The sequence below is a fragment of the Pan troglodytes genome, chromosome X, assembly GCF_028858775.2.
Source record: "Pan troglodytes isolate AG18354 chromosome X, NHGRI_mPanTro3-v2.0_pri, whole genome shotgun sequence".
In the NCBI taxonomy this organism is placed as follows: Eukaryota; Metazoa; Chordata; class Mammalia; order Primates; family Hominidae; genus Pan; species Pan troglodytes.
The window spans coordinates 63,642,632-63,714,720 of record NC_072421.2 but is presented as its reverse complement, the minus strand read 5'-3'; the positions used below and the strand labels follow the sequence as shown (position 1 = coordinate 63,714,720).

Here is a 72,089-nt window from a genome sequence, read left to right as displayed (position 1 = left end):
ACATTTTCAACACTAGGTGTTGCAAATCCTATTGAAAGCTTCAAGCCCCAATTAGCCACAGAAACCAGCTATTCCTTTTGCTCTTTCTCAACCCTCTTGCCAACTTTATTGAGGAGTCTACTAAAATTGACCCATCTGTTTGAATTTATTTTTAGATCCTCCTCCCAATCCAGCTTCCTTCTGGAAAATACACAGGACTCAACTACGTTTGACTGTCTAATGTATTTCCCTCCATTTCTTAACCTCTGTACTTTAAAAATTGTAGTTAAAATTGTTACCTCCTGGTACCACAACAAGTTTTCATGGCTGGGATGAAATTCAGACCATATATAGAAGGTTAGGAATACATCAAAGTTGGAGGGGATTTAAAAAACGTTTTAAATCAACATTCTTCCAATACCTTATTTGAGTCTAGAACCAAAATTTCTGTTAAATACCATATGTTATAGCAGTTTTCTAAATAATTGGCAAATCCATGTAGCTTGATTTTGCTTCTAGCAAATGAGCTATATCATTCCAAGGTTTCTTGGGACAGTTAGATCTGTTTTTGGAAAGCAAGATTTAGCCAGGTGTAGTGGCTCACACTTGCAATCCAGGCTACTTAAGAGGCTGAAGCAGGAGGATCACTTGAGTCCAGGAGCTCAAGACGAACCTGGGCAACATAAGAAGACGCCTACCTCAAAAAAAAACAAAAAGCAAAAAAGAAAGAAAGAAAAGAAAGGAAGGAAAGAAAGAAAGAGAAAGAAGGAAAGAAAGAATGAAGGAAGGAAGGAAAGAAAGTTTTTTGTTAATAGTCACGTGTCACTTAACAACAGGGATACATTCTGAGAAATGCATTGTTAAGGTATTTTGTCATTGTTTGAACATCATAGAATACACTTATTTAGTATAGGGAACACTTGCAAATGTGCAAGATTTTAAGTTTTGAAAATGAATACAAGGTATAGATCATCATGGCAGATGGGAGGAAGGACTAGATTGCAGTTCAGACTCTGACGGACAGAGCAGTGTGCAAAGGCTCGCATTGTGAATTTTAGCTCCAGATTGACTGAAAGAATAAAACAGCAATCCCAAGAGGAGCCACAGATCTGCTGAAGGAAGCAGACTGTTCCTGCAGGACCTGGGAGACACCCCAAATATTGTGAGTCCCCCAAAGGCAGAAGTGGGAAACGGGGAACCTCCTCTCCCAAACACACACCCCTGGAGAAATGGAATGTCTGTTTGCGGAAGAAGTTTCTGACCTTACCTGGAGCTGAGTCAATTTAGAGATCCAAGCAAAATACAGGGGTAGAGGAAGCAGCACAAAGGCTCTGGGAGCTTGCTGAGTCCCCAAGCAGGCCATTCCTGCCTGGGACCACGGGGATCCATCGGGAGGGTGGCCAGAGGAGCGGGACCAGATGGTGAGGAAAACACCACAAGGAGAAGGAAATCTCCAGCTGAACTTCATAACAATTTGGATAGGGCGAGAAACCTCCTGGCCAGAACTCAGGGAAGGGTGAATCCGGTGTGCAGACTCCACAGGTGGAGGAAAAACCAAGCCCTTTTCTTTTGTAGCTGGGAGGTGGGTAGCCTGGGGCAAGTTCTCAAGCCTGGCTCACCCACCGCCTGGAAACAGACTTGGGGTTGCTAGAGGGGGCACGGTGGGAGTGAGACCAGCCCTTTGGTTTGCATGGGAGCTGGCTGAGGACTGTGACTATGAGCTTTCCCCCACTTCTGTGTCAACTTGCATGAGTCAGCAGAAGCAGCCATAATCCTCCTATGTACACAACTCCATTGCCTGGGAACTTCATCCCCATCGCCCACAGGGCCACAGTAAGACCAGCCCAAGGAGAGTCTGAGCTCAGAAGTGCCTAACCCTGCCCCCCATCTAATCGTCCTTCCCTACGCACCCTGGTAGCTAAAGACAAAGGGCATATAATCTTCGGAATTCTGGGCTCCCCCCTCGAGGCTGGTTCCCTTGTATACTACCACAGCTGATGCTCTCTGGAAAGTGCCACCTCCCGGCCGAAGGACAACCAGCACAATAATAGAGCATTAAACCACCAAACCTAAGAACTCTCATGGAGTCCATTGCACCCCCCTGCCACCTCCACCAGAGCAGGCACTGGTATCCATGGCTGAGAGACCCATAGATGGTTCACATCACAGGACTCTATGCAGACAACCCCCAGTACCAGCCCAGAGCCAGGTAGACTTGCTGGGTTGAAAGACCCAGAAGACAGACAACAATCACTGCAGTTTGGCTCACAGAAAGCCACATCCATAGGAAAAGGGGGAGAGTACTACATCAAAAACACACTCCATGGAACAAAAGAATCTGAACAACAGCCTTAAGCCCTAGACCTTCCCTCTGACAAAGCCTACCCAAATGAGAAGGAACCAGAAAACCAACTCTGGTAATATGACAAAACAAGACTCTTCAACACCCCCCAAAAAATCACACTAGTTTACCAGCAATGGATCCAAACCAAGAAGAAATCCCTGATTTACCAGAAAAAAAAATTCGGGAGGTTAGTTATTAGGCTAATCAGAGAGGCAGCAGAGAAAGGCAAAGCCCAATGCAAGGAAATACAAAAAAATAGCACAAGAATTAAAGGGAGAAATGTTCAAGGAAATACAAAAAATAGCACAAGAATTAAAGGGAGAAATGTTCAAGGAAATAGACAGCTTAAAGAAAAACAAAAATTCAGAAAACATCGAACACACTAACAGAAATGCAAAATGGTCTGGAAAGTCTCAGCAATAGAATTGTACAACTAGAAGAAAGGAATTCAGAGTTCGAAGACAAGGTCTTCAAATTAACACAATCCAACAAAGACAAAGAAAAAAGAATAAGAAAATATGAACAAAGCCTCCAAAAAGTCTGGGATTTTGCTAAACAATCAAAACTAAGAATGCTCAGTGTTCCTGAGGAAGAAGAGAATTCTAAAAGCTTGGAAAACATATTTGGGAGAATAATTGAGGAAAGATTCCCTGGCCTTGCTAGAGACCTAGACATCCGAAAACAAGAAGCACAAAGAATACCTGGGAAATTCATTGCAAAAATATCATCACCTAGGCACATTGTTGTCAGGTTAGCTAACGTTAAGACAAAGAAGGAAAGAATCTTAAGAGCTGTGAGACAGAAGCACCAGGTAACTTGTGAAGGAAAACCCATCAGATTAACAGCAGATTTCTACAAGCTAGAAGGGATTGGGACCCTGTCTTCAGCCTCCTCAAACAAAACAATTATCAGCCAAGAATTTTGTACACAGTGAAACTAAGCATCATATATGAAGGAAAGATACAGCCTTCTTCAGACAAACAAATGCTGAGAGAATTTGCCACTACCAAGCCACCACTACAAGAGCTGCTAAAAGGAGCTCTAAATCTTCAAACCAATCTTGGAAACACATCAGAACAGAACCTCTTTAAAGCATAAATCACATAAGACCTATTAAGCAAAAATACAAGTTAAAAAGCAAAAACAATGAACAAAAAACCAAAGTACACAGGCAACAAATAGCATGATGAATGCAATGGTACCTTGCATCTCAATACTAACATTGAATGTAAATGGCCTAAATGATCCACTTAAAAAAATACAGAACTGCTGAATGGATAAGAACTCACCAGCCAACTATTTGCTGGCTTCTAGAGACACACCTAACACATAAGGACTCACGTAAACTTAAAGGGGTGGAAAAAGGCATTTCATGAAAATGGGCACCAAAAGTGAGCAGGGGTAGCTATTCTTATATCAGACAAAACAAGCTTTTAAGTAACAGCAGTTAAGAGAGACAAAGAGAGACATTGTATAATGGTAAAAGGCCTTGACCAAAAGAAAAAATACCACAATCCTAAATATCTATGCACCTAACACTGGAGCTCCCAAATTTATGAAACAATTACTAATAGACCTAAGAAATGAGATAGATAGCAACACAATAATGGTGGGGGACTTTAATACTGCACTGACAGCACTAAACAGGTCATCAAGACAGAAAGTCAACAAAGAAACAATGGATTTAAACTATACCTTGGAACAAATAGAATTAACAGATATATACAGAACATTTCATTCAACAACCACAGATTACACATTCTATTCAACAGTGCATGGAACTTTCTCCAAGATAGACCATATGATAGGCCATAAAACAAGGCTTAATAAATTTAAGAAAATTCAAATTATATCAAGCAGTCTCTCAGACCACAGTGGAATAAAACTGCAAATCAACTCCAAAAGGAACCTTCAAAACTATGGAAATTAAATAATCTGATCCTGAATGAGCATTGGGTCAAAGATGAAATGAAGATGAAAATTAAAAAATTCTTCAAGCTGAATGACAATAATGACACAACCTATCAAAATTTCTGGGATACATCTAAGTTGGTGCTAAGAGGAAAGTTTATAGCCCTAAATGCCTGTATCAAAAAGACCAAAAGAGCACAAACTGACATTCTAAGGTCACACCTCAAGGAACTAGAGAAACAAGAGCAAACCAAACCCAAACCCAGAAGAAGAAAGGAAATAAGCAAGTTCAGAGCTGAACTAAATGAAATTGAAACAAAAAAAAATACAAAAGATAAATGAAACAAAAAAGCTGGTTCTTTGAAAAGATAAATAAAATTGATAGACCATTAGCAAGATTAACCAAGAAAAGTAGAGAGAAAATCCAAATAACCTCATTAAGAAACGAAACAAGAGATATTACAGCTGACAATACAAAAGATTGTTCAAGGCTACTATGAACACCTTTATGCACATAAACTAGAAAACTCAGAACAGGTGGATAAATTCCTGTAAAAATACAACCATACTAGCTTAAATCAGGAAGAATTAGATACCCTGAACAGACCAATAACAAGCAAAGAGATTGAAATGGTAATTTAAAAATTACCAACAAACAGAAATCCAGGACCAGACAGACTCACAGCAGAATTCTACCAGACATTCAAATAATTGGTACCAAATCTTTTGACACTATTTCACAAGATAGAGAAAGAAGGAACTCTCCTTAATTCGTTCTATGAAGACAGCATCACCCTAATACCAAAACCAGGAAGGGACATAACCAAAAAAGAAAACTACAGACCGATATTCTTGATGAACATAGATGCTAAAATCCTTAACAAAATACTAGCTGACCGAATCCAGCAACATATCCAAAAGATAATCCACCATGATCAATGTATACTGCTCAAGTGATGGGTGCACCAAAATCTCACAAATCACCACTAAAGAACTTACTCATGTAACCAAATACCACCTGTACCCCAATAACTTATGGAAAAAAACTTTAAAAGATAAGAATTAAAATTAAATAACATAAAATGAATACAAAACTTCAAGCTGTTTTCAAAGAGATCAGTTTGTACTGCTTCCCCACTCTTTTACTTCCACCTGCTAAACTCCCCTTACATGTTTACTCATTTTATTCTCCTTTTATTTCACGAAGTTCTACATGTGCTTCCATAGCCTCTCCAATAAACTTCAAAGGAAAGGAAGGATTTTGTCATTGCTTTCAGTCAGTATATCTTATAAAAAACACATTCACTTAAATATAATGTTTACACAATGTTTAAAATTCTCAAGAAAGTCCAGGCTTCAATTTACCCAGGACTGAGCTTTTGATATGCAGGAATGAACCTAGCATACTTCAAAAATTGAAAGAACTATGTTGTCACTACAGTGTTGCTTCAACATGTTACATAAAGTTAACAAAGAACTTAGCATGCATTTCATAGGGTCCTCTTCTTTTGGGTAGACTGGACCCTGTGAAAAAAAAGGAATACAGCTTCTAGATCACATGTTCATGTAGGTATAGAGACTGTAAAACAGACATATGTATGAACTTGTGTTTTAATTATTTTTTGCACTTCAGAAAAAATCTCCTAGACTGAGTGCCCTGTGGTTTTATGGTAAAAACATCACAGAGTCATATGTATCACAAAGTAGCATGAGCAAAAGTGATCTGGATTTATAGGTAGTTCTATGATAACCAGAGAAGTAGACATTAAACTTAGCCTTTAAAGGCTGTGGAGAGTTTTAAAGACATAACAGAGAAAGAACTAAAGGTGAGAATAGCATAGCTGGAGCAGGAGCTACAAATAGGATCAAAAAGGTGGATGAATTAGGCCAACTAAGGTGGTATCTCTAAGTCCATAGTTCAGGAGGACTTGATATAGCAAATGAGTTACATCATTCCAGGGTTTCTTGGGACAGTTAGTTAGATCTGTATCAGTAGAAAGCAGTCAAGAAGATCTGAGGAGTAAAATGATATCAAATTGCCATGCTATATAAATAATCAGACTGTAGTTTGGATAGCTTTAAGAATCAAACCTTTATAAGTCTACCAAATGTTCTGTGTTTTCCTAGGGCCCACAGCCCATACTAAAAAGGTAATGAAATAATCAGCATAATTTGCTACTAGCCTCAAACCAAATGACTGAGGAGTCTTAATGTTTACCAAGTGAATATTAAACCTTGGCTTTTCCTCGTTTGGGAAATATTTTTTTCCAAATCCTATCACTACATTGCTTTAGACAGCCTATAGAAGAAAAAGCAATCACGGTGCTGAATGGTATGACCACCACAAAGTAATCTGGGTAAATCATCCTGGTGCCAGATCACTAAGTAAGTTTCAATAATGTAGGCCTTGCTTCTCTTCTCCCCTGAAGAGCCATGGTCCCTTCTCCTAAGCCAAGCAAGTACCAATGTCTTTCATGGACGTTCTTATCTGGGCATATGTCTGAGAAAAGGTAAAATAATCCATTGGACAAAAACTCAGTTATGCAGTGGGCTGTAACTTCCCCCAAATTAGAAACACTATGTACATTCTGAAAAGTATAAATAAAATATATTATTAACCAACTTTCTTAGTGAAGACTAGGAAGCTACTAACAGCTGCCCCTATAATTCAAAATTATGAAAGAATTCATCTCATAAAATGGAAAGCTTTCAAACAAATGCTTTAGCTCATTTTACTTTGCCTGTGCTCATGGCACTGCCCTTCAGAAATGAGTACTGGTAGATGTGATTTTAGAACAATGGAGGAAGATCTCCATGCCTTTTCCAAGACACAAGCTCTTTAGGCAAAAATTAGTCTTTGCTGACTGCTTGACTGTTGAGCTATTGTCCAAGACAGAGTACAATGAAGAAAGTAGTAAAACTCAAGAACTCAAAATGTAACAAACCACCATTTGCTTTTCTATTGCTCTGAGTTCTTTCATTTAACAAATATTTGTTGAGTGCCTACTCTGCACCAAGAACTGGAAATATAGTGGTGAACATAACAGGGTCCCATACCTCATGAATTTTAGTCTCTAAAAGGAGTCAACACAAATATATAATTGTTTTAAGTGCAAAGAGAAAAGGTGAAAAAGGAGATTTACTTATTCATTGTCAGTTCTTCTTAACCAGACTATAAGTTCAAAGAGCAAGTATTTTGTCTTGTTCCCTTTTCTACTTTTGTATCATCAGTGCCTAGAACATAGTAGTCAGTCCCTCGATACATTTTTATTGAATGAAAAAATGGATAAATGATCAATCAAACTATCTGTTGAGTAGAGGGAAACATTTCATAGTGGTTGGATAAAACTACCAATTTTTTTTTTTTTTTTGAGACCGAGTCTTGCTCTGTCACCCAGGCTAGAGTGCAGTGGCGCGATCTCGGCTTGCTGCAGCCTCTGCCTCCTGGGAGTCTCCTGCCTCAGCCTCCTGGGTAGCTGGGATTACAGGCACATGCCACCATGCATGGCTAATTTTTGTATTTTTAGTAGAGACAGGGTTTCACCATGTTTGCCAGGCTGGTCTCAAACTCCTGATCCCAGGTGTTCTGCCCACTTCGGCCTCCCAAAGTGCTGGGATTACAGGCGTGAGCCACCATGCCCAGCCAACTACAAAATCTTGAGACAAAGAAATGCCTCTCCATCAATGAAATTTCTAAGACAGATGCTCATTTTGGATTATTCCACTTAGAACCAAGAAATATGCCTAAGGCAAGTGCCTGAAATAAAGCAAGAGTCTATTGTACTTCTTCTAGAGAGCCTGAACCTATCCTTTTGGAGAGCCTGAACCTATTTTATTTTGGAAGCCATGTGCAGGCTAGACAAAAGTCTACCTTTGTTTGTATAACTGAAATTCTATTAACAATTTCATATTTTTTCCAGTCTTCCAATACTAATTTCTTTCTTTAAATATATATACATATTTGTTCCACACTGCTGTGCTGACCTGCAAAAGTGACAACTCAATCAGAATATTGCCAGACATTTCCCATTCTAATGTTTTTTTATCTTAGCCTAATAAATATATTTATTGCTTGTTTTATGAGATGTATAGATTCCAACAAAGTTGCCTATAACATTAAATTTATTAAAATAAAACTTTAGGTAACATTGGTTCCCATTAAAAAAATAAATAACAGAAGGAATTCATAGGGTAGGAAACTTATCAAAGAATCAAGTAATATGATGGTTTCCCTTTGAATACTGGATAGTATTACGTCCAAATAATAGGGCCTGCTGGGGTGGGAGGGTATTTTGTATCTGTTATCTAATTTCAGGCTCTCTCCTTACCCTTTATCCCATTTAGGCACTGTTTCAAATCATAAGAATTCTTCCTATGCCTGGCGAGTCCCTGACTCTACATTTGATCACACACTCATCAAGGATAGTATTTAAGTTTGATTTCCCAGAATAATATTTATTACGTATGCCCATACCAACAAGCGGAAAGGAAGAAGAAATGGTAATTTCTGCAAATGTTGCTAGTTATATCTCTCATCACAGTAACTCAAATGGCATCTAGGTGGTTCTTAACCTTGGCTGCACATTGAAATCAGATGGCGGGCTTGATATGGTTTGGCTCTGTGTCCCCACCCAAATCTCACCTTGAATTGTAATAATCCCCAAGCGTTGTGGGAGGTAATTGAATCATGGGGGCAGGTCTGTACTGTCCTCCTGATAGTGAATAAGTCTCATGAGGTCTGATGGTTTTATAAGAGGGAATTCCCCTGCATATGCCCTCTTGCCTGCTGCTGTGTAAGATGTGCCTTTGCTTCTCCTTTGCCTTCCACCATGATTGTGAGGTCTCCCCAGCCATGTGGAACTGTGAGTTAATTAAACCTCTTTCCTTTATAAAGTACCCAGTCTCAGGTAGGTCTTTGTTAGCAGCATGAGAACAGACTAATACAGAGCTCTAAGAATACTGATGTCCGGGACCTACTCCTAAAGACTTTGATTTAATTTGTCTGAGGTAATATCTGGATATTTGAACTTTTAAAAGTTTTCCAGGTGACTCTAAAGTGTAGCCAAGATGGCCCGGAGGACTGTGCAGGGACGGGGTAGGTGAGGAGGAGGCAGTGATTGGATAAGAAGGGAGGGGAAGAGGCCATGGCTGCCCGGTGAGGTGGTGAGGCAGGAAGGAGGCCAAACCCCCAGCTGGGCCTCGGGCCCCAGGGAGAGGTGAGAACGGACCAAAGGACATGGGGTTCTTGAGCAGCCGCCCCCAGAGAATGCTTCCCTGAGAGGCTACCTGACCACCCCTCTCCTTCTCCCCCCTCCCCATCCCTCCTTCACCCCCCACCCCCGCCCGCCTGCTGTGCTATGAACAGTCAGAGCGCCCTCTCCACAAGAGTTTACAAAAGAAAATGGAGGAAATGTCTTTGTCTGGCCTGAATAACAGCAAACTAGAGGCCATAGCTCGGGAGATATAAGCGGACCTAGTCTAGAATTCTTGTTCGGGATTCTGCTTTGAGGTACACCAGGCTGTCATGTGTGGCTACGTCTTTCTGGATGACACAGACCCTAATAGCATGAAGGATTTTGGTTTTCAACCAGTGGAAGAGCAAAGAGTGTGTTTGCCCCAACTGCAACTGTAGCATTCCTGCCTCCCGTTTTGCTCCCCATCTGGATAGGTGCCTGGGAATGAGTGGGAATAGCGGCTGAATCGCTATCCACTGGATTGCCAATAGCAACAATATGGGCAAGTCTGAGAGTGACCAAGAGGATAATGATGACATCAATGACAATGACTGGTCCTATGGCTCAGAGAATAAAGCCAAGAAGAGAAAATCAGGCAAGAACCCCGATTCCCCTCGAAGATCTGAGTCTTTAAAACACAAAAATGGGGAACTTTGTGATTTGATTTTTTTTAAGTATAACAACTCAACTGGGATCAGCTACGAAACCTGGGGCCAGAGGAGCTTCATATCCTGCTAAGCATGCAATGTAGGATGATTTCTGAAGATACCAAGAAGATGTGCACAAAGTCCCTGCACTGCCCACAGCACACAGTTGAGCAGAAGTGAACCTTGCAGATGTATTTCTTCAGGGCCTCAGCTGTCCATCCAGAGGTGGAGAGCTCCCAGGATAATGACAGCTTTGACATGACTGACAGCCAGGCCCTGATCAGCCAGCTTCAGTGGGTCTGCTCCTCTGATCTCTCACCCTGTGATTCAGGCTCCCCCAAGACGAGCGAAAATCAGGGATGGGGTCTAGGTACCAACAGCTCTGAGACACAGAAAACCAAGAAAAAGAAATCCCATCTGAGCCTGGTAGGGACTTCCTCCGACCTGGGCTCCAGCAGGAAGAAGCCAAAGCTACCGATACCCCGACGGCCAGCATCTATGATGACATCAACTGACTTCAGTGCAAGAGATAGCCTTTGGCTGAGCAGAGCCCTCTCTCCTGATCCCCACCCAGGTGCCATAGCCTGGCAAATGGATGGTTGCTGGGGGTTGGGGCTTGGGAAACTCGGTGGGCCAGGCAGGCAGAGGATCTGATTATGTGCCCCTGGGGGATGTCAAGGTCCTCTACAATGGAGCACAACTCCTCGGCATGCAGGACTCAGACCTTGACATATGATGCTTTGGACATAAGTGTGGTGGGGAGGCGGTTTTTCTATTTATTCTGTGAGTTACTGAATGTCCAGCTAGGCCAGGGGCCTGAACTGGGCACTGTGCCAGGGCACTGCCTATCTCCCACCATAGGAACTGGACTAAGCCCTGCTGAGGAGCAATGTAGTGGCCCGGGAGGCTGTGGGTTGGAAGCTGAGCCTGGAGGGGGCCTGCCCTCGTTGCCCTCAGCAATGTGAATGGGTCCAGTACTTGGAGCTGAGGGGCAAGGATGGGCATGCCCTGTCTGTGAGAAGAATCCTATCAAATGTCCCCAGTCCCAGGGGTGGGCAGGCACAGAGTACTCTCTGCTGAGGTGGGCATCCGGAATTGCCACCACCTTACCCTCCCTTCACAGGGACAGCCCTTTCCCCTTAGTCCCCATGGGCTTCCTTGGCAGCAGGAGCTGTCCTTTTGTTGTTGGGTGTCAAGAAAGGGCCTCCAGCCTCTACAGCTTCAAGGAATGGGAAACAGAGGATATGAAGAGGGAGCTGTGTCAGAATTATTCCCCATGACTCTCCTCCCTGACCCAGGGCTGGTGAGGAGTGCTGCCCCAAGGTGAGAGGGAACTGTGTTGCTTTATTTGCAATGTTTTCTTACCTCATTCCCTGCCCCAGGAAGGGGCCCGGCCTCACTCTCCTGGGGTGGCCCTGTGTTCCTCCTACCCACCCTGCCCCACTGCCCTACCAGGGCAGCCCAAGTCCCCAACTGCTGCTTGCCAACCCGCTTCACCTTGACAGGCTTGTCTTCCTATCTCAGTGCTCCTGCCTCGAAAGCCCCCCATTTCTCTTCCTTAGTGCTTTTAAGTTGTTTATTCTGTACTTGTGGTTTGAGACTCTGAGGAAAATCTTAATCTCGTGCCTCTTCCCCCTTTGCTAGGAGTTATGTGGGAAGAGAGGGTGGCCTCTGTGTTCTGGGTTGTCAGTGAAGGGGAAGGGGTATCATTGCCCTTCTGTGGGACTGTCAAATGCCAGTGTGCCCACCTGCCTTGTCTACATCCTGAAGAGATATTCCATCCCCCCTCTATGCGGGCACCACTACTCCCAGGAGCCAAGCTGGAGGACCACAACCTGGGCTGAGAGCAGAGCTGATTGACATGGGTAGAGGTGATCCTGAGCCAAGTTCTCTGGCACTTGCTGTACATGTCCCCTGCCCTCTTCCCAAGAGGAGTCATCCAACATTTGGGTAGTTAGTACCCAGGATTGGTTGGACTGATCAGGTTAGGGATCCTAGAGGGTTAAGGGAACAACAGAGATGGGGCTACGGCGCCCTGTTTGGAACCCCACTGTCCCCCTAGGGTGATTCTGATGGTGTCTGATGCCTGGTTACAAATCAGTTTTTTACCCACAAATTGTGATTATTTTTTAAAAAACAGATTTTAGCGGAAGTTAGAATAAATCCTGGGGCCTGGGTTCCTCTGTTCTTGGCCCCATAGCCTTCTACCTCCCAGGGAGGCCAGAGATAGAGGAGAATCTCAACAGCCCTCCAGCCTCCTTCCAGATGCAGTCTTGGGAGTAGGCTGAAGGTGAAGGGAGGAAGGCTATGGGTCACTCTCCCTTCTGAAAGGCAGCTGCAACTCAGGCCATAATACACCCTTTTCTCTCCTCTTTCCTCTTTTTCCCCCTTCTGGTTAGAGGAGGGAGAAGTGGGAAGTAGTTTGGGAACTGGTTTGTCCACATAAACTTCCCCATTGTTTCTTGGCCCACCCTCAGGGCAGAGTCCCCTGCCTAGGCTGGGTAAGAGATGGGCTTGCTCCAGCAGGGACCCTGAGGGAACAAACCCTTTTCCTTCGGAAAAGAGAATTCCCCCTTACCATGTAGTTGAACAGTGGCTAGGAGCTTCCCACTCCCCTCCCTCTTACAGCAGGCTGTGTAGACTTCAATTCCTATCCTTCCCATCCCAGCTAGGTGTCATCTGCCCTTTGTCTGTATCCTATCATGTGTCTGAGTGTGTGTGTGTGGGGGGGGGGTTGGGGGTATGATTCTGTGCTAATTTCCATGGCCAGTGGCTTTTCCTTCCATGCATCACTCCCACTCCCCCACCCCCACATACTCAGGGGCCACCGGCCTGGCCACATGCTGGGGTGATTGAGGGAGGGGAGTGGAGCTCACGCTGTCCTGTCATCTTGAGACTTTTATTTTTGCATATGTAATTCATTCTGTACAGGTAGCTAACTCTGTAAATGCTATGTATTCCCTCTGCCCCCATGGCTGCTTTTGTAAATAAACTGCATCTCCTGTTGGTAAGAAATAAAATAAAATAAAATAAAATAAAATAAAATAAAATAAAATAAAATAAAATAAAAAAATAAATAAAGTGTAGCCAAGACTGAGAGACACTGTTTTACACCTTTGATTAATTTGACACCATCAGAATTGATAATGGTGACTGCTTGGATCCATAAATTTGAGAACTTACCCTGAAGTAGTAGGAACCAAACCAACCCTTAAAGCTCCATCAACCAGCAGCAGCATGGACATGTGCCCAACATAGCATGAGAAGTACAAATTTCTTCCAAGTACCAGAAAGATATAAAGTGTTTATCAGGCCTTTGGAAAAATGAAGTGCTCTTGAAAATGCCATATATATATATATATATATATATAAAACATATATGTTTTACATATCAGTGATATATAACTCTCACTTCAAGAGATTATAGCAAAGGAAGACAGCCAGATGAAAATACTATTAACTGAATTTTTCCTTGGAATAGCTTCCAAAATGGAGATGAGCAGCAGCTGCATTTGAGTTAAGTGATTCATGTATATTGAAAAGGTAGCATCTACTGTTTGACACTTTGCACTTCCTCACATGGCTCAGCATCAGTACAGTTCCATTAAGCCAGTTTGCCCCAGGTATCTCGGCCTTTAGATCTGCCTGCCTGTTTAGATCTGCTGGCACAACCTCAGTAGTGCCAGCCAGGAACAGTCTTACAAAGAATCATATTAAATTTAATGTCAACACTCTTCATCTAGGTGACAGTGACCAAGTCAATGAACGATGTGCAAATGGTGGTGACCTCTGCAACTCTGGCACTCTGGTGACTCCTTGTAAGTCTGCCTTGTTTATTTCCACATGTCTTCTCTGTTCCACAGTTACACACATTGCTACACCACCCTAGTTGCTCCATGGGAGTGAAGGACTGATTTCACTATTAGGTTATTCAGGACATTTTTCCACCTAAGTCAGCACACCCTCAGTGAGTGCTTGAATTTCCCAACTCCGCAGTCATGGGGCTGACTATAACAGCTTACTAGAATAGTTAGTACTTAGGAAGAAAACCTAGTAAGTACTCTCAAAAAGTGTTCTGGGCCATGAGACCACGATCTGTAAAATAAGGCTAATGGAACTGGGATTATATACTACAGAGAAGAAAGACTTGGGGAGGGAGTACTTGGGAAAGGGGATATCTTTGCAGTCTGTAATATTGGAAGCTATGCCAAACAACACCTTATTTGGCACCTGCTAAGACTTTAATGGGCTTAGTTGCCATGGATAGATGACCTACACTGGGAGGCTTTTTTTTTTTTTTGAGTTGGAGTCTCGCTCTGTTGCCCAGGCTGGAGTGCAGTGGCACGATCTCAGCTCACTGCAACCTCTGCCTCCCAGAGTAGCTAGGACTACAGGCACATGCAAACATGCCCGGCTAATTTTTTTTTTTTTTTTTTTTTTTTTGTATTTTAGTAGAGATGAGGTTTCATCATGTTGCCCAGGCTGGTCTCGAACTCCTGAGCTCAGGCAATCAGCCTGCCTCGGCCTTCCAAATTTCTAGGATTACAGGTGAGCCACCGCGCCCAGCGGGATTTTTCTGATTCCAAAATTGAAGGTGATCTCTCTCCTTTCTACCCCTGGACTATTTAGTATATATTACAGGGCACTTACTATGTGTGGCCTAAAATTCTAGTTAATTGTCATGTGTCTGTGTTTTACTCTGGATTTTGGGTTTCCTGAAAGCAGTAATGTTTTGTACTCATTTTTGTATTTCCAGTGCCAGCTCAGGGTCAGGCACAGAGTAGGCATGCGGGAACTAAATGAATAACATGAACAAAAGAATACATTCCCTAGCAGTGAGCAGTTTTATAAATTGGACAGTGCTTTCAAGAAAACTTGTAGAGTCTTATTCCTTGGAATATATGACCTCTAAATTTTACATGGCAGATTTGACTCCTATTTGAATACTACAAAGGAAGAAAATTAACTACAAGATCTTAGAATGTTTATACATTCACCCATTCAATAAATATTTGTTGAGCTCCCAAGGTTTCAAGCCTATTTCTAGGCACTTGCAACATACCAGTAAATGAAATACACAAAATCTCTACCTCATAAAGCTTATATTCTAGCAGATAGTAAAAATTAGAAGTAAATTATATTTATGTTTCCTACTTTTATCTGCCCGTCTACTGCATAAGTCCAGGTTTAAGTCCCCAGATAATAAAGCCAGATCATGAGGAGGAGTTGATGAAGCATTTTGAGGACTGAGAAAAGATAATCAAAATAGAGTGTTTGGGACACATTTAAACGTACATTTGAGATAGGTAGGCCCAAGAGAAGACATTTGTAGTAGTCCAGCTGTGAGCTACACAGACCCTCAATGAGAAATTTGACTATGAAGATGAAGAGGAGAATAGCACAATTAGGCACCTGAAAGATGGGGCAAAAGAGAAGGGAAGAGTATCTAGTACCTCCAAGATTAGCTACAAGGTAACAGAAAGTATAAGCATAGGAGCAGAAGTAAATTTAGAACATTTATATTGATTGTGTCCACAGGGTATGTTTATTTGTGTCCATTTCAACATTCCTGCTCCAGCTGGGTTTTGTCAGCTTTTGCCACTTCTGCTTTGCTCCCAAACCAGTGAGATATAAGAATTTAGTTTGCTCAAGTGTTCTCAACTTCTGTGGTCAGTGAAAGTCCATGACCTAGCAGGACACACAGCTACTCTTGGCTCACCCCGGAAATATCCCAGGACAGAACATAGGGGGTTCCACTTCCACTTTCCAGTCCCTAAAGCAAAGAAACAGTCTGGGTGTGTGAAAGGCAATGGCTGTGCAAGAGACTAAGGGATGTACCAGAAAAAGTTCACTCTCCACTTGAATTAATCTGGACAGTGTTGTGCAATATGAAAGAGCACAAATTTGGAGTCACACAGAACCTGGTAAGATTCATGGTTCCACGATGTGTGACTTTGGGGAAGTTAGTTAACTTCAGAGACTCTGCTTTATCTGTAGAGTAATAATAACTGACAGATTTGGGATAATGCATGTAAAAATGCTTCAGTTTCCAGTAAATTTTAAGAATAGAGATCTAAGGCTTTCCCTGTCTGGGGAGCTCCTTTGTAGGTTACCAGATATTCTGTTCCTCATGGGGAGGTTTAATACAGTTTCTGCTCATCTTACTTGCTACTCTGACAAAGTCACCAAACCATTATTTGAATGTGGATTGTCAATCTTCTTACCTTCTCTTCTGATTTTAGAAACAATGTGTAAAAATTATTAAAAATTGTAGTATAAAGCAAAATAACTGATATTTATTTCTTACATTTTAAATAACTGATATTTATTAGTTACATTAGTTATCTTCAAGGTAACTTTATGAAATACATACAAATTTTAGCCCCATTACATATGAGAAAATGGAAACTAACTTATATAAGGCCTCATGCCTTAGTAATTAGAAAATCTAGGATTAAAACTCAGTTTTCCTTCTTTGTTGAAACTGAAAGTCCCCCATAAATCTACCCCACAGATAACAATTTGTTGTCTGCCCTTCACAGAATTTTTCTATGCATATATTAACCTATATTTTTCAACAAAAATGGACTCATACATTCTTGTTTAAATTTTACTTTCTTCATCTATAATATGTTGTAGGCATCTTTCTGTATGTGTACATATAAAACTACCCCCATTCTTTTTAATAGCTTTGTAGTATTCTTCAGTATATTGATGAACTAACATTTATTTAAGCAATCTTTTATTGATAGGCATTTAAGTTGCTTCTAAGTTTTCCATATTACCATCGATGATGCAATAAACATCTTGTATTTCATCGTACACTAGTGTAAATGTTTCTGTTGAATAACATCCTAAAACTTCAATTGCTCAGTAAAATTTTTTTATCTTAATAGGTATTATCAAATTACTTTCTAGAGTGGTGGCAACAGTCTAAACTCCAACCATCCCTGTATGAAAGTGTGTTTTTCCCTACACCTTCAACAAAAATGGGCAGCATCAATTGTTTTTATACTTTGGCTATTATAAGTGAGGTTTAGCATATTTCTATGTGTTCACTAGCCAAACATATTACTTCTTGTGCAAATTGTCTCCTGAGTGTTCATTCTTTCATTAGTTGACTTAAATTATTCTTACCTATTTGTAGATGCTATAATGTATAATGGATATTTTATGGAATTTTCAAATGCATTCGTTTTGTCTGATTATTAAAATTGTACATTTTAATTGTAGAAAATCAGAAAATGGAACAAAGTAAAAAGTACAAAAGAAAAATTATTTTAGGTCTACCAATTAAAATATATATTTGATGCATACTTGAAGAAAATTATAAAAATAAATTATTAAAGAAAATATATGATTATTAGAAAAATTTGAAAATACAAAAAATTATAAGAAAAAAATTAAAGATTATCTGCAAGCTTGTCATACTTTTAACCTAGTTTGGATTATGGCTTATGTACAATTTCATATTCTGCTTTATTACTTAACAGTTTATTACTTAAAAGTTTATTACTTAAACTTTTTCCCAAGCCATTAAAACTTTTTCCAAAACTGTAATGAATTTTTCAACAGCTTCATTGAGATATAATTTATAGAACATAAACTTTACCCACTTAAAGTGTACAATTCAGTGGTTTTTAGTATATTCACAGAGCTGTGTAACCTTTGCCATAATCAATTTTAGAATATTTTCACAACTCCAGAAAGAAATCTTATACCCATTAGCAGTCACTTCCCATTTTTTCACTGGCCCTAAGCAGCAATTTATCCTAACCCCATGCAGCAATAAACCTACTTTATGACTCTAGATTAATTTGCCTATTTTTTGGAGAACTTTTAATGCTGGCTTATTTGTTTCCACCTACTAATACGGGCATGGATGCCTTGAAATCCTCCAGATAGTATGTGCTTAGGGAAAGCAAACATAAGATTAGTACAGCAGAAATGTTATTACATTTTTTGTATTACATGCTTTTGGGTATAGCATAGGTCAAATCCTGTCCTGAAGAAAACAGCTGCCTCACATCTGGGGTCTGCAGTCTAGCAAACTAGTCAAGGCTAGAGATGCAAAAATGAAGTTATTCAACTGCACAAAAGTCATCCTGCTTCACCCTGAACTTCCATTTGGAACAACCTCCTTATTTGCTCTTAATTCTTCCTATAAAAGACCTACAATGATGGTGTGCATAGTCCCAGGTACTCAGGAGGCTGAGGGAGGAGGGTTGCTGAGCCTAGGAGTTTGAGGCTGGAGTGAGCGGTGGTCATGACACTGCACTCCAGCCTGGGAAAAAGAGGGAGGTTCTGTCTCAAAAAAAAAAAAAAGGGCAAAGGAAAAAGACCTACCCAATCCTCAAAGTATACTGGAAATGCCACGACCTACCCCCTCAAAGCCTTTCCTGACTCTGAGGGGAATTTGGATGTTTGTTTCCTTGTAGTTTTATATTAGTTTAAACTCCTAGGATAGTACCTTCTACATTCAATTTGGTTATACCTAACAGACGGAACCTGACACATATGAGTCCCTTGGCTGGGCCTAGAGTTACAGAGATAAAACTCATAGTACAAGAGTCAGTATTGGATAGTGGTAGCCAGAACATGGACTCTATCCTTAAACCGTATAGGTTCAATTCCCAGCTCCATTTCAAATTAAATTTGGAGCCCAGGCCTTGAGCCTTACACTCTTTGTAAAATGTGAATAAATTAGTACCTTTCTCATAAAGCTACTATGAAGGAATGAAGGAGAAAATTTTTGTAAGGGCCCTAACACAAGCCTGACATACACAGTAAGTACTCGAGTCTTTTGATGAAATTAATTGGATTTAAATTGAAAGTCCATTTAAGAGGAACCAGGAAAAAGGCTTGCAGGCTTAGCCTACCAGGGATCTTCCTAGGCTGTTGTTTGTTGAACTCTCCAAGTCAGTAGGTAGAGTGGGTGGAAGTAGGAAAATGACAAAATTTTTTCAGTTTATGTATCACATCCACCCACTCACAGCCACAACTGTCTCACTTCCTCTTTTTCTGTCACCTTAAAAACCAGAGCTCAAAAAACGCTGCTTCTTATTGTTCAATCAAAAATAAGGGCGGTGGCATATAGTTTATTTTTTGTTTGTTTTCCATTCTGCATGCATGCATGTAACCAATGGATCCCAGCTTGATTTTCAAGTACACTCTTGGTTGTTTTAGTTGACTGATTAATACTATTAGCTTTTCACTTCAGAGAGAGCAACTAGGGCTCAGTAAGGACAAAGCAGCTCCACTCTGTCCAGTCTAGAAATGGCCTCTCCCAAATGCATTTTTGAGGGTAATTTCTTAGAACCTGCATAATTAGAGGATGTAGCAGCACGAGTGGCAGTGTGATGTAAATAAAGGTAGTCTGGGTTCTAGTCCTACCTCTGCCACTGATCTTCACTGTGTATCATTAAACGCATTCTATTCCATCACTAAGCTTCATGTTTTTCCCCTGTGAAGTCAAGGCGAAGGAGGAGGACTCATTGTGGTCTCAAAGGGTCCTGTAGGCTCTGACTTTCTGTGATTTTAAGTATGGATCTAGAATTGATGGTGAAGGAGAGAGTTGGGTGCCACATAGAACTCTCAGCTCTCCATCCTTAGATACCTGCTTCTTTCTGCACTTTCCTATACTGAGGGATATGACAATCTCCCATGGCTTCACCATCACATGTCTTTGAATGATTGTCAAAGTTCTCCCTCTAGGCATGATCTCCCCTGAACTCCAGTCCTACCTTCTTCACCCTATGAGGACATCTCACTGCAGGAGTCCCATCACCTCTGTTTCCACATGGCTAATCCCAAACTGTCTTCTGCTAAAAATAACCCCTCCCCTTGAACACTTTCTGAGCTCTGTTTATGGCCTTATTGTTGCCCAGGACAGCCATATCTACAACATGAGTAGTATCTATGCTTTCCACTTAGCCATGATTCACTCTGCCACATAACCAAAACCTAGTCACTCTTCTTTCCACAGTCTCTGGCATCCACCCCTTATACTCTGATTTCACTGTCACTGTCCTGCATTTACTCATTTGTTGCAAATCCAGACTGGTACCCCTGCTTCTACTCTTGCTCATCTATATTCTACAATAGAGAAGCAAGGGCAATCCTTTTAAAACACAAATAAGATTATCTCATCCTCCTGTTCAGATCCCTCCAATTGTTCCTTATCTCAGAATAAAAGTTAAAATCATTTAAATGCCCTACAAGAACCTGCATAATATACTCTCCCTCACCCTTTTCCGTTCCCATCTTATCTTCTCCCAATTTTCTCCTTCACTCCCTCTGCTCCAAACACACCTCTTTGAACATTCTAGGCATGTTCTTGCCTCAAAGTCTTTGCACTTGCAGTCCTCCATGCCTGGAATTATCTTTCCTCAGATATCTGCTAAGCCTACTCTCATATTTCATTCAGGTTTGTTCAAATATTATTTCCTCTGAGAATACATGCTATCTCATTACTCTCTGTATTAGTGTTACATCACTGTCATAACAAATTAGAACAACTTTACTGGCTTAAAGCAACATAAATTAACCATCATACAGTCCTGGAGGTCAGAAGTCTGCCATGAATCATATTGAGCTACAATGAACTTGTCAGAGGACTGCATTCCTTTCTCTAGGGTCTAGGGCAGAATCCATTTATTTGTTCTCTCAAGCTTCTAGAGGCCACCCCTTTTCCTTGACACATGTTTTCCCTTCCTCCATCTTCAAAGTTAGCAGTGTTACACCTATTTGTGCCTTTCTCCCATAGTCACATTTCCCCCTACCTAACTGACTCCTCTGCCTCCCTTTTCCACTTTTAAGGACTCTTGCGATTGCAGTGGACCCACCTGGGTAATCCAAAATAATCTCCCTATGTTAAGGTCAATTGATTTGCAACCTTAACTCCATCTGCAAATTTAATTCTCCTTTGCCATGTAACCTAACTTATTCACAGGTTCTGGGGATTAGTATACGGACGTCTTTGGGGGTTTAGTACTCTGCCTATCACACTCTTACACTGTCTATCCCATAGCCCTGCTTTATTTTACTTCATGGTACTCATCACCATTTGACATATTATATACAATATACATATTTGTTAGCTAGATAGACATAATCAAGAAAATCAAATCTTTCTATGAAGCTTGTTAAAATATTTCCCTTTCCCCAAGACAATCATTTTCAACTTTGTTAGCTGTTTTTTTTTTTTTTTGGCCAGGGGTTGACTTCATATCTCTGAATAACATGCTCATATTGCTATTGTTATTCTTAAAAATCTAGCTCTAATTCACTCCCTCACCTCTATTCACCCAAGTCCTGCACATACACATATGAGTATTTCCTGTCTTCATATTCCACAATTTATTATTAATAAATAAATTATTTATAGAAAATGTTGGTGGTGAGAGCAAGATTCAGTGTTTATGTTACTGGTATATCATGGCTGAGCCATATAATATATAATTATATAATGATTGATTTTCCTTTTGATATTTGCTTGGTTGTTTTTTAAACTTTTTTCTTTCTATTAAAATTTAAGTTTCATGTCTGTTTCTTTATTACTATATCCCCCAGGACCTAGAACAGTGTCAGAAACATCAAAAGTGCATTATATGCATTTATTCAATACCTATTATATGCCTGGTCTTACGTCTAGGGTCTTGTAAATATCTTCATCATGGCTTCTTTCAAACTACCAACACAATGTCACTAAACACAGAGTTAGGAATAAATTCACACAATCAGCTCTTAGAATTTAAGTTGTCTCTAGTACACCATTGGTTGAAATCCAGTCACCTAAATTTCTGTCTATTCCCTTCCTCTTCCCTGCTACAGAACTCCTAGGGATCCCCAGAACATAGGTTGAAAATCCATGGGTGAATATGACACCTTTAGAGTATAGATGGGAACACTGAGGCCTAGAAAGGTGAATGAACCCGGGTCTCCTAATGCCCATTCCCATGCTCTTTCCACTGCATTATACAACCAATAGTCTAATTAGTCTCTCAGTTTTCTGCTTCCAATTTCCCCATCCTATTCCATTGATATTCTGCAAACAGATTTGGTCCTAAGAAGCTGCTTTCAACCGCAGCAGGCCCCCGTTTCACCATAGAAGTCTTTAAGATCAAGTCTAGGCATTTTGGCCTTATTTTCAATACCCTCCACAATCTGGCTTAGCTTTTTCTTCTCCTGCCTTTCTAAATATACACCAAGCTAAAGTCCAACTGACTCTCCCTGTTCATCAGAATCATTCTTGCCTTTGATTGCCTCTGGACTTTGGCTCTTTCTCTACCACTTACCTGGAATTTTTCCCCATCCTCTTTGCCTATCCAATGCTAACCAAATCTCACATCCCAGCCCACACTCCAGCTCCTCTAGAAAGCTTTCCTAAACCACTGAAGTCCATAGGGATTGCTACCACTTCTCAACTCCCATTGTACAAAACAGTTTCTGCCATTCCTTTGTCCCTTAATATGTAAGGCCTGTTATTGTTAGTTTTCTTCTAAACCCTCATGTTTATCTTTCTATGTATTTTTAGGTTGATGTTTATATGTGTATTTCTCTGTATATGTATGTTATATCTGTGTTTTTATTTAAGTGTTCATATGTTTATATGCATGTATTATCTACCTATGTCCTGCTTAAGTGTATGAATCTGTGTTTCATTGCTTGTTTTCTCATGTCTATGTGCAGGTCTATGTGTATTTGTGTGTTTGCATGCATATTTTGTGTGTCTGTGCTTACATGTCTCTGTGTGTATATTTTGTGTGTTGTACATCAGTGTGCTCACGTTTGTGCTTAAGGCCATATTATATACATATGTATAGCTATACACAAATGTGTGACCATATGTATCTGTGCATTTATGTTTATTTGTAGTACTTATAGGGGGGTGTGTGTGTGTGTGTCCTTGAGCAGGGCCTGTGTGGATTTCCTCTTTGTACTACTGCTTCCCTCCAACTCAGTAAGCCCAAGGTGCACATACACACAGGAGGGTCTCAGATAATGTTTACACATTGATAAATTTCTTCAACCTGACCTTTCAACCTTTGTCTAGAAAGATGGGCTATGGGGGTAGAAATAGACACAGAGCCACAGTGACCTCTGAATATTGGGCCTCAAAGGGTGTGAGTCGTTTTCTCTGCTGCTCACCCACATTCTGTGAACTCCTACCACATGCACATTATCATCTCATGAAGCACTGAGCTTGAAAATAAGAAAAAGGTGGACCCCTTAAATTAAAGTAACTATCCATCTCTCTCCTCTTCAACCACTTCATCTTTCCTGGCTCATGCCCTGGTGCATGGAGTATCAAAGGTACAATTTTTTGAAACACCAACTTGGATGGTAAATTACACTTCTGTCATTTATCAGTTGTGTGACCATGGGCAGGTTCCACGGTACCTCCAGGCCTCAGTTCTCTCAATAAGGAAAGGTTATTCATAATGTCTTCCTTGTGAGGTAAGGCCTAGGGATAATGTGCACAGCACAGAGCAGGAGTTCTACAAATGGTAGTTTTAGTATCACTTTACCTGGGAAGCCTTCCCACGCTACTATTTCCTTCACTAAATACTGCCCAAACCACAAGTTTTACAGCTCAGTTAATAATTCACCTTGTATTAGTGGTTCATATGTGTTTGTCTTTCCTTTACACTAAAATCTCACTTATACAGGGACCATACCTAACATTTCTTTTCTCTCCCTCACAACATCCAGAAAAGACCTGGAACTATTGTAGAAGTGGTCATTAAAGGTGTGAATGAAGCAGAATAGTGTGTTACTTAACAGTATTATTTCTGGAGGCATATAGCTAGGAGTTTGAATCTTGTCTAGGCACCCTCTATAAAAGTAAGTGATTTCACCATTCTGGGTTTTAGACACATTTGTAAAATGGGGATATATTGAATTCATTCATTCAACAAATATTTATTGAGTGTCTTATATGCTAGGCACCATTTTAGGCACTGGAAATACAACAGTGAACATGACATACAAAAATTCCTGCCTTCAGAAGCCTTACATTCCAGTCTTACATTCTGGAGATGGACAATAAACAAGACAATAAATATACAATATGTCAAGTAGTGGTGGGCTCTACAATGAAAAAGAAAAGTAGTGTAAGGGAATATAGAGTGGTAGGGAGAGATACAAGAGTATGTGCAATAATACCCACCTGAGGGGTTGTAAGAACCAAGGGAAATAACCCGTGCAAGGTGCTTAATTCAGTGACTGGAAGAGTAAAAGATTTTAAATAGCAACTATCATTATATAGTTGTTATTGTATGTATAGTATAGTTTGATTTTTATAAATCCGAAAAGATACAAGCATCAAGTATAATTATGTTCATGTTACAATTAGGGAAGCTGAGGTTCAGAGAGATTTGACTTGTTCAAGATCTCAGAATGAAGTAGACACAGAGCCAGGCTTATCTCCAGGTTTCTGACTTCTCATCCAATTCTTTTACTAATCAAGAGGGCTACTGAGCCTACTGCAAGACTGGAAGTCTTTCCCAGCCTTGAAGTAATGTTGTGCATACTCCCCAGGACATTTATTTATCTTCAGATCCAGGAGGTCCTAATAAAATGAAAGAGGTAGCTCAAAACACACAATCACCTGGCCAGGCAGAAATTTATATCTGTCCAGTGGGCTTTTTAGCGGGGAAGGGGAGGGGTGTGTGTGTGTGTGTGTGTGTGTGTGTGTGTGGTGGTGGTGGTGGTGTAGTGGTGATAGGGTGTTGGTTGAAAAATATCAAAGGAGGGTTCTGTGAAGTTCAGGGTTTCCTGAGTGAGGACCCGGTGGGAAAAAATGGCTAAAAGTTCCAGTGAGATGGAATGAGTGCAGTACTCAAAAAACAAGGAACAACCAGCCAAGGGGGATTGGGCCCTAGAGGCAGAGGTGATTGATAGAATTCCATGTAATAATGGGTCCTGAAATGCTGGAATGTCTCCTTAGCCCGTGCACAGCTCCAAATCATCTGCATGCAGCCACCCCTTGGCAAGTATGTTTCTTTATATTCCCACTCCCCATCTCTGCACAAACTCCTCCCTCCCCTGACCAAGTCCTTTCCTATCCCTCCAATCAAAGAGTAAACTAAGCTTAGCTGTTACTTACAGTGCAGTATGAATTTTTGGGATGTATTTGTGCTTTTGAAAGTGCTTATTGTTTCAAAGCTTAGTAGACAAAGCGCAGTGCCAAACCTAGTTAGACTGCTGATGAAATTACAGTCACTCTGGGGCCTGTGAAGAGGAGCAATTTCTGGAGCAGTTGAGCTTTGCTAGGAGGCATAATATTACTCTCTTGTAGGTCAAGGGCCTGTACCAATTGGAAGTCAATGAAAAATTCAACCTAATACAGCATACCACTAATGGGCTGCTGCACTGGAGGCTAGGCTTAAATTTCCCTTAAAAGAAGTAAAAAATAAATTCCTTATGAAAAAGCACGGAGAACATTAATGAAAATGAATTCTCCCTTACCATCAGAGAGGTGGAGCCATTGTAGAAAGTGATTCAAAGAGCTTCCCCAATATGAGATATGAGGCATATTCACCCATAACAGCCTTATCTATTGGCTTGTCAATTATTCAAGCTTTGATGTGTAGAAAGCCCTTTAATACACTAAACTCTTGTACTCTTAAGCCCAAAAGCACCCCGGGCCCAACACCCTGTCCATTTGCATAGGCTGCACAGGCAAGGGTTAACAGTACAACTAATGAAAATTGGGTAGGTCAGCAAAGTTGATCTCTTCTCCCTGGGCTCACCACAAAGGAAAACACCGCCATACTGGAGTGGGAAGACTCATCCCAAAGGTCGCCCCCACAACCTCTGAATCTTGTGGAGGAGACTCAAAATAAATACAGCCTAGGAGATCAAAGACCAGAAAGCCCCATTGGCTCCAAGGAAAGTCAAGTCAATACCCTAGCAGGGGGAAGAATTGCTTCACTCATCCTGGAACCTCCAACCCCAAGGAGGTGGGGGAAGGGGGGCACCCCACATGACCTGTACTGAAATAGGGAAGGAAGGGGAATGTGTGATGGGACTAGGAGTTTGAGTGAGAGATATAGGGAAGGAAGGGAAGTAAGCAGGCACAGACACTGGCGGCCACCAGAAGTTTGAGCCTCTTTGGTAGCAGGAGGCTGGAAGAAAGGGCAGAAGTAGCTCTGGCTGTGATGGGGATCTTACTGGGCCTGCTACTCCTGGGGCACCTAACAGTGGACACTTATGGTAAGGCAGAAAGGGGGGCCTGGCTGCCATTGCTGGCTTAGGCAAAAGGCTAGAGGGTTGGTGTTTAATGTCTACTAAGGAAAGCCTATTCCTACTGGGCAGGTGAGTCTTCTCAGCCAAACTCTGCAGGCTCTCTCAGCCTTGAGCAAAACGGATGGACGTAGTTGAAGGCTGCTGAAGAAGCCAGAGGGCAAGTTTGGGCAGAAATTGAAAAAGGATTTTTCTCTTGGAACACATCTGCATTATTTTCTAGGGCTTGTATCTCAGGGGCATCAAGAAGGTTCCCAATGACATCCGAATCTTTCCTCCATCTGCTGTCTCTCATCTAAAATTCTACAATTGGACTTAACCACTCTGCTTCCAAGCTTTGGTCTCTGTTAAAATATACAGCCCCCGAAGAAGGAGTGTTTTCTAAGAGTTGGATAGGACTATAGAAATAACCTATACCACCCTTCATTGTCATGAATAAGTGCTCAGAAATATCCAGTAGTGATTGAGATTTCACTGTTCACTACCTCCCCAGACCATCTAGTCTATCCAGGAGCAGCTCCAACTGTTAGAAAGTTCTTATTTGTGTTGAACTAAATCCAGTTCCCTCTGACTTCCATCCAAAAACCCCAGCTTTGCTTCTTGGGGCTACACAGAACATAGATGCTTCCTTGCCCTGTGATAGCCCTTCAAAGCCCTGAGGACAAGTACTATGTCTCCTTGACTCTTCTCTCCTCCAAGCTGAACAGCCCCGGCTTTTTCAACTGGTCTTCATAGGACTTGGTTTCTTACCCATTCCTGGGCTAACTCACTTCCCTATAGACATGGCTCAATTTGTCTGGGCTATTTATGGGCTGGATACAAATCCCAAAGGAGGATGGACTATTCCATAGTGGCATTATTTCCTTGGAGCTTGGGAAGCTCTATCCTCATCTACACTCCTGAGAAGTGAGATGGATTTTCAGGAAACTCAACCTGGGTAACAGCTAAGTGAGATCCAATATAGGGTAAAGGGGGATTTTGCTGCTTCCCTATTATCCCTAGAGAAAAAGGCTGGATAGGTGTTAGCTTGGTGTCACTTGTTAGGTCAGAAAGAATCCAGCTTTCCGTAGCTGACTCTGATTAGGTTACCCTATCCTGGGGCTCTGTGACCCATCACACTCTGGAACCTCAGAGTTAGAAAAAACTCTGAATTAAGTCAACCAAGAGAAAAAATAATTTGCCCCCAAGCCAAAGAGCATTAGTGGCAGAGTTAATGCTCCTGAAAAAAACATTTTTCTTTCTATAACTACCACATTTCCATTCTCTAGCAGGTTTTATAATGTATCTCTCTACCTTCTCCAAGTCTGTTGGTTTGAGCTAGGGCTTAAGCCTGGGGCTTGAGGGAGCATTTTAGAAATGTTAAATTTAAATCCTTTGTTTGTGTGTGTGTATGTGTGTGTGCATTCATGTGTGTGTGTGTGTGAGAGAGAGAGCACTCACGTGTCTTGTTCCTTCCCCAGCCTATGAGCTTTTCCAGACCTGGAAGCAGGCCTTCCATTTGTACACAGGATCTTATACTATAGACCTGAGGCTCAGGTTATGCTGAGCTGCAAATAATACCTTCCCTCTCCCTGGACCTCATTGTTCCTAGCCCATCTGTACAGTGAGGAGGTTGACTTGACTGGTCTTAAAGGGGTTTCTCAGCTGGACAGCTCTGTGGGACTGCAGCTTCACTGCTAAAAAGCCTGTAGGGGCCAGAGTAAGCTGCTAGCCTCTTCCTGTGGGGCTAAGAGATATGGCAAGATAATCAAAATTTAAAAAATTTCTAATATTCACATTTTATATACATTTTAAACATTTCAGAAACATTTTATAAACATCTATTATATAAGTTAATCCTCCATCCAGGAGGCATTCCAGGAAAGGGAGAGAAGCCAGTCACGTGGGGGAATGGGATAGAGACATGGAAAATGTCAACCTCTTTGTGATGATGGGAGGAAGGGGATTCAGAAAGAGACTTATCAGTAATAAGTATATATACTTATCAGTAATAAGTATAATATAATATGATGTTATATATTATATATAAGTAATTATCAGTAATAATTATATAATTATTATATATTATATATAAGTAATTATCAGTAAAGTGGAAGTAATAATAAAGGAAGTAATATAATATAATAAATATATAAATATATAATATAATATAATATATTAGAAATATATTATATTATATTATTATTATATAATATATTATATATTATATTATATATAATATATATTATATATAATATATATTATATATAATATATATTATATATAATATAATATATATTATATATAATATATATTATATATAATATATTATATTATATATATTATATATTATATAATATATATTATATATAATATATATTATATTATATATTATATATATTATATAATATATATTATATTATATTATTATATAATATATTATATATTATATTATAATATAATATAATATATATTATATTATATTATTGTATAATATATATTATATGATATATTATATATTATATATTATAATATATTATATTATATATAATATAATATAATATAATATATTATAATATATAATAAATATAATATATAATATAATATATCATATAATATATAATATAATATAATAATTATATTAAAAATATAATATATTATATAATTATAATTATAATATATTATTAATATATCATATTATATATTATATTATATATTATATTATATTATTAAATATTATCTATATTATAAATATATATTATATTATAATATTACTTCCTTTATTATTACTTCCACTTTACTGATAGTGACTCGAAGTTCAGATAGGTTTAGTAATTTACCCAAGGTCACACAGAGAGATATGTGGTAAGGCAGACCTTGCGCTTAGATCAGTGTTATTCCTACTACATCATACAGTCCTTCATTACCCTCCTGCTCTCATTAGGGGCTCCTACTTGATTCTAGGGGAACTACAAGGAAAGGTAGAAGGTACAAGTCAGTGGTATTGTGGTTTACTTCACTTTGGAGATAGAGAACATGAGGAATAGTACAATGTCATTTTTCTTGTGATGTCCTGTACCTATAATCCAGTCTCTTTATGCAACTAATGAAGCAGGAGGAGGAAGAGGAGATAAGAATAAGAAAAAGGAGAAGGAAGAAAAAAGGAACGGAAGCATAATGGAACAATGAGTGGAAGAAATAAAGGAGGAAGAAGGGAGAGGAAAAAAAAAGTAAAAGGGGAAAAACATGCCATTTTGGGAAGTCTAGTTACCAACTCTGTCCTATTCATTCTGGGATGGAGGAGTTAAGCCTGACCTACTTCCAGAAGTGATTTTCAAAACTGAGAAATTGAGACTATCTAGCAATTTTCTTGATAGGCCAGACTGAGCTTTGTGAGAATTTCCAGCAAATTCCCAGGGAGGAAAAACACAAGCCAGGCCTTGCAGCTCCCCTAAGGTCAGAAGGAAGACCTGCATATGCATAGACAAAGGCATTTTCAACTCACAGCAGAATGCTGCTTTGTTGCCCAAGAGGGGAATGTGAGAATGCTTTTCAGAGAAGAGCATTGGGAAAGTCCAGAGGAAGATTAATGGGAAATAGCCTATTAAACCAAGAGGCTCAGATAGTTTTCATGGGGTTTAAGCATGGTATGTTTGTGCTTGCATGTGGCCAAAAATATGTATGGGCATGTGTGTCCATGATAATGAAAAGCTGTATCTGCAATCACATGGAGGTGTGAACTATCTATGGCACAGTGAAACCCACTACCTGGTGAAAATTCACCACCAGCTGGAACCTATAATTACATAACTTCTATTTCTATTATAGCCTATTAACACTTGACCACCTAAGATTAGAAGGGACCTTAAAGAGCAATGCTAAGACCCAAACAAAGCCTAGAACTTCCCCCAGACAGTTTAATCCATCCATAGACAGCTCTGATTAATCACAAAGTTCGTTTTAAGGCAAACCATCTGTTCTGCGATGTGAAAAGCAGACAAGAATAACATAAAAAGAAATAGAATTAGGAAAATAGAGCAAACCAAAATCTGCCCCTCTTGTATTCCCATTCGTAGGTCTGAGTTCTGCTCTCTGCCAAATTCGAAGCATTCCAGAGAGTATGTAGTGGATCTAGCAACATGGACTTATGTTATTTATTCTTTTCTACTCAAGGGCTTTTTCTTGACTAAAATATGCTATTGATGTTCTAAGAGTCCCTGGTGAGGGCACAGGCTAGAGGCTTGATTTTATATCTCTATTAACAGAAGTCCTGATGCTGGACAGTACATTCTGGGAGTTAGAACGCATACACTCAACCCATCCAAAAGATGTCATCTTCCATCCGCTTGACTGAATACTGGAATTTCTAGGCTCAATAAAAGACTTTTATTCAGGAATACCTCATATCTTTGAAACCACCTCTCTTAGGAGAGACATGAATATATTGCCTAAATATACCCACCCCACACTCCTGGCCCCAGCTAAATAAAATAAAAAATCTTCTAAATAAGAGCTTATGAATGGAAAATTCTGATGGGAGGCAATGACTGTTTCAACATCCCCACCTCCTTCCCCACCACCCCCATCCCCAAGGGTTTCCTTCTCAAACACGCCAAGGAGCAATCTCCCATTGCTTCTATCACCACCCCTACTACAGCCAGCTTCAGGATTTCACTCAGAACCTTTTCCTCTCTAGACCAAAAATGGATGCAATCTTTTCCCCCTCAAGATGAAATTTTCCTATGTATCCTTGCTAAGAACTAAGAGAAACCAAAAGGAAAATAAACAAAAGAAATCAGAAAAAAAGTCAGGTTTACGAAGTGCAGGTTTTGAATTTAACAATAGCTAATGATTTTGTTAAACAGGAATGTGTATCCAGACTTCTTCCTCACACTTGGTTCCACCCTCAGTATTTCCTTTTGCCTGTCTTCCAGAGAACAGCTTAGGGTTGGGACCCCACTCACTGAGGATTTCTAAGGGAACAAGAGAAGATAACAGGGCAGAGGGCCCTTTCTTGCTGATCTCAAAAGCCTCCACCTTTCTCCAGGTGCAAATTTACACAAAATGAAATAGTCCAGACCCAAATGCTTAGCATTTTTGCTTCCACATCTCTTTTGGAAAATGTGAAAAGAAAATTTTTTCATGGATTTGCAGAATGACAGAGTTGATAGAATATCTAGAGCACCTACCACCCAAACTCTCCACATTATAGATGAAGTAAATGAATCTTCCACGGTAAGAAGGTGACTTACCTAGGATCACCTTCATAGCAAGACAGTAACATAAAAAGGACTTGAAACTCACAAGATCTAAACAATGTTAAAGGCTTTCATTCTGAAGACTGGTTCTGATTGACGAGAAGGCTGGCAAAGAGCAAAAGGGCACAGGTACACAAAAGTGTGATAGAAAGAAAGTTGAGTGGCGTTTCTCAGAAACCTTTTGAGGTTTGTCACTGTCACCTTAGTTGCCAAGTAGGTATGCCATCTACGTTTGCTTCTTTCCTCTGTTCCGCCTCTTCAGGCCGTCCCATCCTGGAAGTGCCAGAGAGTGTAACAGGACCTTGGAAAGGGGATGTGAATCTTCCCTGCACCTATGACCCCCTGCAAGGCTACACCCAAGTCTTGGTGAAGTGGCTGGTACAACGTGGCTCAGACCCTGTCACCATCTTTCTACGTGACTCTTCTGGAGACCATATCCAGCAGGCAAAGTACCAGGGCCGCCTGCATGTGAGCCACAAGGTTCCAGGAGATGTATCCCTCCAATTGAGCACCCTGGAGATGGATGACCGGAGCCACTACACGTGTGAAGTTACCTGGCAGACTCCTGATGGCAACCAAGTCGTGAGAGATAAGATTACTGAGCTCCGTGTCCAGAAACGTGAGTCACTATGGGGGTAGGAAAGCACTGATAATCAATGAATCAATAGTGGATGTAATTCTAGAAAAGCCTGAAAAATCCAGAGGCCTTTGTTTATGCAGAGGCTCTCCACAGGCATATGTGCTTATCAGAGGAAGTGGACAGGCAGAGGATTCTTAGGGTCAGCATTCCCATGGTTAAATTTAGGAAGTGCTGGGAAGGGTTCCTGACCTGCAAATCTCTATCCCTTCGAGTGTCCCAGAAATGCCAGTATCCATGGACTAGTTACCCTCCTTGGGCTCTGGGCTTTACAACTCAAAAATGAGTACATTTAATTTGTAGATAGATGCTGATAGAGAAGCTCTGGGGAAAGGGAGGCAGAGGTTAGCCAGGATAAGTTTGCTTGCTGGACAATTTTACAAAGGTCTGGCCCTGATAATCCACAACTGCAGGTAATCAAAAGCTCTACTTGAGCCCCAGAACAAACTACATTAATTTTAAAGGTCAGTTGATTTTTACTTCTAAGTATTCCAAAACCCCAGGTAATACCAAAAAGTACCTACCTTCAAAGGAAGCCATTTTATTTGTATTGCCCTTTCCTTCCTATTTCCTCCAAAGTCAGAAGCCCCCTTTAGTTCCAGTTGCAGATATATGCATGCCCTTACGCCCAACAAGAATGATTCAGCCTTTTGGTCCCATATCCTTATGACTGCCCAGAGTTTCCTGTCTTGTCTTTTCTTTGCAGTCTCTGTCTCCAAGCCCACAGTGACAACTGGCAGCGGTTATGGCTTCACGGTGCCCCAGGGAATGAGGATTAGCCTTCAATGCCAGGCTCGGGGTTCTCCTCCCATCAGTTATATTTGGTATAAGCAACAGACTAATAACCAGGAACCCATCAAAGTAGCAACCCTAAGTACCTTACTCTTCAAGCCTGCGGTGGTAGCCGACTCGGGCTCCTATTTCTGCACTGCCAAGGGCCAGGTTGGCTCTGAGCAGCACAGCGACATTGTAAAGTTTGTGGTCAAAGGTGAGCGGCCCTCTTTCCTGGTGAGCGTATTAACACACAAGCTTGAAACAAAGATACCTCAAAAGGTGCCCTTATGCAAAAGAAGAATTGGGAGAGGAGGATCCCAAGCAGGCAATGGTTGTACAATCACAAAGAAAAAAAATTTGGACTGGGGACAACAGGGATAGAGGCATTGCCTATCATGCCATAGGTTAAGTAGATAAAGACGGTAAAGGAAAGAGAGATTTACTAGCACATTGTATTTGCCAGATACAAAGTACAATAACTTGGCACACATTTTCTCATTGAATCCCCACAACTGTCCCATGAGATAGTTATCATTACTCTTACTTTACAGAAGAGGAAACAGAGTCAGAAAGGGGAATCTACTTGCCCATGGTCTCAGAGCAAGGAAGTATAAATCTGGATTTGTACTCAGATTTCATGCTCTTCCTACTATGTCTGATTGTTTCTCATGGTTGAATCTATATCAGATCCTGGGCACCCTTTGAAAGCTGTTGTTTTTTGTTTGTGTGTTCTGTTTGTTTGGTTATTGTTTTGCTTGTTTGATTAGGCTTGATCTAATATATCTACATGCTTTCTTTTAACTTCCCTCCCCCACTTCATTGTAAACCCAAATACAAGTTCTGGTTGAAGTATCCTTGAAGATGGGCTCTTGTTAATCAAGATCTGACTATTTCTTACAGCACTGTCCTGGGAGCACTACAAACTATGCATATAAAGACTGTAAGCTGAGGCTTAAATGAAGAGTCCAGCAGTGATATGTCCAGATGGGTTTTCTTAGCTTTCAAGAGATCTCCTTGGAAAGAAAGACACCCCAACAAGGTTACCATTGCCCAAAACATGTTGGAAACTAACTGATTTTAGGGAATTGCCCTCAGAACCATCTGAAAATTATTGTCTTCTGAGGATAGTTCTGTGTAAGGAGAGGGCGTAAACCTAGCCCAAATGGCTTATTACCATTTGGGCTAGGAGACTGATGTTGGTTTGAGACTCTTGTGTTTGCCTGGAGGAATTTGTTTCCCAAAGTTAAGCTGTAGTGAGGATGTGTGTGCTGTAGATCATGGTTTGTTAGTTTTGGGAGGAAAAAGAGTGGTCTGCCCTGAAAGTTATATGAACAGTGTCCCAGTTCTCTAAGAGCTGACAGTCTGGTCAAGCAGAGAGGGCAGGGCATGACCAGAAAGCCCAAGAATGTATACTTCATAAAGAGACTAATTGAACATTCTTGCCTTTCTGTGAGTTACTTCTCAGACCACCTAGGCAAGAACTTGCTCACAGTAAACCCTCCTGTTTATTCCTTCTCACAGTCAATGCTTATTACAGTGCTGTTAAGCAGTGCTCGCCATTGCCCCCTACTGATAGATAGGAAAACTGAGGCTCAGGGAAGTTATTCTCAGCCTTCCACTCCCCTGCTCTGTGAGCCAAGGTAATCTTTCCTGGCTACCTCTACCTGCCTCCCTGTCCACCCAACCTTGTCCCCTGAGTCTGACCCCCTATTTCACCTCTGCCCTACGGAACTCTCAGCCCTTTCACCCTTCCACCTCACTCTGCACTGTTCTTTAGTTCTAGAATGACTCTGGAGGCCCTGCTTTTGCTCATGTTCTTGGACTGCTGAGCTTTGCTGACAAACAAAACAAAACACAGATATGAATTGACTCCACTTTAATTTTATGCTCTGCGATATCTACTGCCTGACCCCATGCCGTGTGTCTATTTGCTTATCTTTGTCTCATTCCTCATAGCAGCTTTTCAGAACATTTCTACCTTATTTCAGGCCCCCAGCCTTGCTCCTAAAAGATAAGGTAACTTCCTTCCTCTGTAAGAAGGTCCAGGCCCTCTTCAGATGTGAATTTTATCAACTACCCTCCTCTCTGCCTTGATATTTCCCTATCCATTTCCTCTCGGCTCAGAGTAAGGTATGCTTTGCTCCTCTCCACAACAAGCCCCTCCTCCTGAACTCTTAACATCAGCTACTCCAATGCCCTGCAATACCCTTTATCCTCTACCTAAGCCAAATAGATATGCATGTATAATATATGTATATATGTCAGTATGCAAGCCTAACACATACATATATATATGTTATTTTTCAAAAATCTTTCTCTCCATCTGCCACCTCATCTCTCCTATGGTCACTACCAACCTTCTCACGAAGGTAGCTTCCACCAGCTGAACCTCTCAATTCATTCACCACAACATAACTTTGTAATTTGGGGTCATCATTAACCTCCATATCACCAAATCCCAAGACCTCTCCATTCATACTTTTCCTCCTCAACATCTGTGTAGCAGTGGATCCTGTTGGCCATTTCTTCCACCTCAATATTATTTCAATCACTGCTATCGATGACACCAACTTATCTTGGTTCTTCTAAGACCTTCCTGAATGATCCTTCTGAGACACATTTGTTGGCTCTTTTTTCATTCACTCCTTAATTGTAAATGTTCTCAAAGACTCAATTCTTATTCATCTCTGCATGTATTTCTATATTATCAGGAGATTTTATTTACTTCTGTGGCTTCAAATATCACCTGTAGTCTGATGACTCTCCAACCATAATATTATCTGTATTTTTTTTTTCCTGACTGCTAGATCCCAGTGTCTAGTTACCTTCTGGACAGCTTCATTTCTAATTTCAGCGTGTTCAAAACTGAATGTACCTTTTACTCACCAAACCTGTTCCTCAAACCTGTTAGAAAACACAGCAGTACCTTTGACTCCTCCTTCTCTTTTACCTCGCATCGTCAAATAATCATCAAGATTACCAAGTGCTGTGAATTCACCTACTGAATCAGATACCTTATTAGGCTCTTTCTTTCTCTTCCTATACCCTCATGGTCTCATATTCTTTTTTAAAAAACAATTTCAATCATCTTCTAAATGTTCTCCCCATGTTCATACATTCTTACGAAGTCATCAACTTATTCAATATTTATTTAGTATATATTTTATGTCACTAGATTATAAAATTCAAGAGTGCAGAATTCTACCTGTCTACTTCATTGCTGTTTTTCAGAGCCCAGCAAAGTATCTGGCACAAAGAAGACACTAGACACTAGATGAATACTGTATTTGTTAATGAATGGGGAAAATATGCTATTGCCTTACCTTTGAAAATCCTACCACACTGTTGTCAGAATTATTTCCAAAAAAAATAGACTGAACAATTTTTGCTTCCTTTCTCAAAAGGAAGTAAACCTTTCTCAAAAGGTGTAACCTTCTGTTACACCCCATGGATCCTTCCAACTAAAGAACAAAGCCCAAACCCTTTTAGTCTGTTTTCAGTCTACCTATCCAGACTTATCTACTAACATGTTTCGCCACATCTAAAACGGAGCATGCTGTTTCCTCTGCTAGCAAGAGGGAGGAGCTTATGGTTTTCTCATGTCTTTCTGAGCAGGTACACGGCCCTGTGCTTGTGTGTGGCCTCCTAGTTTCCCAGAACTGTGTCAGAACTCTTCAAAATCCCTATGGAAATCTTATTCCTCAACCATTTTTAAGGCTATTTTGGTTAGTTTTTTTTTTGTTTTCTCACCTATTATCCATTGCCTCAGGCAGCTGTGTGACAAATGCTACCCCATCCCTGGGGAGAGGCTCTTAGCACTGGGTGACCAATAAAACAAGTCTTTTGAGTCAGGTCTTTCAGGGAACCACCAGACAGGCCAAATAATGGCAATTATTCAAAAATGAAGTTTGTTGGGCTCACTCCAGCACCTGGAATGGGGTTGTATGTTCAAGATTACCTCTGAGGTAGAAGGGGTAAGGGGACTAGGAGAAGTTAAAACAGCACAAAGCTTGCTGTTCTTACCAAAACTGGGATATTTTTCTTCCATAAATCCTGTCTAAGGTGCTGCAAACCTTTGGCTATTTTGCAAAATTCTAAAAAAAAAAAAAAAGTTGATTACGTCAAATTTTGCATTATTTCACTGATGTTGTTAAAGGGTAAATTTCTGGAGGTTATTATGTCACCATTTTCACTGATGTCACCCATTGCCACTTTCTTTATGATACTTCCCAAGTTTCTCTCAAGAGAATTAATTACTAGGTCTCAGTTAGAAGTTAGTAAAAATAAAATATATTTTCCCATCCAAGTTGACTGACTCTCTGAACTCTAGCTACAGGTTCCTTCGAGATCTATTAATCCTGGATTAAAAACTCTGTCCTTGATTGATGTATGAAAGATGAACAAGCAACACAGGACTTACCAGCATCATGACAGAAGTGTTGAGGCAGGTCCAAGTATGGACCTGAATGGCCTTTACTTACTTCCTATTTCCCTAGGGCATTAAACTATTCACCCAAGGGTACCAGGTCCCTTCAATTGGTTCCCTTTTCCTTGCAGACTCCTCAAAGCTACTCAAGACCAAGACTGAGGCACCTACAACCATGACATACCCCTTGAAAGGTGAGTTTTGCTAGGGTCTGAGGAAGTAGTAGAGGTTCAAAATGGTGTCATCGTAGCCAAGAACGGAATCACAATGCCATGGAATGGCTAATAAACAGTCACTTGGTTCCTCAGAGAGAACATAGCAGTAAAGGAATGGAAACAAAAGAAAGGTAACAATGATGAATATATACTCTTTTTTTGTGAAAACTTCTGAGGCAAAAGGAAAGAGAGAGTTAGAATACTCCCATTGGAAATACAAAAAACAAGAACAATAAATTCTATTCTGCTCCTAGTTTGACTTGCTGTGTGACTTTGGGTACATTACCTCCCCTCGATGGGAATTCTTCTCACTGCCCACACCTAACAGTAAGAAATGAAGATGCCTTATCTCATGGTACTAGTGGTTGATAACATGGTCAGGTACCCTGGAAAGTACAGCACAAATGGCCAGAGAAGGACTCCAACCTTTGCAACCATCTCCTATCTCTCAACTTTTTGATAGAAGAGAGACATCTCTGACCCTATTCTCTATATTCATAGCAACATCTACAGTGAAGCAGTCCTGGGACTGGACCACTGACATGGATGGCTACCTTGGAGAGACCAGTGCTGGGCCAGGTAGGAATATTGTCAGGATTTCTATCTTTTCTTCTTGACTCTAAGCTTTGTGACCAAAACTTTCCCTTATGCACACTGTTCTACAGCATTGAACTCTGCAAATCATTACCTGCTATGTGCCAAGCAATGGTCAAGGGCACTGAGGATGGGTAAAGTGGGTAGGATGTAGAGAGAGAGATACAGATCCAGGGATGAGCAAAGTCAGAGTGAGGTTAAGGGGAGTGATAAATGTGTCCTTTATTTAGTTCTCTGTTGTCATAGTAATATGCTTTCCAAACATTCTGAGGAAGAATATGGATAGGGACATTATGACATCATGACCTCAACCAGGTAAGGATAATGGCTGAGTGTCATTGCTTGAGCTCTTAACCAGGGCTCTTCAAGCCGCTTGAAGCTGATTTCTGATTCCTCCAAAGCCTTGAAAATTCCCAAGTCAGGGTCTCAGAGATTCAAATCCCAGATAAATCTTTTGTGTTTCACCTGCATCTGATAGTCAGTTGGTATGCCTTCACATGACTACATTGACTGTTGAAATAATAGAACACTCTCACACCAATTGATAATTAGCTGCTCCCCTTAACCCCTGAGCCCTCCATTATTACCTGGGGCTGCCTTGTCCCATTCCTCAGAACTCTCTAGACCACCCCCATGGTCATGCAACAAAAGGTATACCAAGGAATCTCTAAGACTCCAAGTCTACAGTAGGCATCTGTTGTGATTGGTTGGAATTAAATAGTTTGATAACTATCACTCCTGGTACTCATTCTCTGCCTGTGTATAATTGAGAGAGTGGACTTCCAAATGCTCTTTGTAACTCTCCATTCCTGATTGCAGAGTTTTTTGGCTATCCCTGGGCAGCACTCAAACCTGTTTTATGTTCCACATTTGCATTGCCATCTTTGGCTTCAAGATTTCCATAGCTCCGTTCCTCTCCGAGAAGAACATCTATTGGGAGAAGAGAAGTTAGAAAATGCCTCATAGGGAGTTGGTTTGGAAAAATGAGAAAATAACCTTGGGCAAAGTTATTAGATGTTGGGTCTGCGCCCTATTTTCTCTACCAAGTTTTTTAGTACTTGACTCTCTTCAAAAGAGAATATTTCTTCGATTTGTACCAGCTTATAACTTGAGCTCTCTCAGTCCCAACAAGACACTCTGAGGACCACAAATACTGGATTCCTAGGACACGATATCTTAGAGTCTCATGAAAACAAGCCAGTTGCAGCAACAAATCCTAAGTACACTGAGGTTCCTTTCCTCACGCCTCTCTATCCCCCCTGACCTAGCATCTTAGATTCAGAATATTATAGCTAAAAGTGCTTTAGACATCATCCAATCTTTTCATTGAACTTATGGGGTAACTAAGGCCTAGTGACAGTCAAAGTTTTGTCTAAGGTCACTGTATTCATTTTTCCATGGCTGCTGTAAAAACTTACCCCAAACCTAGTATCATAAAACAGCATAAATATATTATCTTCCACTTCTGGAAATAAGTCTGACACAATTATCACTGAGCTAAAATCAAAATGTCAGTCAGCAAGGCTATGTTCCCTTTGGAGGGTTTGGAGAAGAATTAATTTCCTTGTCTTTCTTTTCTGGCTTCTAGAAGCTACCCACATTCCTTGGCTCATGGCCCCCTTCCTCCATTTTCAAAACTAACAATGTAGCATTCTCAAATCTCTGTTCCTTTTTACTATGTAAATTAACATATTGACAGGTTCCAGGAATTTGGATGTGAATATCTTTAGAGGACCATTATTCTGCCTACCATAGTCATACAGAAAGTAAATAACAGATCTAGGACTGGAAGCCAAGTCCAGTTGATTCTTTCAGCTTTTAGGCATAATGGGAATATGTGTCTCAAGTGGCTCAGTGGAAATATGTTTTGAGAAAGAAGGAAGCTGGGGACTTGACCAGAGCGTGTGATGGGAAGAATCTTTGTGGCTAGAAGTAACTGACCAGAATCTTAATAAGATATGTAGCATTTTTGGTGAAGCTGGAAAGTCAGGATATTATTTTCTTTTTTCTAAGGGAAGGTGAAAACCTTCTGTCTTGGCCCTATAGAAAGCATGGACAACTAGCTCAAATGCCCAGGCCAATCAGCCCACCAGTGAGTCTGGAAGAACCTGTTTACACATGGCATCTCTTTCTCAAGTCTTTCTCATGGGACTGGAGTTTTGTCTCTCTGGCTAGCTAAGAAGGTTAGGAGAATATGGAAAATGAAAAAGAAAAAGGCCTGGCTTAGTCTAGGCTGTTTCTTAGAGTTTTTGTTTCTGGCCTTATTTTCAACCAAATACCACTTGATCTTGTTTTACCCTCTAGGAAAGAGCCTGCCTGTCTTTGCCATCATCCTCATCATCTCCTTGTGCTGTATGGTGGTTTTTACCATGGCCTATATCATGCTCTGTCGGAAGACATCCCAACAAGGTTAGTGATGAATATGAGAAGGTGGCTTTGGCTCATTTGTTCTTTCTGTCAGTATACTTGAGCCTAAATTCTGTATCAGGCATTGTGTTAGGCACTTCAAGAAGCTCCCAGCCTAGTTTGGGAGTTAAGGTTGGGGTGCAGGGAGGCAGATGTTCGAGCAAACAATGGCATAAGACTTACGGAACTAAATGCACTAGTCTTTGGTACTCAGTCAAGTACAGCCATCTTTCTAATGAGTCATCTTGTAATGATGCAAGAGAAGGAGAAGTCACAATCCCTGACCTCAAGTTGCTCACAATTTATTTAGGAGATTCAAGGTAGAAACATGGAATTTATCAATGACAATACATAGCAATAGAGGCTATGAGCTCAAAAACTAGAGAAGACAATTAATGCTAAAGGGATCCAGAGGAGAAGAGAGTAATTTAAGGCTTGGGTAATTAGCAAGGGATTTCAGAAGGAAGAATATCTTAGACCACATTTTGGAGGATGAAAACAATTTGTAAGGAGACAGTATTTCAGGAAGAGAGAACTACATCAGCATAGTTGTTAGGGCCTAAAAGACAACTGAGAGTGGGGTCATCAATAAAGAAAATTTCTGTAGATGGGCAACAGGGAAGTACAGTGGGAAATGAAAGCTTATTCCTGATTATAGAAGGCCTTAAATGCCAGGTTAAATAATTTGGACTTTCTTCACTAGGCCTTGCAAGGGCACTAAAAGTTACCAAATTTTTCAAGCATGGAAGTGGCATAATGACAGCACAGTTGTCAGAGCCATTTAAAAACTATGAACCAACCGAGGAGGAAAAAAATTGGGATGCTTGTTTCTAAAAGAAAAAAATACTAGCTGTCTCTCAATGCCCAGTGCACTAGTCATTTTGCCTAGCATCAATTTGTCTTATTCTCTGTAGTATCTCTTACTCCCAAATAGCCTGGTTACTACCATGGATCTGATGGATTTCCATCACCAGAAGGGAGCCTTGAGTATCTCCTTCTCCCAGGTTTCAGTTATAAGCTCTGGCTTTTGCCAGTTAGCATGGCTATCACCATGAGGCTGAACTTGATAGCACATGACTACAAACCCCAGGGGCACTAAAATGAAAGTATTTGCATATAGCCTTGATGAGGCTGGGCATAAGCGGTAACCACATTAAATTGTTTCTCTCTCAAAAACCTTCCATGGCTTCTTATGGCCCAGGGGATAAAGGTCAAAATGTAGCATTCTATTCAAGGCTCTCTGTGATGTGGGTCTAGCCAATTTTCTCAACCCACCACTTCCTTATACCTAGTCTCATTTCCAAAAATTCCTCTTTCCTATCTCTGTATAAGGGAGACAGCCTCAGAGCATCAATTTAATTTAACATAATTACTGAGCACCTATTGTGTGACAGGTGCTGAGCATATTAAGATGAAAAAGACACGACCCTTGCGGTACAGGTGCTCATAGGCCAATGGGCGAGTAAGACACAGAAATGCAGGGCTCTACCATAAGGCAGAAGTCCTGTGGCTTCCCTTGTTTACTTTGTTGTCATTTAATGCTTGCATTTCCAGTTGCATCCCTGAAAAATTATAAGCACCTAGAGGGCAGTACAAAGAAATATCTGTCTTTGCACCAACCTAAGCCTTTGAGCCTGTACGGAACATAGGACACTCCTCCTCCACAGACACTAGGGGGCAATGGTAACCAATACCATGGTTTTTCCTGGGGATATAGTTGGGGTGAGTGCATTTGGGAATGTCTTGGGTCACGGCCATCAGCATCAGGCTAATCCAGTCCCTTCTTCCTGGTATGTGGCCTGACAGTCAAGTTTCCCACAAGGACTCTCTGGGGATCCTTGGGGGAGATTCCTGGGTAAAGAGCAAGTCCAGTTCTAGTGCCCTCCCCCAACCCATACCGAGAAACTGCTCCAGCCCAATATCCTGAGTCCAAGATGACAAAAAGGATAGTGACCAAATGTGCTTCCCCTTCTTTTACCTGATAAATTTGCATCTCTGTGTTTCAATTCACCTCCCCAATACCTCCCAGTTGTTGGAAAGCTAAGACATATTAAAATCCCCTCCTCTGTACCCTTCCCTCATCTTTTGACTGGTACCCAGGATCCATGATTGACCTTTGTCCACTTGCCATGAAAACTTCTGACATGATTCCTCCTTTTTTTCTAGAGCATGTCTACGAAGCAGCCAGGTAAGAAAGTCTCTCCTCTTCCATTTTTGACCCCGTCCCTGCCCTCAATTTTGATTACTGGCAGGAAATGTGGAGGAAGGGGGGTGTGGCACAGACCCAATCCTAAGGCCGGAGGCCTTCAGGGTCAGGACATAGCTGTCTTCCCTCTCTCAGGCACCTTCTGAGGTTGTTTTGGCCCTCTGAACACAAAGGATAATTTAGATCCATCTGCCTTCTGCTTCCAGAATCCCTGGGTGGCAGGATCCTGAGAATTAATTGGCAAGAATTGAGGCAGAAGGGTGGGAAACCAGGACCACAGCCCCAAGTCCCTTCTTATGGGTGGTGGGCTCTTGGGCCATAGGGCACATGCCAGAGAGGCCAACGACTCTGGAGAAACCATGAGGGTGGCCATCTTCGCAAGTGGCTGCTCCAGTGATGAGCCAACTTCCCAGAATCTGGGCAACAACTACTCTGATGAGCCCTGCATAGGACAGGAGTACCAGATCATCGCCCAGATCAATGGCAACTACGCCCGCCTGCTGGACACAGTTCCTCTGGATTATGAGTTTCTGGCCACTGAGGGCAAAAGTGTCTGTTAAAAATGCCCCATTAGGCCAGGATCTGCTGACATAATTGCCTAGTCAGTCCTTGCCTTCTGCATGGCCTTCTTCCCTGCTACCTCTCTTCCTGGATAGCCCAAAGTGTCTGCCTACCAACACTGGAGCCCCTGGGAGTCACTGGCTTTGCCCTGGAATTTGCCAGATGCATCTCAAGTAAGCCAGCTGCTGGATTCGGCTCTGGGCCCTTCTAGTATCTCTGCCGGGGGCTTCTGGTACTCCTCTCTAAATACCAGAGGGAAGATGCCCATAGCACTAGGACTTGGTCATCATGCCTACAGACACTATTCAACTTTGGTATCTTGCCACCAGAAGACCCGAGGGAGGCTCAGCTCTGCCAGCTCAGAGGACCAGCTATATCCAGGATCATTTCTCTTTCTTCAGGGCCAGACAGCTTTTAATTGAAATTGTCATTTCACAGGCCAGGGTTCAGTTCTGCTCCTCCACTATAAGTCTAATGTTCTGACTCTCTCCTGGTGCTCAATAAATATCTAATCATAACAGCAACTTCAGTCGTGTTGGTCTTCTCTCACAGTATGGTAGGACCTACTAAAAGTAATTAAAGTGAGACTAGTTAAGATGGCTGGGGCCTGAGAATATGGATGTCACTTCTGCTTTTTTGGTCTTTCCCCTTCCCACACATGCCACTCCTACTTCACTCCACTGGTAAGCCCAGCTGGAGAACAGTGAATACTTGATTAAACAGTACTCCCCTGGCTTCCATTACCCAACCTGTCATCCTGCCAGGTCCACCTGGATGATTCTTCCCACATCAACTGGAAGCCTAAGAAAGAAAAAGTCTTTCTGTCTCAGGGGACTATGAATGCAGAGATGAAGGGATTTCCTTCTTTCCCAAGTATGGATGCACCACTTCCAAGGATTTCCACTTCTTTGAATCTTAAAATCCTGGGGGTAGTTGCATTTTTCAGATGTTATCTTCTTTAGCTCCTGGCCCCTTCTTACAATGTGAGATGGGGATAAGAGCAAGAAAGCCTTTCTCTTCAAGGAGGAATAGGGCTAGGAGTGTGTGTGTGTGTGTGTGCGTGGGTGTGTGTGTGACAGAGAGAGAGAGAGAGAGTTTGTATGTGTACATAAGTTCCTACACCTTTAAATCAGGCTCCCCTGTGAGGACCTGTTCTGACCCAGGTTGACACAGTTTTATTTTCTCCATGTAATTAATGTCAAATCAACTTCTGCACTCTTCAAGGAAGCTGCCATGTTGCTATTTCTGGTTCTCATGCAGCCCCTAGGTCAGCTCATGTTTCATAAGGAGCTGCTCCCCTTTTGCAATGATTACAGAAGTCAAAATAGTACACGAAAGTAACAAAAAGGAGTCCTCCATTTCACCGCTACCCAACATGCCAAATCCAGGGCAAAAACCTCAACATTTTCCTCATTCCAGACGCTAGCTTCTCCTAGTTGGCGAAAGGAAAAACTCTTTCTTCCCCATCGTGCTTACAAGCCTCTGAAATAGGGCCTCCACCCAGTGGAAACCCCAACTTCCTTCATGAAACAACTCTGCGTCCAGACCCTACAGCCTTTGAAAATACCCATTATCTTTCCCTACTACCCATTGAAAAATGAGTTTTAGGTGTTGGGAAGAGAATCCTGGTTGCATTTTCACTGGTAAAAGGAGCCACACATCCAGGGACGCTGCTCCATAAGAGCTAAGGACTCCCAGGGATATCTCAAAGTCATTAATCTTAAAGAGCCTAGAGATCACTGATTCTAATACTTCCGTATTGGAGATGAGAAAACGAAGCTCAGAGAGGAACAAAAACACAGTTAGTGGTAGAAAGGAGACCAAAAGTCAGGCCTGTGAACTCCTCAGTGCATATATTTATTGCAGCATCTGGATCTTCTTTGCCTCAAAACTTAGAATATTTTTAAATACAGGACAAGCTAGTAAAGAATTCCTATGTAATAAAGATAGTCCACAGCTGCAGAGGCTAAACAAAAATGAGATGATAACATGTGACCTTTCTTAGGCAGATGGCTGGTTGGGGAAAGTAGATGAGTGAAAAGAGGAAAAGATCTCCAGAAGAGCGGGAAGGTATAAAGTTTCTCTAGGACAGTTTCCCAAATCGTGCTTCATTGGACATTGACACAGGAGAAGGCTGTGGGGGAAAAGAAAATTCATGATCAGATAGGTATGGCAAATGCCTCATTCTATGGTTTCCTCTTTGAGATTCTCAATGCAACATTAGACTATTAAAGGCTCTGAAAAATCCTACAAGAAAACACCTGTATAACCTTGTGTGATCAAGTAATACCAAAATTTATTTGCCCTCTGAGTCTGCTATTTTGCCCTCTTCCTCCAGCCCTTGACACTGTTTCTCAGGAAGAAAACATCCTTCATGCTGGCTACTACCTCATATGCTCTATAACATTGTGGTGTTCACAGTTTGAATTTTTCAAAATCCAGGGTAGAATTTGGCCCCCAAACCTAAAGCTAGTGGACAAGAGGAAAGTCAATCAATCAGTAAATATTTATTATTTTCTGTAACTAAAGTACTGGGCTGTGGTAGGGGAGACAACAATCAAAGACATAGCCTTGTCTTCCAGAAGCTCACAATCTAGTTGGGAATTCAAGAATACCCCTTAGAAAAGTTCATTGACAATTTACAAGGTGCTATTAGACAGTAGGAGAGAAAGGCATACATACCAGGGCCCAGGGAAGAAGAGCTTTGTGAATGAAGAAGGAAAAAGTGTAAGTTGACTTTCAAAAGTCTCTGGAAACACTGGACTTTAGCTGGTCCAGGAAATATAGGGAAGAATTGGATAGGCAGGAATAAATGGAGAAAGTGTTCCTACAGGAAAAGACATGTGGAAAAGGGGAGAGGTAGGCAAGATCAAGGAGTGTTTAGAAGGCAAGACTGAGTATCAAGAAAGTGAATTTCTAAGCCCTGCTTACTCAGATAAGCCATTAGGCTTGTGTGAGAATGCTGATGTCCTAGATAGGAGACTCTGGGAGGGGAATATGAAGGAAGAAAATAATAATGAATCAAAGAGCACTTCCATTCCTGGACGCTTTATACATTTTCAAGACTATTGCGCCCCCATCAGCACTCTCATGGTGTGTGTAGACACAGCCCAGGGCTGTATTTCCCAGAGATGCCACACTTTTCCCCTGGTGTCCTCAGATATAATGCCTCAGTTCCTGCAGAGTCACATAAAATAACTTGTGAGAACTTGGTGCTTGGTGAGCATCCTTGTATCCAGCTGGCAGTCCATTCATCATATCCCATCTGCCCTGGCCTGGAGCTGGTAAGCATGTGCCGCACTTGGGGTATTTGACAAACTGACACTCTACCACATGGAGTGTCCAACTCAGCTTGTCAAATACACGGAGCGTGGCACTGCAGGAGGCCAGGCCAAGAGCTTCTGTGGGGAAGTGAGATCTTCCTGGGAGATGTGACCCTAGAGGGAAAGAGAGAGAAAGGAGTGATGAAGTCACACCCTTAGCCCCGGGGATCTTGCTCAAAGGACCAACCAAAGCACCAGAATAGGGAAGTGAGCAAAATAGGCATAGGGTTCCTAACCAGAAGAGAGATCCTGAAGATAAGCAGGTAAAGCCCGAGTGACACCCAGTGCTCAGCTGGAAGCTCATCAGGCCTGAGTCCTGTAGCTATGGCATTTCTAGGGGTCCCAAGCTTCAGTGGGTTCCTCTATGCAGCAGAGAGGGGAAAATTTGGTCATCATCCTGCCTCCCTGACTTGAGGAAAGTACCAGACCCTAGAGTCAGCATCCTTGCTCCCTCTTCTCAATTCTCCCAAGCTGTGTTTTCAGTGTTGTGGTTATGCACATAGGCTTTGAGGTTAAACATGAGCTTAAATCCTAGTTCTTCCATTAGCTAGTTAGGCAACCTTGGATACATCATTTCACCTCTCTGAGCTCAAGTTTGCTACACCCACAAAATGTATGTAAGTATAATACCTACCTCATAAGGTTATTGTGAGAATAACAGGAGATAATGCATGTAAAGCCTTTGGTTCAGTATTCAATACATAACAAATGCTCAAAAAGTAGTGGTTGTATGACCAAAGTGAAAGAAAGAGCTACTGGCAATTGATTTAGCAGGATCTGGACAGGTGTGACATTGATTTCTTGTGGTCTCAGCCTTGCCTAACATGATCCTCTTGTCCCATAGGGACTCAAGAATGGCAGCTATTAAAGTGCCCTTAAAGATCATCTAGTCTCACTCACTTAGGTTATAAATGAGATAACAAAGGCTCCTGTTGGGGAGGAGACTTGTAAAGTTTATACAATAAATTTTTTACAGTTCAGCAGTATGCCTTATACAGCTTTCCTCATTGGTTATTTTGCCTCCCTTCTCTGTATATCCCTCTGGGAAAGGGAAGACACATCAACAAAGAGGGCAAAAACAGGCAATAGCTTTGTAATGCAACATTTGGGATCACTGAACCCACAAGCCACCAGGGCAATAAGGAAGCTGCCAGGAGCAGGGTCAGGTCTGAAACTTCTGGGAGAATTCCCTTGGCAACAATCAGATCCTGTTGCTAAAAATCCCAGGTTGCTGGTGTCAAATTACTGCCCTTACCAGCTGTGGCAGTTGATCTGTGAGCAGGTAGCTGGTCTACATTAAATATTGTCATGAAAAGTGGCAAACATCACAAGGTTACCAGAAATGGTAAACTGCCCCCATGAGGCCGGAAAGCCCTGTCCCAGCCAAGGTAAGACAGAGGGATTCAGCCTTGTCTTTCAGCAAGAAAACAATCAGTGTCTTTTCTTGCTCAATTCTTTTAATTGAATGTTAAGAAGGTAACATACTCCTTCAATTTAAGTTCTGGCAGTCATCTCAAAACTAAAGCTCTTTCACTCCCTCACTTCCTTTTCTACCTACCCAATTCAGCCTAATCCACCCAGCAGCAAAAGCAGCAGTCATGGTCACCAAATATGGCATGACAGAATCGACAAACTTGTGTTCTAATGCTGTCTTGGCCATCAACTAGCCAATCATGGCTTGGGCAAGTCTTTCTTTGGGTTTCAGTTGTCTTCTCTGGAAATGAGAACAAGAAGACTTACCTGGCAAAGTTGTTGGAAAGTGTTGCTAAGCTTTCCAGAGCCTCCCACATAGGAGCTCAAAAGGACCTTGTCTCAGCCCCTGGACCTATGGTTGGAGGCCAGCCAAGCAAGCTGATTAACAGAGTCTGAGTTGGGGATGGCAGGAGAAAAAGAAATGGATTGTTACCTTTTTTGTATCATTACACTCATTGGCTGTCAGCTCCAGTAAGAAGACCTAGATAAGCTGGAGGTGTTCACAGCCTTTTGAATGCCCTTTCTGACTTTATTCACCTCCAGAAAGGCTGGAAAGGAGGCATGAAAGGGGCTAAAAATTATTAGTACTTTGAAATTTGTGGAGCCTTATAGACAACATTGCTTCAGTATTAATGGAAGGAGTTAGTGGTTGAGCTGAAACTAGACTGGTTTCATTTCCACTCTTGCTGTTCTAGTCCATGCCTCTCCAATGGAGTGTATGTAAGAAAATCACATTCAGTTGAGAAATGTTCACCAGACCCATAGAAAGAAGACATAAATGTCTATATGGGATGATATTAAGGGAATTTGAAAGCTCTTCTCTTGGTCTGTTATATTACTTAGAATAACATCATTTTTCCCCATATGAAATGCAAAATCCTCTACTGAAGAGCTTCATCAAGCCACTATTGTTGATGCAAAGGATGGGTCAGTTTTTATGGAGGGAATTGGAGGGAATAGACCAGAAGAATTAGGGGTAAGTAGGTGTCTAGGAATCTCTGAACACTCAGAGTGAGCCAAGTACCTGAAAGAAAAATAGAAGAAAAGAAGAAGTCCTCAGGACCATGCCTAAAAATTCCAGACTGCCTCTAGTATGAGCAGGACCTGTCCTGGGTCAGTTACAGGACAGGTCCTGCTGCTTGATGTCTCAGTCCTCCTAGGATAGAGCAAAAAGAGGACTGACCTGGGAGCCCAGACCCAGCTGTGCTACAGATTCTCTGTATGACTTTGGGCAAGTCCCTTTCTTCCTCTTTCTGGACCTCAGTTTCTTCCATATGTACCTAGTCTCTAAGAGTCTTTCAATTTTGAATCTCTAGGAGTCAAAGATTGGACTAGAAAAGAGGCTTTCATCTTTGAGTCATGCCTCTCAGAGAGTGCTATATGGATTACCACCAGCACTCTCCTCTTGAATGTGTTCAGCCCCACCCACAGTTACATATGCAAAGATTACTCTCATCTTCTTTCTTGACAGAGGGCTGACAATCATGAAAATTAGGAATCTAATAACCATGGGTCTCTAGACAGCATCTATCTAATCATTCTTTTCCTCTTTTTACTTTTTTATTTTGCAAAAGGGGTGAAAAAACTGTGTCCTAGATTGGAGAAAGGACTTACCCAAAGATAAACATTGGGTAAATGGTAAAACCAGGACTGCTACTCAGGTTTCCTGACTCCTGGGTCCAAAGGCCATTCCACTTCCATGTGACTATCTCCTAAACATCCTGATTGGATAGAAAATATCCTATCCCCTTTTCCCCTCTATTAGAACCTCTAGGATAAAAGGCCAATGGAAACCTTCTTCCTCCCACCTTTGACCTTGATCCCTGAGGAGGATCTGAGGAGAATGGGATGGGCAGATCCAAGCCACCCTTGGCTGCCATGGACTCTGCCCCAGCTTGAGAATCCAAGAAGAGAGGGCAAATGGATACCATACCTGTCAGTGGAGTGGTGCCTTGGTCATGGAGGGGACTCTGATTCCCCAGTGCTGAGCCAACCTGCAGGGGCCAGATGGAATTGGGCTTTCTGCCGTGAGCAAGAAGCTTCTGTGTTTTGAAGGGCCCTTGGTGTCTTCAACAGGAAACAGAAATGAGGAAGATAAGACTGAGGTTAGCCAACGGAAATCTGGGTGCAAAATGACAAAACAATGCTGTTGTGAAAGGGTCTGCTACTGCAGCAATAGTAGCAGGCCACTGCCCTGCCTCCACCAACTCCCAGCTGACCTTCAACAGACACTAACTTTCCAAGCTGCAGAGAGAGAGAGAGTAGAAAGCACCTGGCTGCCCTAGGCTTTGCCTGTGGGTCAAGGAGGTTTTCCCAGAATAATTGAGGGAAACCTGGAATACCAGAACTGAGACATTATCTAATGAAAAAACCCGTAGTCAAAATTGAGAAACAGAGCCTCTGAGGGATAAAAGGAAATACTCAGTATTACAAAGCAAATTAGTGGAAAGCTGAAATTTAAACCCATCCCCATGGACTCCAAATCACATGTTCTTTCACTCTGCCAGAATGCCTCCTGGTCCTGGAATACCATTTTACTTCCAACTTCTCTCCTGACATACAGAACCAGCTACATAATTTGCAAGGCCCAGTAAAAAATGAAAACGATAGGCCCTTTATTTAAAAATTAAGAATATCAAGATGATGACAGCAGAACATTAAACTAAGTGTGGGGTCCTTCTAAACATGGAGCCCTGTGAAGCTGTACAAGTCATATGCCTATGAAGCTGGCTCTGGGGCACAGTTATGACCACAAGCCACATTCTGTCATCTTGGGGCTTGCTGAAGGAAATAAATAAGGGAATTCACATTTATTAGAGTACTTATGATATTCTTTCATGTGTATTATCTAATTTATTCAACAACTCTCTGGTACGGTATTATTATTATTCTTATTTATAGGTGAGGAAACTGAGGCACACAGAAATAAAGTGACCTGTCTAAGGAAACAAAACTAGAAAATAATAGAGAAGGCAGATTTTTCACTCAGGTCTAACTCCAAATGTTGAGGTTTTCATCTACTTTCCTACATTGGCTACAAGGAAGGGAGAAGAAAGTAGTTGACTTTGAGAAAGAAAAATTAGTGCCAGACCCCTAAGTTCAACTGTGACCTTCAGGCTAATGAGGGACATGAAAGGTGTGAAAAGAGGGTGGATGGTTTCTTAATGCCTCATGTTTGCAGTCTCCAGGAAGTCCCCACTAACAGCCAGGAAGATGATGAATTCCCATCATGCAGTGCCCTCCACCATGAATTCTGATGGCATGAAGGATGGGAGGGGCAATGCTTTCAGGGTATACTTTGATAGCTTTCAATGACTGCAGTGCCCAAGTCACAGTCCTCTGTCTACACTAGTGGAAGTATGGCCCTGAGTGATAGTCAAGCCGTGGTAAATAATCTTTTCAAGCTATGTACATTCTTATATACTCAGGCTCCAAAGAAAGACCACATTCTGCGAGCCAAGAGCCCTGGGCCCTAGTCCCCACTCTACTACCTCCCTGGGCATTAGTTTCTCCTTTAACCAACAGAGGTTGGACTAAATGGTCTTGGAGACCACTCCAACTCAAACATTCCCTGGTTCCTTTGTGGCTCTTCGTTACTCACTGTGGGCTTCCCCATGGTTGCAGGACCTGAGGCTCTGTGAAAGCCTGAAATAGGGATTCACTTGCACTAACATCACTCTGTAGAAAACTTCCTTCTACCAGAATAATTTATTGGCTCAGGCCTCAAGACCCCAGATCTAGCTTCTAGAAAGATTCAGTTCTTGTTTCTTTTGGTTTCTGACTAAAGCTTGGAGCGGAAGTAGGGTAGTCCTGCGGGCACTTTGCTAAAATGGGACCCCCTTCTTCCTACGCATACCATAGAGATTAAGTTTAGCTACACACGTTTTTTTCTTCCCTATCAATTAGGGTACTCTACTGGCCTTTTAACAGGGGTTTCTGGAGACAATGTGTTTACCTAAAGTAGTAATTAATGGTATCTATTTTGAGTCCAAAGACAGGGCAATAAAAGAGAGCATTAGGAAACAGAAGGCTCTGAAAATCATACTACCTATGCATAGGGCCTGAATGTGAGAAAAGGGAACTGTGCTCAGAGTTCCTCTTTAGCCCACAAACACAAAGTATGCTGGGAAGGGCCAAGTTTCCAATAACAGCACAAAGGGGCTTCTTCTTTTTGATCTGTTGTCCAGGTTTCTGCAGAGAGCAACCAAAAGTCACAAAGTTTTCCCATTTTGTATGATTTCTGCCTTGCCTGTGCTTGTGAAGGGAGATGAGAAAGAAGGGAAAATAGTTGACAAGCGGAGCAAGCAGGCAGTGCTGGGGTCCCACACTGCAGACACACTCATTTGTTTCCGCAGTACTGGAATGGAAAGAACACTGAATCAGAGTCCCTGCATCTTAGACCCTGGGTTATAGACCAAGCTCTGTAACTTATTGATTATGTGACCTTGAACAATCACACACAGCCTGTCTGAACCTTAGTCCTCACATCAGATTGAAGGATTCTCAGGCTAAAGGGAAATGGAAGACAGGTGTGCACCCCAAGAGCTATGTCACCCTACAGAATATGATAAGTAATTTGACAAAGGCATGAAGTGCCATCAAATACGTATATAAGATTCTCCCAGGGCAGAAGATGAGAAGGTGATGGTAACTGGAAAGGTTCTCAGAAGAATAAGATTTTGGCTACATCTTAAGGGATAGAGAGGAAATAAATGATGCTCACTGTCTCTGGAAAGCCTTCTCTGACAACCACCTGCAAAATTAGTTGCTTCCCACCTTGCCCTCCTCTACTCTTGAAAAACATCCACACAGCACTTAGGTGTCAGTCTCTCCCAGAAGACCAAGCACTGCCCAAAGTAAGAACTATGTTTGATCTTTACTGTCTTCTTAGGCCTAGGAATAAACTAGTTATCCCAGAACTGTGAGGTGAATAAGTGAATGAGTCAATGCATAAGCAAAAGAAAGAGACCTCATAGCCCAATGTCCCCACATTGCTTAGCTTACCCAACCTCCATGAAGGAGCTGAGAAGCCCCCACGCTTCACTTTTAGTTTATCTTCCTGTTCACTCACCCCCACCTCCTTTCAGAAGACTTTCAAGAAGAGGCCCCAGGGAAAATTGCAAAGCTAAGGCCACTTCCTGTGCAAGTGGCTTGTGTCCACACACTCTACCTCAACCCTAGTGATTGCTATGCATAGGATTGCATTGGGGTTTCCTCTGAAAGGAAATACAAAGGCTGATGCAATGTGTAGGGCACCCGCAGGCCAGGACTAAAGAACTTTTTGTACACCTGGGCCTGGGGACAGAGGTTTCACTGTGAGGCTGCCACAAAACAGTGACACTGGCAAGATAAATGGCAGCAATTAACCCAATAACTACAGCTTAAGTATATTCAGCAAGGGTGTGTTGAGCACCTACTGGCTACAAAGCTCTATGCTTGGCAAAAGGGGAAAAAATAAACATACAACAGAACAGAAATATACAACAATCTAATACAAATGTAATGCGAGCCACAATTATTATAATAACCACATGAAAAATTTTTAAGTGAAACTAATTTTAATAATATATTTTGTTTAGCTCAATACATCCACAATGTTATTTCAACCTGTAAACAATGTAAGCATTTGTTAATAAGATATTTTACATTATTCAAAATGTAGTATGTATTTTATACAAACAGTACATCTCAATTTGAACTTACCATATTTCTAGTGTTAAATTGCCATCTGTGGCTAGTGGCTACCGTATTGACCAGAACAGGTATAAGACATGGTCCCTATCCTCTAGGAATTCACAGTCTAGTCCAGAAACCAGAGTGCTACATAAACATGTTCAAAAAATGAGTACAATAGTGGAGGTGCATGTATGGAAAAGAGAACTGCACTGAGGGTCAGGAGATCTGGGCTACAGTCTTTTCTCTGCCACTAATTCTCTGTGTGACCTTGAGCAAATCCCTCTCCCTTTCTGGGCCTCCAAATTTCCATCTCTACAATAAGTCTGATTAAATTTATTCACAAAACAAATACAAGTTGAATGTGTTCTAAGTGTCAGGCATGGTGCAAGGTACTCAAGATGCAGAAGTGAAAAAGACATATAAAAAACACTTGCCTTCTTGACATATACCGTGTGGTGGAAAATAGCCATTAAACAAATTTTTTAAATATGTCAAGAAAGGGGGAAGATCAGAGAGCAGGGAGAACACGTAACAGGATAACAAAATCCACCAGACTTGGATAGGTCAAGAAAACTTCTCTAAGGAAGTAACTTTTAAAGTGAGACGGAAAAATGAAAAGTAGTGAGCCAAGTGGATAATGGGTGCAAGGCAATTCCAAGCAGAAGAAGCAACATGTATAAAGGTTCTGAGATGGAGAATAATGTGGCATATTCCAAGAAGATAAAAGGCTGGTATGGCTTGAAAAAGAGTGAGCAAAGGAAAAAATAGCACAAAGCAAATAGAAGAGTTAAGCCGGGGACCAAACCAAGAAAGGCCTTGTATGCTATGTTGGGCGTTTGAGACATGAGAAGCTAGAAAGTGTATATATGTGATGCAGTGCCCTTCTATATTCAAGCCTAGGATTTTAGGGGTCCAGACTATGGCAACAAACAGGAAAGAAAAGTTAATTTCAACTGGTTGGATTAGAGACTTCACAGAAGAGGCCGAATTTTAAAAGAGCCTTGAAGGATAACAGGATCAATAATCAGAGAAAGGCATTTCAGGCAGAGGAAAGAACCCAAGTAAAGGTGCAGAGATAGGAAAGAATATGGTGAGCTTGTGTGAATAGGGAGACTACCGATACAAAATGGCAAATATAAGCCTGAGAGCATTTTTGAGTATCTATAGATATCGTAGAATAATAGTAGCCCAAAGGCCTATCCAACACACCAAATGTGCTCTGGAGGAAATCTGGCAAAGAGCTTCGACCTATCAGGAGATCCATTTTGTACTGGAATAACAATAATTAACAAGTATTGTGAGCTTACTAAGTGCCAGGCACTGTTTGAAGCCCTTTACATATGTTAGTTTATGTAATCCTAACAACAACCTTATGAGGGAGATACTATAATTACCTATTAAATGGCAGATGTAGGATTTAAATATCATGCAACAATTTATGAAAGGTAGAAATTTTGGAGCAATCTACAAAAAAATATACAATATGTCTCTGGCTGGAAAATGTCAAATTCAAGTCAGTTATCATCTCAGTCTTTAAGGGCAGTTTTTTCCAAGAAAACCTCATTAATTTCCAATTTATGATCGTTAGATAAGTCTGAGCTGAAGCTTTTGTTTAGCTTCTTAGAAAGACAAAATAAATGAAGTAAATAAAATAGGAGTTCCAGGGAGTTGTTTAAAGACAGAAAACCAAACTGGTTCTACTTACTACCCATACCTCATTCCCACTTAGAGTCCTTCAGAACCTTCCATCTATGGCAGAAATAACTGAAGTGACCCTAATCAACCATTTTAATCTATTTCCTATAATGGCCCACCTAAAGGTTTTTACTAAGCAGTAGCTGTTTTTGTTTTGTTTTGTTTTTTTCTTAAAATGAGTAAAGAGTTTATCTGGGCCAAGCTTGAGAGCCGCAACTCAGGAGCATAGATTCGAGTTGCCCTAAATATACACTCCCTTGGGAAAAATTTTAAATGGACAATGAAGAAATGAATGAGGAATCAACTTTCAATAGCCTATTGTAAATAGTATATTCGGAAGGAACAAACATGTATTTATTTAAAATATATATTCTCACTCCAGTCTGTCTGTCACTCCCACTATTCACATCACACCTGTAGTCCCAGCTACTGGGGAGGCTGAAGCAGGAGGATCACTTGAGCCCAGGAGTTCAAGGCTGTAGTGCACTATGGTCACCTGTGAATAGCCACTGCACTCCAGCCTAGGCAACAGAGGAAAACCTTGTCTCAAAAAATAAATAAATAAGAGGAAATTCTGTCATTTTCAACAACGTAAATGGAATTGGAGATTACGTGAAGTGAAATAAGCCAGGCACAGGAAGACAAATGCCACATAATCTCACTTACAGGTGGATTCTAAGATAATGAAAGTTATAGAAGCGGAGAGTAGAATGACGGTTACAGAGGCTTGGGGGTGGGTGGAATGGGGAGATAATTTTCAAAGGGTACAAAGTTTCAGACAGCAGGAATAGGGTTTTTTTGAGATCTATTGCACAGCATGGTGAATACAGTTAATAATAGTATATTGCATGTTTCAGAATTGCTAAGAGAGTATATTTCAAATTATTCAACAAATTATAAGTATTTGAGACAATGGATATATTAAATTTAATTACTCCACATTGTATTCATAAATCATAACATCACTTTGTATCCCACAAATACAATTATAAATTTATAATAAAAAATTAAATGAATATATCTATATATCTGTATCTATCTATATATCAGTGTAGAGATATTTCCTAATTCAGACTGGGGTAGTTGCCCCTGATATCATTGACTTGGCACACACAGACTATTTTCATCTTCTTAGTTTGTCTTCTGAGTAAAGGAAGGGCAAGAATTGTGCCTTTTGGGAAACAAAAAGAAAATTTAGAACAGACCCTTGAGCTTTCACCACAGCTAAACATTTGCTAGAACTAGATTTGGCACTGATTCAGGAATCAGTCAATCCCTAAAAAATTGATACCTCATGGGGTTACAAAGTGGAATCCTGAGAGCTCCTGTAAAGGCCAGATAATGCAAGGTAAGAAGCAGAAAAGCTTCATATTGGCATCAGAAGGGACACTGCCTTCTATTATTGGTTCTAGGCAGAATAGGAAGTGGGAATTGGAAGAAAAACACTTTTGTTGAGTACTTATTATGTACCACCTACTCTCACTCTCTATTATATCACTTATTACTCTCAATAACCTTATAAAATAGGAATCATTTCTATTTTGCAAACGGAGGCATTGAAGCATGAAGAAATTAAGCAACTTCCTTCAACGTCACATATTTAGTAAGTGGCAAAGCTGAGATTTATAATTTTGTCAGAATTTAGAATTCCAAATTCTAAAATTTAGAAGTTTATTGCTAAGATGGCATAAGAGAGGCTACTCAATGACTCACCATATCCTTTGGCCCCCTCAAACCCTGCTGCCTAGCTGTTTCCTGTAGCCTTAAAGAAAAAAGGGGTTTATTCCACTTAATTGCAAACTCCATGAGAGCAGGAACCATGTCTGTCATACCCAGTTTTCAATTAGACTGCTGATTTCTTTTTCTTAATTGATTTTGGGTGTACTTTGTATGTTAGAGAAATTTTTCCTTTGTATGTAATGAGAATTGTAATTATTTCCACTAGTTTGTCATTTGCCTTTTGACTTTGCTTCTACCATGTTATAGTTTTGTTTATTGTTTATGTCCCCTACTAGAGTGTAAGCTCCATGAGGGTAGTTATTTTATTTTATTCTTAACTATATCCCTAGTGCTAGAGCTGCCTTGTTTATAATAGTAGGTTCTCAGCAAATATTTGTTCATGAAAAAAAAATCTTCCTGTTCCGCAAGACCAGAAAATGAGGTAATATCTGAATACTGAAAGCTTTGACCTTCCTTGGACTCTGGTTCCTGATGACCTGGTTCCTGGAAGCCATCAGGTTTGAAGGCTCATTGAAAATAGCTCTAGGCAGAGTGTCAGGAGACCTGAGTTCCAGGCCCAGCTGTGTCATGGCTTATAACATGACCTTGGGAAGTTTTCTTTTTGCTCTGGGTATTGGTCTCCCTGTATCAGTTCATTCTCATATTGCTGTAAAGAAATACCTGAGACTGGGCAATTTATATATTTTTTAAAAGTTTAATTGGCACATAGTTCTGCAGGCTGTACAGGAAGCATAGCAGCATCTGCTTCTGGGGAGGCCTCAGGAAGCTTCCCATGGTGGAAGACAAAGGGGTGCAGGCACATCACATGGTAAGAGAGATCAAGGAGAAAGGAGGGAGGTGTTACACACTTTTAAACAACCAGATCTCATGAGAACTTAATCACTTTTGCAACAACAGTACCAAGGGGGATGGAGTTAAACCATTCATGAGAAACCACCCCCATGATCCAATTACGTCCCACCAGGCCCCACCTCCAACATTGGGGATTACATTTCAACATGAGATTTGGGTGGGGACACATATCCAAACTATATCACTCCCTCACTCCCCATTTCTAAATAGGGTGAACTGTATGGTCTTTGAAGGGCCCTCTTCTCTCTCCCATTCACAGATTGGTCAAGTGGTCTAGGTAACAAGGGTGTCAAAGATAGCAAGACTGACCAAGGCCCTGCCTTCCTGGAACTCATATTCAAATGAGGGACACAGGCACTTGCCAAAGTATTTCAGAATGAAAATATAAGTATTATACAGGATAAATATAGAGTATTATAAGAGCAAATAATAGTAAACCTAATCTGGTATGAGAGTTTAGGGAAGACTTTCTTCAAAAAATATTTAAGACCTAAAGAATGATCTAGACTAAGTAAAGTTCTCAGGCCTTGTATATATGTGTACATACATAATATTAATATTAATTATACTATATTTATATTACTAGTTACCTAATTTTTCATTATTATAATGAATATGATTATTTGTTGTAGATAACATAGTGATACTATATAATATATAATATATATATATCACTATATACTATAATTTATAGTGATATTATAAACATTATTTATATTTTATATATATATATATATATATACTCACCTAACATGTGAAAAAAGCTTTCTAAACTGCAAAGTGATAATACAACTGTGAGGGATGAATTTTCTCATTTGTCTAGGGATTTCTTTTGACCTGTTTTGGACCTCCATGGGTGGCCCTCAATGAAGGTTTCTTTGAGACTGGACCTGAACCTGAATCTGAGTCCCCTTGGGATTTGTAGGGTGACCTGCTGGTGCACTTATTGGTACAAAGTAGATATCATCTATCTCTGACAAGGAAAGATATATTTTGGAGCCTGGAACTACCTCTAACCATATATTAAGCTCATTTGCCTCAGCCACTAGTGATAAAAGATGTCTTAGAAGCTGCCTGGCTTATCTGCAAATCTTGGCACTGGAGGCCGACAGAAAAGGGGAAGAAGCTCTATGGGTCTCTCTAGCAACCTTGACTATCCAGGAGATGATCAGTTCTTGGACATTGTGGCATAAATTCCCAGCATATACAAGCTTTCCCATCTTCTCATTATCTCATTATCTCCAGCAGGACTGGAGACTCCAGTACACTGTGTTGATAGGGCTAGGGAACCAGAGGAAGTGGGGGAAGAGAGACAACAGTTGAAGAACGGCTACTGTGTCCCAAGCTAGATGCTTTATGTACATCCGCTTATGTAATCTTCATAACAACTCTACAAGGTGAGAGTTGTCGTATCTTTCACTGATAAGGAAATTGAATCTCAGAGTGCTCAAATGACTTACTTCAAGTAATTTATTAATCAGCTAAGCTGGAGTTCAAACCAATTTTTCTACTGTCTTCCATACCACATGCCACTTGGAAGGTCCATTTTAATGTCTTTCGCTGTCTTCAGGCTGGACCATATCAATTTTTACTCCAAAGCAGGAGAATTATATCTAAGTTTTGGGGATCACAAATAAGGAAATTCTCTCACTTCTCTTCACATGAACTGGTGCTCCTCTGGCAGGAAGTTGAACCTCCCATCTAATCTAAACCAGGCCTATTGTGGTTTAAGTCAACTTCCTCTTCCTTTATCCTACTTTTCTTCTGAACATTCTTCTCTGAGCTGCAAGCTGCAGCCTGAAACCTCTCAGGAACCTCTCATTTTACCCCTAAGCTAAGCAAAGGGGTTTTAGAACTGGAATCTACTACTCCACTTCACTTGCTTCTTACTACTCCATTGGCTCTGTTCTCACAAAGATCATCAACCAAATAGCCTGTTCTCAGACACTGTCCTGTTTTGTCCCTCATCTGTTGATCTCTGAGCCTGTACATATAATCACATCACAACCAAATTTAAAAAAAATATATCTTTCTAGTGACCACCACATCATTCTTCAGATCACTCTAAAAAGTAGGTTCCATAGATTACCTCACTGTTTAACCTCCTAATCTACCATAATTTAGCTTTTTGTCCTTTATTCTCATTTCTGCACTAACCTTGGTAACTGTAGTCACAAAATTACCATGAACTCTTAATCAACAAAGCCAAAAGCCTCTCTACTAGCCCTCACTCCCTTCAATGTCTCTGCAACAGGTGACTGTCAGCCATTTCTTCTTTCCTAAAACCTGTCATCAAATGGTTTAGAGAATACCCTCCCTCTCCAGACTGAATTTGATCACCAGAACCACAGAAGTATGGTTCAGATGAGATGTAAAGATCAAATTCATGCCAGAGGATCATAGCCAATTGCAGAGACTGTCTTCTCCATTTGCGTCCCTGATACCTAGCAGAACACCTGATCCCAATAGTGCTCAGTGAGAATTGTTGAATTTACCTATACTCCTCTGATTCACCTATCTTCCTAACCATTCTCTTTGGTTCTCTTAACGACGTCTCTTTCTTTCCTGTTCTTTATTAAATGTGTTTCCAAATACTCTGTACTTTTGTCTTTTTGTTGTGTCTCTGCACGCTTGCTTACTCTCTTTCTATCTTCCCTACCTCCAGATCAGTAGATTCAATCTAATATTGAACATATCTCCCTGAATGTCTAAGTCCTCATGCCCTAGACCCTACACCTCAAACAAACTTGGTCATAATACTGTGTTTCTTATCTCCATGGAGAAAATCCAAGTTAGAAATATCAATCATCGTTGATCATCATTATATATTTTTACTAATATTCTGATTATAACACTTATGACCTTAAAGTGTGATATTTTTTGTCCATGCCTTTTTCTCATGAGTAGCCTGTAGTTCCCTCAAGAAAAAGTATCTCTGTTTAAATTGATTTCTGTATCACCAGTGTTTGGCACATAGTAAGGGGCCTTAGTGTTAGCAATTGTTAGCTAAATTAATAAAGGGTGATGAGGTCAGCTCCCAGAGTGCCTGTATTTGAGGAAGAGAATGATTCTGTTCCTAATGATGAAGAAGAATGTAGAAAAAAAAGATGAAAATGATGTTCATTTTCATCCAGGAATGTTTTTATCCTTAAAGTTTGATATTTATTGCCAGGATGATCTTTTAATAACACAACTCTAGTGGTGTTATTGCACTGCTTAGAAAAGATGAGTGGCTCTCTTCATTGTTTTAAGCTTAAAGTTCAAAATTTGTCAGCTAGGTGATCAGGATCTTTCACAATCTGTACACAGCCTATGTCTTCACTGTTCTCTTCCCATCCTATATTCTGACTACTGCATGCCCTATATTCTAGTATACCTCCAGCCTTTACACAAGCCTCTCTGTGGACCTGGAAAGCTTCCTATTCCCTTCACATCTATTCTGTCAGGAGACCTTGTGTTTCTTCTTCAGACCCAGCTCAATTGTCATCTCCTCTGGGAAACCTCTTTTAATTGTCCTAGACAAATTCTTCTGTGCTTTGTATGCACCTAAATTACAGCCTGATTACATTGTATTTAGAATACCTGTTTACATAGTTACAAAGTGTGCTCTACCAGGCACTGGCTTTAACTTAATAATTTTTGGATTCCCAGATCCTAGGTTAAGTTCTACCATGAAGTAGCTTTTCTGTAAATGTTGGTTAAATCTGACTAAAATGCCTGCTGAAATAAATATTAATATTTGTGTTATATAATCTGACTCCATCTTGACTTATGGATACTTTCCACACATGTTAAGTCCACAACTCCAATTCTGCCCGAGTTAAAATCTCTTCAGATGGCAGGGGTGAGTCATTTCTTAGGCTCCATATCTAGAACACAGTAGGCTTTTAGTGAACGATTTGAAATCAAGATGTGTTTGGAGGTGAATATAGGCCAGCACAGCAATCGGGTTGAAGAGTAATGTCTTCTTTTTTTTTTTTTTTTTGAGGTGGAGTCTTGCTCTGTTGCCCAGGCTGGAGTGCCATGGTGCAATCTCAGCTAACTGCAACCTCTGTCTCCTGGGTTCAAGCAATTCTCCTGCCTCAGCCTCCCAAGTAGCTGGGATTACAGATGTGTGCCACCATGCCGGCTAATTTCTGTATTTTTAGTACAGACGGGGTTTCACCATGTTGGCCACGCTGGTCTCGAACTCCTGACCTCATGATCTGCCCACCTCGGCCTCCCAAAGTGCTAGGATTACAGGTGTTAGCCACCCCGCCCAGCCAGTAATGTCTTCTAAACCTCTGTTTTCTTCCTATGGACATAATGAGACAAAATTTGAATAGAGAAAAACACAATTGCAACCAGGGTTGCATTCCTGTCACCTTAGGTAAGGAAGAAGAGGAAATGAAAATCAGAGAGGCGACAAAGCTGCGTGGGCTGGAAGGAGGAAATCTGTTGTAAATGTCAAAAAGCGAAGCTGAAAATAAACCTCAGCCCTTTAGAGAATTACTAGTGAAGTTAAGTTCAATTGATTTAAAGATTGCTTTTCAGAGAGTTCATAAAACTCATGATCCTGAATTGAGGGTTGTTTGGGAAAAACCCCAAACCATTTTTTTCCTCTGCTTTCACATCAACACAACAATCAACATGGAAGATTTCTGCGGCCAAATGTGTGGGATAGTTTCCCCCACACACAAAGCAGCAGACACCAGCTGAGTGTCCTCTAATTCAATTCCAACACCATCTACCTAAAGATAGCCTCAGGTCTCACAAGTTGAGGGCTTATTTCCCAAGACTTCCCTTCACCAAAGACATCAGTCCCAAGTCCAGGCCTCCAGAACTTCTGACTGGGCAGTATCAAGCTGGGGTACCCACAACTCTCTTTTTGAGTTCAATTAATTTGCTAGAGTGGCTCACAGACTCAGGGAAACACATTTACAGTTTTACTATAGAGAATATTACAAAGGGTACAGATAAAGAGATGCATATGGTGGGGTATGGAGGAAGTGGTGTGGAGCTTCCATACTCTCCCAGGGCACACCACTCTGCAGGAACCTTCACATCTTCAGCTATCCAGAAGCTCTCCAAACTCTGTCCTTTGGGGTTTTTTTGGAGGCTTCGTTACCTAAGCATGATTGACAGTCATGTATAAATGTGATTGGATAAAAAGGGTATTATATCATACTAACAGACTGGGTCAGGGAAGCCAGCAAGGTTTATCTATTCAGATTCTTCTTGGCCTCTCTACACAGCATTCTTTCCTCCTAGGTATGCGTCAGGACCCTCTCTGGAATGAGGGTCTTAGGATCCACAATCAGATTAGAATGCTGCCTTGGACAAGTGAAAGGAGAGCAGGACAATATCAGAGAGAGAGAGAGATTCTGTTTTCTGAGGCCTGCTTCTGAGGCCTAAAGGAACTGTGGATGAAAACCTACACACACACACACACACACACACACACACACACACACACACACATCTCTCACAGAGGCCAAGAAAGAGACTACAAAATCTAGACATAGAATGTTGTAGGACAAGAGCCTGTGTAGGACCAGGTTATGACCTACACTTAGATCCTGGCTTTACCACTGATCCACTATGGAAAATTAGACAAGTTTCTTCCCTTCTCTGGGCTTCTCTGGGCTTCAGTGTCCCCATGTGCAAAATAAAGGACTAAGCTTCTTTGCATAACAAAAGGAGTGAGATAGAAATGCCCTTCAAGGATATGGCTTACTTCTCAAGCAGAGACCTCTTACTATGGACCACACGGTTTAGTTTTACAGAACCCATGCAGTTCAGTTTTGAGAAGACACCTGGAGTTGACCTGATCATACTCCATGAACTGACTCATGCAAGTCAAACTCACAGGAAGCAGATATAACACAGAGAGGCTTTTTTGTTTGGTTTTGTTTTAATTCCAGAGCTAATATAACCCAAAAACAGCTGGGAATGCTCATGTTGGCTGAATAACAATCTCTGTCTTGCTTGGAAAAATATATTCTAAAAGCCAAATTAATCAGAAAGTTGCTTGATGAAAACATGGACAAGACAAAACAGATTAAATGAGCTTAACAAACTCTTCTTTTCCCCAAACCTCATCAACTAAGATGGGATGAAAGGAGGGGTCAGGGGCACCTCTTTCTTTTATCTGTCCTTTAGACACACCATGAACACAATGACCACTTTCAGTTCTTGTCACTGTTTTTTTTTTTCCAGTCTTCATGCAGAATCCCCACCTGCACTTCTGCGTTGTCTCTGCAGCTGAGTTAATCCTTTTGATGAGGCTTCTACAACTTATTTAACATTCAGTCAGATCTCTTGAGATTCCACCTTAATTAGATTTCTGATTTCTTCAAGGCCCTGTTCTTTCCTGCTTTGATTAGTGAGAGCTCTCGTTCCATTAAGAACTTCTCAGGATGCCTAATCTATTATATGGTGATTTTACTGGTTGAAATCTCAGGAGAAACTTTTGCTTCGGGTTGTGGGGAAAGGGGGAGGAGAATCTTACTTTGCTCCTACCCATATATACAAAGAGCTCTGCTTTCTCCCCTGGTAGAAATAGCACTGGGCTTGGGGGACTCTGGAAGTTTCAGAGGATTTCCAGAAACACTTTCTTCCTTTTGAGGGAATCAATTTAAGGAGGTTGGTAACCAATGTGCTAGGTTCTTATCAAGATAAAATACTATTTCATGGGAAAAGCCTTCGGTCCTACTGAAATCCCTTCCATGGTAAAGAAGAGTTGGTGAGCCTACTAGTCAAAGAGGACAGGTTATCCTTTTTCCTTGCTTTTCCTTTCCTTTCCTTCTTCTACTTGTCCCTCTCCTATCTTCTTTTCCTTCTTTCTTCTCTGTTTTTTTCTCTTCTTCCCTTCTTCACTTTCTCCTATCTTCTCCAACAATCTGGAATAGATATTAGAACCAGTGCTAGGATGAGCCTGAGCATGGAACTGGGTTTTTAACTGTATCTAGCCACCATGTGCATTCTAAGTTGCAAAAGCCAGAAGAAAAAGAGAAGGAAGAAGGAAAAAAAAGGACGAGAAAGAGGAGGAGGAGGAGGAGGAACAGAACAAACAGCAGCAGCAGCAGCAGCAGCAGCAAAAAAGGGCTATTGGAAACAAATGAAAATGGATTTGATCTCTCTCCAGTTCTTGCAGCAATAAAAAAAAATTCTAAAAATGGATTTAAAACACCAGGTCCCCTCCCAGGAAAGCATATAGATTTTGGGCTCACCCCCTTCCAGGACCTCTCTCCCCACCAGGGTAAGCCTTATCTACCCAAAACACTGTGGTGCAGTTTCTGCTCTTCCTGAAAATATCTGCAGCTAGGAGAAGCTTTGCTCATATTCAAAGGCACAACCATACCATAAAAGAGCTCCCAGATAACTTTTATCCTCTGCATTCAAGAAGGAGTAGTCCTCCCATCCATATCTTCTTCCTGGGCAGTGCCAAGGGACTGGCTTACCCACTTGGGTTATAGTTCAGATGAGACTCTTTCAGCTTTACCTTGGTCAATCAGGCATAGAGTTAAAAAGTAATGTACTTATCCATTGGGCAACCTGAGATAAAAGCACTTTGTCTTCCAGGACCTCAGCTTCCTAACTGGAGGATGGGGTCATAGATTAGATCAACTAATCTCTCCAAGTTATAAAAGCTTTTAGAGGCCAAAAAGTCTCACTTCCTTGTTACACCTATAAGAATGCTGAGGCTCAGGGAAATAATAAAAAAAAAAATCCATGTGAGAAAGGGACTAGCTTGTGCCTGGCTGGACATGATACATAGTAGGCTAGGTACAGTGACTGTAATCCCAGTACTTCAGGAGCCTGAAGTGGGAGGATTACTTGAGCCCAGGAGTTCAAGACTACCCTGGGCAACATGGTAAAACCCTGTCGCTACAAAAAAATACAAAAATTAGCCTGGCATGGTAGTGTGCACCTGTAGTTCCAGCTACTCAGGAGGCTGAGGTAATAGAATCTTTTAAGCATGGGAGGTCGAGACTGCAGTGGGCTGTTACAATGCCACTGTACTCCAGCCTAGACAACAGAGCGAGAACCTGCCAAAAAAAAAAAAAAAAAGACACACAGTACATGCCAGTTCCCTTCTGACCTCTTAGCAGGGATGGGTCAAAAATACAAGGGGATTCCTAAGGTTGCATTCAATGCCTTTCACCTTTCCTGTATACCACACTGCCTTAAGATGGCTATGAATCCTAGTTGGCTTGACTATGTGCACCATTGGCACTTTCTTATCTCAGGGTCTTTGAAATTCCCTTCAACTCATGGCTGACTCCTTCTCCTTCTCATTCATTCTTCAGGTCTTAGCTTAAAATATTCTCTCTATGGAATGGCTTCCCTGCCAAACCAAGATAAAATAGCTCTTCTTACCCCTTTTCCCTCATATGCTTGGAACCCTACTGATTTTCTTAATAGCACACCTTACCATTCGGAATAATTGTTTTTTTGATCAATTTATATGTTTACTGCTGATCACCTCCCTGGCTCTAAACACTGCATTTTTGTGATTGGTAGCTCTGTGACATAAACAGAGACTGTTTGTTCACTGCTGTATTGGATATTGCTTTTAGTACTTGGCACGTGGTAGGAGGTATTAAATAATATTCAGTGAGTAAATGGTGCCTCTGACACAACATAAGTTAGGATGGGAGGAGTTCGCATCACTAGGTCAATGTTATGATTGAGTTGAAATTAAGAAGTTGAAGGCATGGAAAGGCTTATGAGCTATTAAGTTGAATGAATATGAGACTAGTCAGGTCAAGGCTCAAACTCTATACATGGAGGGGCCACGAAGTAAGGGCAACTGAGCAGTTGAGTTTGGAAAGAGACTGCCTCATGGCTTACTTTTCTGGAACTTGACATACTTGAGTGTAAAATAGAGGTCATAATCTTTGCCCTGCCTATATCATGGGGCTATTGTCATATCTGATGTAAGAAAGATGTGAAAAAGGAAAGTAGGATGGGGAGGGAACTCATGGGTGGGTGGCTTATCTGCCACCACCTCTACCCCAGGCTTGGCCTGAAGTGGCCTCTGTAACTGCCTCCCCAGCTTCTGGACTGCAGAGTCATTGTGGAAGGGAAGTCCCAGCAGCAACAGTCTGGACTTCTAGCCCATACCTCCTCAGTTGCTCAAGAATGACAGTTGGTTTTTGCATCAGCCTCTCTGTGTCATTCTGTCCCCTACCCCATTCCCATACTGCCTCCCCAAAGACTATGTGTGGCAATTTCCAGGCTGACATTTCTCCATCAATGTGGCAATATTCTGATCTCCCATAGTTTGCTCAGGGACCCTAGGGTTGTGTCCTCCTATGTGGGAGGAACCAGGTTCTCTGGGCACCTCAACATGATAACTGGTCTGCCAGGAACATGTCTGTCAGGTCATCCTGCCCTCCCACAACTACTTATACCTTCGAGGGTTTATGTTAATCTGACAAGTGGGATTAGTCTTTTTGGGGCCCAGCACTGGAAATTTAGTTTAGATCAGATCAGGTCCCAAAACCTATAAACAAAGTAGAAGACTAGTCTGAGCTATATAAACCAGATGCTAGCCCTACCTCACTCCCACCTCATCCTCTTAATCATAAGAAATTCCACCCTGGACAACATGGTGAAACCCCATCTCTATAAAACTAAAAAAATTAGCCAGACATGGTGGTGCATACCTGTAGTCCCAGCTACTCGGGAGGCTGAAATAGGAGGATCACGTGAACCTAGGTCAAGGCTGCAGTGAGCTGAGATCACACAACTGAACTCTGGCCTGGGCAACAGAATGAAATGCTGCCTCAAAAATAATAAAGAAAGAAATTGAGTTAATTATGTTAGAAGATGGAGAGATGCAGATGCTCATCCTTGGCAATGCCCTTTTCCTATTATTTCTTTCATTCATTTAACAAACACATGGGTACTTATTATAAGTCAGGTCCCTGTCTACTGGGGAAGATAGCCAAATAAAATGGTGTTCCAGTTAGCCCAATATGTTCACCATTATAACATGTTCAAGTATAATATATAATATAGTATATATAAGCTACAGTGGCAAAACAGAAGGAGTGATGATTGACTTTCTAGGGATGTCAGGAACAGTTTCACAGAGATTTGAACTGAAACTTGAAGAATTAACAGAATATCAGGCAGTTTACAGGTAACAGTGGGAAAATCATCATTGGTATTCTAGAAGCGTGTCCTAACACAGCATGTGCAAAAGCATGAATATATAAAATGGACAGGCAAGTTTGGTGACTAAAATTCCGTATGGTTTGAATACATGACTTATCTTTAATAGTGGTAGGAGATGAAGCTGGCTAGATGTGGAAGTCTGCATTACTGAGGACTTTTAATTCTATGGTGAGTTTAGAATTTGTCTCCAAAACAATGGAAAGTAATTGATGGGAATACTTAAACCCATTCAGCACACTCCAAAGTATGTTTTCTGGACCCACATTAGAACAACCAGTCTAACAAATGTGCATGTGGTTACAGAAGCAATAAGACCAAATATTTGAACCTGGACTATGCTGGGAAATCTGATATCTATATTCACCATATTTATTACCACCACTGCTTAAAGACAAAACTTGTCCATTTTTGGATCAAAGATCTGTAGATACAGTCAGAATTCCCATTTTGCATACTTGCCTCTAGAATGTCAAGAGCCCAAACTTTTCTAAAAAGAACAGATATTAGCCATAAAGAAGGAAAGTGCCAGTTTAGCAGAAAACCAAAGATTCTGCTAGCAAGCAGACAATGGGTGTTTACCAAGAAACCGTGAAACTCTAGACTTGCCATGGATGAGGGAGCTGACACAGCATGGGGTGTGGATAGAGAAGAGATGCAAGTACTAGATGGCAATTAATATTATATGCAATCACCTTCATCTCAAAAGTATCTCATTTATTTGTCTCTTTATCCAGCTGTTCTCTATTTATTTAGGCCTAAAAAGTTAACTAGTTTCAGCCCATGTGCTAAGAAACAAAGGACAGTGTTCCGCTGCCCAAATTCATATGTTGAAACCCTAACCCCTAGTACATCAGAATGTAACTGTATTTGGAGACAGGGCCTTTAAAGAGGTTATTAAGTTAAAATGAGGTTGTTAGGGTAGTCCCTAATGCAATCTGACTGTTATCTTTATAACAAGAAAAAATTGGGGCACAAAAAGAAGCCAAGGATGCACAGGCACAGAGCAGACCATTTGAGAACACAATGAAAAGGTGGCCATCTGCAAGCCAACAAGAGAGGTCTCAGAAAAAAACAAACTGGCTGACACCTAATCTTGGACTTCTGGCCTCCAGAACTGTGAGAAAATAAATTTCTATTGTTTAAGCCACCCAGTGTGTGGCATTTTGTTATTGTAGCCCTAGAAAAGTAGTACACACAAAGGCCATTTTTTAAGTTCTCTGTCCACTGATGCCCTTCTTAGGCCTGCCCTTCCTGGCAAAGGGAGGTCTTCTTAGTGTCTAGTATGTTCTTTCTCCTCCGCTTTAACCACTATGACCGGGTCACTTCATGGGCAGCAGAGCTTGAGCAGTGAAGCCAGCTTCCTGTGTCTTCTACTTTATGTCTGGGAAAGGTGGCAAGTGATTTTGTCACTGGCAGGTTTCTCCCCTCTGTGAGGTCACCAGAAATGGTCAGAAACAGGAAAGCCCTGGCAGGAGTAGCATTGATGGGAGTTCCTACCAATTTTTAGGTAAAGACACAGGAAAAAGCAGAAAAGTTCTGGATTTTTAATTAAGAGACCTGGATTCAGCTCTGCTCATAATTAGTCATGTAACTCTTAAACAAAGTCCTTTCTCTCTCTGAACATTGGTTTTATTATTATTCACAAACAGGGAGACAATATATATCTCATTGATATCTTATGGTGACTACATTAAATGATATGTAAGAGCTGATTATTATCAGTTCTGAGTTGAGCCTTGGATAGTTATTGTGATAATGTGCCAAATCCCACAAGAGGCACACCCTCCATCCAACCCCACCTCCTCTAGTTGCTCAAGGAGAGGTCAAGTTAGACCAAACGGCTCTTGGAAACTGACCAAAACCAAATCAACAAGGAACCTATGAGCTCAGCCCTTTGCAGAAAGAGTTGAGCCTGAGAGAGAATTTGGACACATATTACTAATGAGATGGGAATTGGATGTGTCTCAAGTCTCCATCAAGGCACCACGTTGTGTCCCAAGTTCAATCTTTAGTAAGATATAGGAGGAATAGAATTTGGTGTACAGAAAACAGAAACCTACTCAATTATGTTGTGACTTGGCTGAGGTTACTGTTGTGTTGTCATAACAGAAGAGTGATTGGCTGGCTGGTGGGTGGAGGTGTCTCCATGGAGGTTAGAGAAAGAGGAGACAAAAACAAAAGAATATGTTAATGTTCCTCTGACACTCTTCAAAGAGAGGGGCCACTGAGTCTATGGATCAACCTGCTCCACAGAGACAGAATTCTCCTAAAAGCTAATTCATCCAGCTACCCTAGCTTTAAGAAAATGTTCCAGAATGCCATCCAAGCCATTTTGCCTTACTTTTCCGTTCTTCAAACACCCCTGTGCTCTCAAGTCTGACATCTGAGCAGACTCACCCTAGGACAGGGCAGCTTGGATGAATAACAGGTGTGGGTAATTCAACTTTGTTTCTGGAGAATGGAAATTAGTTTCCCTGTGCCTGACCAATTCTAGATGAGGTGATAATTAAGTTTCTGGTCTCACCAAGTTGAATTCAGACCTTGAACTTGTGGTGATCTCCCTCTGAGGCCTACTCCCTGCCTGTAGTCATCTATTGGTAAAAACACTTGACTAATTTGTTTGAACCCCTCTGGATCAGAAGTTCTTACTCAGTTCTGAATTCTTCCCGGTTCTCTCCTTCTTGCTACACACACACACACACACACATACACATCCAGGATGGAGAAGATGTGGCTTAGAAGCAGCAAGTGTAGTATGGTCTAGGGATTTGGGAGGACAGTGAGCTCAATATGTGTCAGTTATGAGGTAGGGTGGCGAAAACCTAATGCTATCTTTAACAGTAATCATAAAAACGCAGTGTTCAGAACCAGGGAGGTGACAATCCTGCTCTACTTAGCATTGGCCAGATCACAAATAGAATACTTTCCCTTCTAGGCAACACACTCCGAGAAGAACACTGACAAAGTGAGACAGCCCCAGCCCCCACATTTCCCTACAGATGGCTGTGTGTTCAAACCTCCCTCTGGAGCAGCCCTAGCCTCCAGAGTCATCACAGCCCAACCCTGTTTGTCACCCAGTCTTGAGCCATATCAGGAGCCATGAATTCTAAATAATTGAGGATCTTATGTTCTCATGCCTCTCTAGCTTTGGGAGCTTAAAATAACTAGTCAATTCAAGTAAAGGCCATTCTGTTTTGTTATAAAGCATTGTAAGTAGCAGTCCAAACCCTTTTTGGCCTTAGAAAGGCTTTCCTGGGTTCCAAGCCTAGGTGGGGATCTCATAGTCAATCATGAAAAGGGTGGAAACATTGGGGTACAAAATAGATTAACTGGACCACTTCCCCAAATTCTGTGGATCTGTCCTTATATAATTATTTCAAGCAGTTCTTGCTCAGTATTGTGATATTTTTCATGGTGAATGATGTCTCTCCAGTGAATCAATTGGAATGTGATAGATCACACTCTGAGACCACACTTTATTCTCCATTCTATTAATACATTTCTTGAGGTTGAAGGTGGTTTCTGGCGAATTCTGAGGTGGTGAGTTTTCTTGAGCATAGTGTTACTGTCTTCTTGAAAGAGTAGGTACAAAAAGTCTGAGGTGCTGTCTGTATCATCCTCTCTTCTGATACGGCCTGTTGATGTGGTTCATGTTATTTTCACTCTTGTTTATGTTGTTGCTTTTGTTCTTCTGGACCTTGATATTCTTGCCATTGCTCTGGTTTTGATGTTGCTAATGTTTCT

At 41.1% G+C, this 72,089-nt stretch overlaps 1 protein-coding gene, 1 long non-coding RNA gene, 1 other non-coding gene and 1 pseudogene across 7 annotated transcripts; 2 read left to right on the top strand and 2 right to left on the bottom strand.

The window, feature by feature from the left end:
• The first annotated feature begins 9,966 nt into the window (after positions 1–9,966).
• On the top strand, positions 9,967–10,630 carry LOC747221 (ataxin-7-like protein 3; annotated as a pseudogene).
• Positions 10,631–26,170: 15,540 nt separating this feature from the next.
• VSIG4 (V-set and immunoglobulin domain containing 4) lies at positions 26,171–43,943 on the top strand. 5 transcript variants are annotated; one of them, XM_009439193.5, is made up of 8 exons: positions 26,171–26,333; positions 31,863–32,219; positions 32,944–33,225; positions 37,569–37,631; positions 38,154–38,231; positions 40,551–40,655; positions 42,819–42,840; positions 42,994–43,087. In XM_009439193.5, exons 1-8 carry the CDS (start codon positions 26,279–26,281, stop codon positions 43,034–43,036), a joined length of 1,005 nt encoding a protein of 334 aa, XP_009437468.1. In that variant the 5' UTR covers positions 26,171–26,278; the 3' UTR covers positions 43,037–43,087.
• A 1,312-nt stretch (positions 43,944–45,255) lies between these two features.
• LOC134809285 (uncharacterized) lies at positions 45,256–50,313 on the bottom strand. The gene is made up of 2 exons (XR_010154666.1): positions 50,149–50,313; positions 45,256–46,856 (listed from the first exon to the last, which is right to left on the bottom strand). It is a non-coding gene; the product is annotated as an uncharacterized LOC134809285 (long non-coding RNA).
• MIR223 (microRNA mir-223) lies at positions 46,701–46,810 on the bottom strand. The gene has a single exon (NR_032054.1). It is a non-coding gene; the product is annotated as a microRNA mir-223 (primary transcript).
• Positions 50,314–72,089: the final 21,776 nt, after the last annotated feature.

What these genes read in the sequence shown, in the direction of transcription:
- VSIG4 (XM_009439192.2), top strand. Translation starts at nt 26,279, where the DNA reads ATGGGGATCTTACTGGGCCTGCTACTCCTGGGGCACCTAACAGTGGAC. An exon ending in CATGACATACCCCTTGAAAG is followed by an intron (nt 37,632 to 38,153) that starts GTGAGTTTTGCT and finishes CTATATTCATAG; the next exon opens with CAACATCTACAGTGAAGCAG. An exon ending in AGAGACCAGTGCTGGGCCAG is followed by an intron (nt 38,232 to 40,550) that starts GTAGGAATATTG and finishes TTTACCCTCTAG; the next exon opens with GAAAGAGCCTGCCTGTCTTT.